Here is a 72,089-nt window from a genome sequence, read left to right as displayed (position 1 = left end):
TAAATTATTCCCTTTTCTCTGTAATAATAAAACAGTACCTGTACTTGATCCCAACTAAGATATATTTACCCCTTATTGGGGCAGAACAGCCCTATTGGGTTTATTTAATGGTTAAATTATTCCCTTTTCTCTGTAATAATAAAACAGTACCTGTACTTGATCCCAACTAAGATATAAGTACCCTTTATTGGGGGCAGAACAGTCCTATTGGGTTTATTTAATGGTTAAATGATTCCCTTTTCTCTGTAATAATAAAACAGTACCTGTACTTGATCCCAACTAAGATATAATTACCCCTTATTGGGGGCAGAACAGCCTTATTGGGTTTATTTAATGGTTAAATGATTCCCTTTTCTCTGTAATAATAAAACAGTACCTGTACTTGATCCCAACTAAGATATAATTACCCCTTATTGGGGGCAGAACAGCCCTATTGGGTTTATTTAATGGTTAAATGATTCCCTTTTCTCTGTAATAATAAAACAGTACCTGTACTTGATCCCAACTAAGATATAATTACCCCTTATTGGGGGCAGAACAGCCTATTGGGTTTATTCAAGATTTAAATGATTTTTAGCAGACTTTAGTTATGGAGATCCAAATTAAGGAAAGATCCCTTATCCGGTATACCCCGGGTCCTGAGCATTCTGGATAACAGGTCTCATACCTGTATCTGGGAATATAATTGTTAGAATGACAATGAGATGCTAAATAATTCAAAAATTGTAGGCAAATATTATTGGGGTGCTGTAGCAACAAATGATGTTATGATGGTGCCAGTTGGCAGTTGGGGGACAGTACTAGAGACGTGTTAAAAATTCTAATTGGGTTTGAGGTTGTGGATCTATAAATCTAACAAAAGTTGGGCATCTGGCATAAGCAAGATCTGATCAAAATCAGTATTGAAAAAAATTCGGAGTAACCACGATAATTTCTGATGTGTGAAAATTGCTCGAAAATTCTTTTCTTGGTCGTATGAAAATATTGTGGTTGCAATCCGAAAGTCACAAAATTTTCATATCCGAATGATTGTAAATGGCGCGAAAAGCTTTCTGGCTTTGAAACGTCTGTGCATGATTTTGGATGCCTCCCATAGGACTCAATGGCACTCTGCAGCTCCAACCCGGCCCAAGGAAAGTCTCCCATAGGGCTCAATGGCACTCTGCAGCTCCAACCCGGCCCAAGGAAAGTCTCCCATAGGGCTCAATGGCACTCTGCAGCTCCAACCTGGCCCAAGGAAAGTCTCCCATAGGGCTCAATGGCACTCTGCAGCTCCAACCTGGCCCAAGGAAAGTCTCCCATAGGGCTCAATGGCACTCTGCAGCTCCAACCTGGCCCAAGGAAAGTCTCCCATAGGGCTCAATGGCACTCTGCAGCTCCAACCTGGCCCAAGGAAAGTCTCCCATAGGGCTCAATGGCACTCTGCAGCTCCAACCCGGCCCAAGGAAAGTCTCCCATAGGGCTCAATGGCACTCTGCAGCTCCAACCCGGCCCAAGGAAAGCCTCCCATAGGGCTCAATGGCACCCTGCAGCTCCAACCTGGCCCAAGGAAAGTCTCCCGTAGGGCCCAATGGCACTCTGCAGCTCCAACCCGGCCCAAGGAAAGTCTCCCGTAGGGCTCAATGGCACTCTGCAGCTCCAACCCGGCCCAAGGAAAGTCTCCCATAGGGCTCAATGGCACTCTGCAGCTCCAACCCGGCCCAAGGAAAGTCTCCCATAGGGCTCAATGGCACTCTGCAGCTCCAACCCGGCCCAAGGAAAGCCTCCCATAGGGCTCAATGGCACTCTGCAGCTCCAATCCGGCCCAAGGAAAGTCTCCCATAGGACTCAATGGCACTCTGCAGCTCCAACCTGGCCCAAGGAAAGTCTCCCATAGGGCTCAATGGCACTCTGCAGCTCCAACCTGGCCCAAGGAAAGTCTCCCATAGGGCTCAATGGCACTCTGCAGCTCCAACCTGGCCCAAGGAAAGTCTCCCATAGGGCTCAATGGCACTCTGCACCTCCAACCCGGCCAAAAGATAGTCACGATACCGAAGCTTGAATGAATTCCAAAATGATTGTAGTCTTTTTTGTGGAATTTAACAAAAACCACGAAAAAGTCGTACTATTTTAACAACATTATGGTGGTCATTACGAAAAGTTCTAACAATTGGAAAAAATAAGATTTTTTTTCTCATTCATACTCAATCATGCTTTAATGAATGAGCCCCTTAATGTGAGTGGAAGTTCAAGTGTTGCAGTTATACCACTTGAGGAGGGTGAGGGGTTAAAGTACAAAAATTGTATCTGTTGTCTCTGAGGTGCATTGTTCAGCAAAAATGTTCACATCTGTCAAAGGTTAAGTGCTTTCTAAGTGCTTCTATCTTTAAACATAAGGTTTGCATTTCTGTATATACACTGGAGGGTTCAGGGGTGCAGAAAGTAATGTAGAAACGTATGGGAGATGGGTGTGATCATGTACGGGGAAGGCTTGTGGTTAGTCTATACATAAATAGATGTACTAGAAGGGCTTTAAAAACAAGATCAGCTCCTTCCCTAACAATGAGATCCAGAAAATAAAGAATACATCGTACTCATATGTAGAAGCTGAATATATATGAAGAGATCCAGAAAATAAAGAATACATAGTTTTCATGTAGAAGCTGAATATACTGTATATATATATAGAGAGAGATCCAGAAAATAAAGAACCTGAGCCTATGACTAAGTACCCATTTAGGTACAAAACGCGTAAGGCTTTATAGCATTATGTGTAAGTTCAAATAAACTATACTGCTTTTACTTCACCTTGTTGAGCTACTAAGGACGTTTTGTTTATCCGGAGTGCCTGCCTGTTTTTTCTCGATTTTCCTTCCCTAACAACAGCAGCTCTATACCCCTCTATTGTGACGTCACTTTCCAGAAGCTTAAGGCAATTGAATGGATACAGATTCTGCACAACAAAGTAGCGACGACTTGAACATTTCCAATAGCATTGTTATTTCCTATCTTGCCATCTGTTTCCTATAATATTCCATCTGATGGAAGGCAGTAAACGTGTCCGAGCCATACACCACATTTTAGCATTGCTTAACTCGACAGAGATTTATTTGCCCGGCTATTACTGTCTGATTCCTTTCCAACCCATTTTCCTTCTTAAGGTATTGATTTGGACGCATTTTAGTACCTGCTCGCGGATTGCTCTCTGGGAGATATACACAAACAGGTGATTTTCCACTTTTATTCATCAACTTGACAATATGGCTCACATGGGAAGTATTAAAATATACTATGTTTTATTGTGTTTTGTCAGAGTTGTTAGTTCTTCCTACCCCATCTCTGATATTTTAACATATCTTATGGCGAGAATCATATTCTCAGAGCAACCTTTGTATCTTATTTTCTCCTTTATGGCTTTATCTCGTAAATTCAAAGTTTCATTTTAGTGTTTTTCCAAATCAGAATCGAATAAGTCTTGTGCTCTTTTATAGGTTTTTCAAGGTGAAGCCCTACTTGGCATGCATTCGGCTGATGGCTTTATTTACATGTATGGGCCACTAAAATCCTACCCAGAGTGCACTTTAATTCTAGGACTGACCATTGTGCTAAATTCAGCCTTTATTTTTTTAGCACAATTTGTGAAATTCTACATTTGTTGCCAGAGGTTTCTTTCTTTTTTTTTTTAATTCTAAACCAGTATTCGGCTGTGTACCAGTATTTTGGACAGCAGAAGAAATTTTGGGAATTTTCATTTACATGGAATATCCTAGAGCAGTGATCCCCAACCAGATGCTCGGGGCAACATGTTGCTCCCCAACCCCTTGGATGTTGCTCTCAGTGCCCCCAAACCAGGGAGTTATTTTTGAATTCCTGACTTGGGGGCAAGTTTTGGTTGAATAAAAACAAGATTTCCTACCAAATAAAGCCCCTGTAAGCTGATAGTGTGCATAGAGGCCCCTAATAGCCAATCACAGCCCTTATTTGGCTCCTCCATGAACTTTTATGGTGCTTGTGTTGCTCTCCAAGTCTTTTTACTTTTGACTGTGGCTCACGAGTAAAGGTGGCCATACACGCACCAATAATATCGTACGAAACCTCGTGTGTGTATGGTATGTTGGCGAGTCGACCGATATCGCAGGAGGCTACTGATATCGGTCAACTCGCCAATCGGACCAGTTTGAAAATTTTGATCGGGCACCATAGAAGGCGCCTGACCAAAATCTCCCTTCAGCGCTGAATCGGCAGAAGGAGGTAGAAATCCTAATGTTTCTACCTCCTTACCCGCCGATTCAGCCCTGAATGGTGTGTGGCGGATCTGACGATGTTTCGTGCGACCGATGGAAACATCGTCAGATCGCCACGTGTATGGCCAGCTTAAGAAAGGTTGGGGACCCTTGTCCTAGAGGCTGAATCATACCCCTTGCATTTTAAAGCAGAGCCTGGGCTGTATTCTGAGCAACTACAGACCAGTTTTACACTTGGGGCTCATTAGTGCAGTATAGGGATTTCTGATAAATATAGGTAGAGTCACAAGAAGGCCATTTTGGTTGAGCAGATTCCCTCCTTAATTAGGTGCAAAGCATCTGGGTGGCCCCTAAATCTTCTAACAAGTACCCATAGGTTCTTTACTTTATACCTCTAGAAGGTAATGAAATAATTGTGCATTAGTGTGTATTAATGTGTCTGTGCCTGTCAATGCAGCATACAGGTAAAGGTGTCACTTGGGGACTTGGACAGAGTTCCGCCTTTTGCTCCCACACTACTTCCTGTTACATTTATTTCCTGTCAGCTGATCTCCGAGGGAGCACACAGCCCATCACTGAATGGCGGCTCAAGGGAAAAGATGTAAAAGGGCAATATTTACTCATATATATATTCCAGTTTGGCGAGATATAAACTATCTGTTGGTTAAGTATTCATTCTGGGGGTATAGTTTTCCTTTAACACCTGCTCTGTGTAGTAAGTACATAGCTCCTTTGTACCTACCATGCCTTGCACTAGATTTACAATGTAGTGGCACCAACCATCAGTAGGGGCGCAAGTGGTAAGTGTGTGGAATCTAAGATGCAGCTTTTGCCACCTAGTGCCCCAGCATTTGCCCCCGCCATAGTAATTAAACCCTTGACATCGGAACAAATATTTCCTATAGCAGTGATCCCCAACCAGTGGCCGTGTAGCACAGTATGTTACTGGCTAAACAATAAGAAATATTTAATAAGCCCTAGTCAGTTATCTCTGAGTTTACAGGGCCATCATCTTTTTGTGTTAACATGTACGGTTATTTTTACGTTTATTGTCTGACCCGCTCCCTGGCACTCACTTATTCAAGCGTTCCTTTCAACTTACCACTTGACCAAGGAAATAATTCTACCGCGCTCGCTGCCTTTACACTGAAGACAGTGGCCCTGATATACAGGCAGCCATTTTGCAGCAATCTGTTTTGGCTTTCTGCCTCAGTGGTTATTACGCCAAATAAAACATCCCCATGCAATATAAAGAACGGCAATATGCTACCAACACTATAAATGAATTTTATGGTAGTCAGCCTCCTTAGGTATAAAACCCATAGTATTTGTGTCCATCTGCCAATATTCTCTCCCTATGCCGGTTTATGTATAGCTGTAATGAGAGCTGAGTTCGTATGTGAAAAGATTCTGCTATAGAAAAACAAAGCATGAAACCAAACAGAATTTACAACATTATGTATGCCGGCTTTATCGCTGCTCACTGTATTTATCACTGCAATAAACCACAATGGACGTCCCTTGTTAAAGGCCAACTCCCTACCAGCAGCAAAGAGTTTATGGGTTTGGGCGAGTGGAGGTGAGGCAAGATCATTGTGCTTGTCTTCAGCAAGTAGACTTCTTCCTAAACTGATCTCCACTCACTCAAAGGTCTAAAGGTCCCCATACACGGGCCGATTCTTGCTGCTGATATGGGTCCCTTAGACCAGGGGTCCCCAACCGCCGGGCCGCGGACCAGTTCCGGGCCGCGGACGGCATGGCAGTGGGCCGTAGCGCATGTATTACGCGCCGCGCCCCCCTCGGTCCGTGTAAAAGATTTTGTGCCTCCTACCGGGCCGCGGGGCTAAAAAGGTTGGGAACCCCTGCCTTAGACAGATTCGGCAGCTAATCGGCCCATGTATGGGCACAACCGACGGGACTGCCTGACCGATATCTGGCCTAAAATCGGCCAGATATCGATCAGGCAGATTAAAAAATCGGCTCCTTGATGCGGTCCCCAAACCAACTTTGCCTATACCCGCCGTTATAATTGGCCCCATCAAAACACTACAGGGCCCATGGGTGATAAAAAGGTAGACCAAGGGTCTAATTTATATGACTGGGAATTAATAGCCAGGTGCAATTTAGCTTTATATAGACAGGCATTTAGGGAAGATCAGCTTCCGGCTTCCATATTTTGTTAGACTCATTGCTCAACACCTCCTCCAGTGCACGTTCTACATATATTGCCTAAATCAGTGGTTCTCAACCTTCCTAATGCCGCAACCCTTTAATACAGTTCCTCGTGTTGTGGTGACCCCCAACCATAAAATTATTCCTAAGACCATCGAAAATATGTGTTTTCTAATGGTCTTAGGCGACCCCTGTGAAAGGGTTGTTTGACCCCCAAAGGGGTCCCGACCCACAGGTTGAGAACCGCTGGCCTAAATCCTTTCTCCTCTGGCCTGAACTTTATCAATAAGGTTCCCAGAACGATTAACAAGATGAAGACTTAATCATTGTCTATCAAAGGATATTTTTGCCCAGGGCTTAAGACCCTCTGTTGGAACAGCACACAACTAACTAAACAACTTTTGTTGCTATATTAATGGGGAACTCCACCCAAACACAACTTAAGCTTTTTGAAAAGTAAACATAATTTAAAGCAACTTTACAATATACATCATTTAAAAATATGGAGCCTTTTCATGATTATTAATATAATAATATGGTTTGGACCAGTTCCCTAAGCCCTGCCCCCTGTTTCCCTGCTGATCTGGCTGATGATTTTGAGACGCAAATAAAATATAAAAGTAGTCGCCTGTCCCCAGGCTGCCTTCAGCCTGCATTCTCAAAATCCCATAATTCCCTGTACACATGATGTCAATAAGGAAAGGAACATCACAGTGCAATGCATTGTGGGTTATGTAGTTCCTGCATTCCACCTGTAAGCTGTGGAGAAGTTGTTACAATTTTTAACATCAGTGTTTTAGTCTCTCCTCCCCTGCCAGGATTTCAGATGATATCAGAAAGAGAAGAACTGTTTTGCAGCAGGATTTCAGCATATAAAATGGTATTTATTCATAGCTTCAAGGAACAGATTAAAGTGATAATGACAGGTATATTAGGGGTTTCTGTGTTCTGTGGGGTTCGGACTTTACTTATAAAGGCTTGGGAGTCCATGCCCATTGACTGTTCTTGAAGAATGGAGGCAGTTTATGCGAGACAGTTGATAAAAGCATGGCTTATTATGTCATATTTTTTAAATTATATATAAAAATAATTGCAATGAATAAAAAAAAATTCTAAATCAAATAAAAATAATTAATTAGGGTCTTGGGTCTGGATTTTAGCAATGTCAATTTTTTTCTTTTTTTTTAGAAGACTAGAGCCTCTTACTGAGACCAAAGAACTCTTGTCTCACCTCAATTTCCTCTTAAATGCTAGTTCTATCATTCACACTTTATGGCCGTGGCAGAACCTTATTAACCACAAAAAAACAATAACTGATGGTTTAAAATATATGGCATCTTCTTTATAACCTCCCTTTTTTATTGCGATGGAGAAGCTTTGCACCTATAAAGTCCGCAGCCTTCTGCAGCACTACAGAGTGACATTCGGATCAAACGGCACTCAGGGGGGTAAACCTGACCTTAAAGTGTTTCCTTTGATGGAAAAGGGTGAGATAATCTCTCATGTGCAGATTAATACAAGTCCCTTGGAATATATATGAATTAAATAGCTTTTATTCTATTTTAGCGGGAATAATCTCAGCGGTACCACAGGACAGAGTCAACGGCGGGTCAGTTTAGCATATGCATGGAAATAAGCAAACTTGCCGGAGCGGATTCTAAATACACTCAGCTCTCCGGGGGGAAAGGGCTGATCTGAGATCCAGGGAAACAGACTCTGCGAGGAGGGGTTGTATTGTAACGTTCCCACAAAACAGCACAAAGCTGGCATGATAAAAAGAATCACAAATTGTTCATGACTTTCCCAAACAACATATAAAGAGGAAAACAGGCAACGAGGACAAAAGAGCTGAAGTTCAAGGATTAGATAACGTGTATAGCTGGCGGAAAGACCACAGGTTAAAGGAACAGTAAAGGCACCAATAGTCAGGGCCGGATTTCTCTTCTGGGCGCCCCGAGGCCGCCCCTGTTGGTCCCCCCCGTGCGCATGCGCGACAACTCCACCCCCGCAGCCACGAATGCGCATGCGTTCCTTTAAACTCCCATACGGAGCAGTGGGGAGAGGTCCCGACTGCTCTGTATGGGAGCCAAATTTTAAAATTTTCTTGCGGCGGGGCGGCATGCCGCCCTAGGCCTGGGCCTTTGTGGCCTCTCCACAAATCCAGGCCTGCCAATAGTTATTTGCCCATCCCATTGATATTAGTGATGAGCCAATCTGCCCCGGTTGACTTCGCCAAAAAGTTTGCAAAAACGGCAGAAAAATTTGCAAAAAGCGGCAAAACATGGGCCGATTGTAGCTGCCGATATCGGTCCCTTAGACAGATTCGGCAGCTTATCGGCCCGTGTAGGGGCAGCAATGAGGGGCCTGCCTGACCGATATCTGGCCTGAAATTGGTCAGATATCGATCAGGCAGGTTAAAAAATTCAGTCAGATCAGGGACTGCATCAACGTGTCGATGCAGTCCCCGATCCGACTGAATTTTTTAACCTGCCTGAACCAACTGCGCCCATTACTGCCGTTATAATTCCATCGTTTGGCCCCAGGGCCACACGACCGAATTAGCCTAAATTCTCCCGATATCGCCCACCCGTAGGATCCATACACTTACCCTATACACATCGCAAAGAACCTTCTGGCGTCCATTCTTTTCAATTACTTTGCACACAGCGTAAGTGAGTTGTAGTTGTATTACACACTCCAAGGATATTTCCACTTAGCAAAAGCCCATCTGATGTGTTGAATTCTATGTACCCCATACTCTAAAGCCATTCTAGTTGCTGCTTGTTTCTACAGCCAAATAGGGGTTACAATTTCATTTTTGCAGTAGTTCCCCTTTACAAAAGCAGAAGCAGGCTTAGGTAGGCCCTCATATTATGGCAATGGCTGCGCAGCTCTCTTCTTTCCTGCCAGTTGGAAATAGTTCAGTAACTTGGCTGCACGGCATTGTTGGCAGCAGGCAGCTCTGTTACTTTCCCTAAGGCTGAAGCGGGCAGAGTGCCTCCGTGTAACCCACCTTCTGCATTGGCCCATGAACTCCAGCCCCATCCATAATAATCAGAGCCTGCTGCTGGGGGGTTCTACTTGCCACAGGGGGGGCCACAGTAACATGCAAGAAAAATATGGTGTTTGCTCAAAGTCTCTTTTCTGCTCAGCGCAGTCCCTGATGGAAAAGCTGTGCCATAAATCTTAGGAAACCCCACTCTTTCTGATCATTGGAATGCACCGGCGCTCTACGCCTCACCTCAAAATTCTGCAAATTGCAGGCTGCGCGGCAGAAAATAAAATATTGGACATATTCTAATTTTATGGTCAAATAATTGTAGTCACATAAATACATAACCTCAAAAAATGATAGAGTGTGCATTGCCGCAATAAATAATTTCCTAATCCGACAGTGCGCACATCCCTATTGCCGTCAGATGCTCGAGGATTCCATCGCTCACGTAGGGACTTGGCATGGGCTGAACAGCCTCTGGCACATTCTAGAAGCTCACACATATTTGCTGGAAACATTCTCAGACTGAGCTACTGCCATTTTTACCATTTGTTATAAACTAAAATGTCAAGAGAGCACAGGCAGTTTATGCTTAATGTCGTGCACAGCGATTCCGCCAGCTGGAGTCACATCTGGTCGCGAAAAGAGTCCAAATCAATGAAAATGAATAATGATGGAGTGAGAACAGGTTTCCTGCGGATAGTGGCTGCTGGGAAGATTACCGGCTAGAGTTAATTACAAATAGAGATGTATCTGCCTGACTGTAGAAGGTTTAACAACTGCAGGTTTCTGTTACCTGTCGCTCAGATAATTATAGGATATTTCCATGGTGTTTGGGCTTTGGTGAAAGATTTGAGGGAATTCTAACGTGTTTTATTGATAGTCAGGGTGTTATTACTCGTCTCGTTACCCACAAAAGGATATCTCTTATATATAATCTAAAAGAAACTATACTCCCAGAGTAAATACTTAGATAGTTTATATCACTTATGGGCTGATTTATCAAAGTCCGAATAGTACAATTGGCAAAACATTTCTGAAAGTTACGCAATGTTTGTATTGGAACGATCGTAAACGGCGCAAAAACCTTTGACTTTGAACGTTCAGTGCATGATTTTGGAAGCCTCCCATAGGACTCAGTGGCACTCTGCAGCTCCAACCCGGCCCAAGGAAAGTCTCCCATAGGACTCAATGGCACTCTGCAGCTCCAACCCGGCCCAAGGAAAGTCTCCCATAGGGCTCAATGGCACTCTGCAGCTCCAACCCGGCCCAAGGAAAGTCTCCCATAGGGCTCAATGGCACTCTGCAGCTCCAACCCGGCCCAAGGAAAGTCTCCCATAGGGCTCAATGGCACTCTGCAGCTCCAACCCGGCCCAAGGAAAGTCTCCCATAGGGCTCAATGGCACTCTGCAGCTCCAACCCGGCCCAAGGAAAGTCTCCCATAGGGCTCAATGGCACTCTGCAGCTCCAACCCGGCCCAAGGAAAGTCTCCCATAGGGCTCAATGGCACTCTGCAGCTCCAACCTGGCCCAAGGAAAGTCTCCCATAGGGCTCAATGGCACTCTGCAGCTCCAACCCGGCCCAAGGAAAGTCTCCCATAGGGCTCAATGGCACTCTGCAGCTCCAACCTGGCCCAAGGAAAGTCTCCCATAGGGCTCAATGGCACTCTGCAGCTCCAACCCGGCCTAAGGAAAGTCTCCCATAGGGCTCAATGGCACTCTGCAGCTCCAACCCGGCCCAAGGAAAGTCTCCCATAGGGCTCAATGGCACTCTGCAGCTCCAACCCGGCCCAAGGAAAGTCTCCCATAGGGCTCAATGGCACTCTGCAGCTCCAACCTGGCCCAAGGAAAGTCACGATAACGAAACTTGAATGAATCCAAAACTTTCGTTATCGTTGCGACAAATACGATTTTGTCCCACAAATTGTCGCAAAGTATGGAAAAGTCGCAGAAATTAACAAAGCCCAGTGCGACCCTGCTACGGTGCATTTAGGAAACAAACATCTGCAAACCATAAGCGCTGGTGCGTTAATACAATTCCAATTGGGGTGCATAAGGGTCATTTTTTAACACTCCCTTACTTGTGTGTCTCAATGATGGGTATGGGATGGAAGTGGGGACTCCTATGTGCCTACCCCTGCCCCCCTTATAAATACAGCTCTGCCAAAGGCAGGCAGCACTGCATTCATGGGGAAACCACAGGCTTCATTTTTGAGCACCGAGATCTGCACCACAGATTCACATTGGGCCCATTTGCAGCTGGTACAAATCCATGCACAGCGACGATGATGCTGGAAAAACACTGCATTGTGGGTACAAAACATGGCAGCAGGGGGCAATTTCATCATTTCGCTGCCTTATCTTTACTTATCTTTCAGATAACGCCCTCCCCCTGTACCCTGGCTTTAAGGAATAGTTTCACAGTTCATCTAAATTAGACACAATGCAAAATGTGTGATTACTTCTGATTAATTAATAAGGTGTTTCTCACTCATTTGTGTTTGTGCAAGATGCCTAATGAAAGCCGGCCTGGGTAATCAGATGCCTTTAGATTCCCTAGTTATTTAGCCATTGCCTTTCTACACTGGCGATTAAATGAATAATACATGAATAATTATGACCCATTCAGTATTTTTCCGGGAACCTCAGTTGGTGGAATAATTTGTCTTTTCCGATTGTTAAGGCTGGAAAGCGTTTTCCTGTAATCTATGAATGAATAAAAGCTGAAATTAAAATAAAAGCGACGGATGGTTTTAGCTTACAAACCGCAATACAAAAGAGCCTGAATCACATTTACAAATACACAGGGGGGGGGAATTTAGTTTTCAGGTTGGGTACTTTGTCACCAAAACCCCCAAAAAAGTTGCAGAAAAAAAGTAGCGACTTTTCCGAGATTTACTATGCAACAAAACTGCGGCAATACAGAATCCAAAAATACGCCATCTAAACGTGTCGAGATCATGTAGAAGCCAATGGCAGATGTCTCTCTCTTTACAATTGGAAAATCTTTCTTTGCTTCAGATTTTTAGAGGTTTTTAGAGATTTTTGACACTGGATTTTGTGTGACAATTTGAAACATTTGGAGTTATTATGGGACAGGTCTAAAAAAGTCACAGTTTTTGCAATTTACCCGCAATTTCTCGCTTGTGCTTTTTCAGTTCAGATTTTTTGCTAAACATCTGACATTCGCAGAAATGAGTTTATTCATAGCTTCAAAAAAAAATAAAAGTGAGACAAATACGAGTAAATCTGCCTCGCACAGTCCATTTTGGCCCGTTACTAAACCTGTCCCTGTACTGACTCGCACTTATAATATTGTTATTCAATATTAGAAAATAATAAAATCTGCCCAAAAAGGTCATTTTGGAACAAAAACACTTGCAATTAGTGATGGGCGAAATGTTTTGCCAGGCATGGATTCACGGCCAATTTCCATGTTTCGCCATTGGCGGATTGTTTCGCGAAACGGGTGAAAAAATTTGCCGCAGGTACAAAAATTGTTGCAAGAATAGTCGCGGGCATCAAAAGAATAGTCGCATGTCCAAATTGTCGCAAGAATAGTCACAGGCGTCAAAAAAATAGCCGCACATCCAAATTGTCGCAAGAATAGTCGCAGGCGTCAAAAAAATTGTCGCACGTCCAAATTGTCGCAAGAATAGTTGCAGGAGTCAAAAGATTAGTCGCGCGTCAAAAGGATAGTCGCGGGCGACAATTTTTTTACTGCGCAACATTTTTGCTGTTTCGCGAATTTTTCACCGTTTCACGAATCTTTTGAAAGATTTGCACTCATCACTATTTGCAATGCAATTAGTGTCTAACAATGAATATTACGCTGCAGAAATATACTTTGCCTTTCTCTGTTTTGTGAATTTTTAGTCCAATGACGACTTGTATTGCTTTTTTCCAAAAGGCCTGATTGGTCTGAAGCTGCCCAAGAAAAGGCTCACTTACTGACTTGTATCTCCTCTACAATTAGAATTTTGTTAATATTTTAGGGGCATGTTTACCAAAACAAATTTCCTTATTTCGCCTTCGGCGAATTGTTTCGCGAGACTTCGGTCACGTAAAATAAAAGGTGTGGTTGCACCAAAAAAGTTGTGTGCGTCCAAAAAGTTGCGCGCCACTGGCGTTTTCCAAGTTTTTCCATAGTTTTGCGAATGTTCTGGCGAAGCGAAATGGAACAGATTCACTCATCACTACTAAAACGTACATGTGGGAAAAAATTGAAGAAAAGTCTTGAAACTGCCACTTTTTCAACTTGTCGCACCGAAACCTCTACTTTTTCAAAACGGCACACAAAAAACGGGGTTATAAATCCAAAAACCTCTAAAGTTTTGAAGGAAAGAAGGATTCTCCAGGGAAGGAACCTCTGCCATTGACATGATCCCGACAAGTTTTAGTTGGCGAATTGTCGGAATCGAATTTTTAGCGCTAAAAAATCCAAATCAGGAAAAAAAAAATCTTTAGTGTTGCAGTACGCAAAATGCAAAAAGCCCTGCACCCCATTCACTGGTGTTTCTGTTTGATAGAGGGAGGGGCTCTCTGACCTTCTTTTTTGGATTTATTTGAAATTTCAGAGCAAACAGTATATATGCACTTTTTTGTCATTACTGTGATTGAATTAATAGGGAAAAGTAATACCGGGACTATTGTTGGCACACATCTTTCATAGCAACCAGATGTACAGCTGAACAGTAATTACTACCTGTTGATTGGTTGCTATGGTTTTCCAGCCAAGTTGAAAACTTTATTTTTGTTTCAGTTATGAGAACCAGGCCATGGAGCTTTGGCACCCAAGGTAAGGGTGGCAAACTGCTCCCCTCTATGTCTTCTATACCCTGTTTATTATTGGAAGCAGAGCAGCTAACACAGGGAGGGTGAGGAGAGACAAGAGGGCTCATTTACACCCACAGGTGCAGTTGCAGTCCCTGCAGTTTCCCCACAGTCAGTGGCATTTAAAACCTCTTTCATTAAAGGTACTTGCGTCAAAATGTGCTTTTTGCATTTCCACATAGTTGCGCTCAATGCCGCTCAGCTCTTCCTGCCTTCTGGTCCGAATTGAGCGCTGCTGCACCTATTGATGCAGGAGAACCCTGGAACTACCGCCACCTCTCCAGGGTTCGCTTCCCACCTAGTTGGCGCTGTACACTTGTGTCTAAACAATCAGGCACACACGTTACTCGCACACCAAGGACTTTAGTGCCACTGCATCCAATTTGTGATGAAATGTGCATGCAGCTGCATTAATTTTGGTGAATCATATGCAATTGTGCCAGACACAGCGCAGCTGCATGAAGTGCATTGCCCCCTTGCGACCACAATGATGCTGGAATTCTGGGAAAAAAATGCTGCATTGTGGAGAAAAAAACATTGCAATTGTGCCTGAAATTGCACTTTGCTCACTGCACTTGCGGATGTATATTGGATAATAACAAATTTTGTATTTCTGTGCATACCTCAGTAAACACATTTTCTAGTTTTGCACCAAACTTTTCCCAAAAGGGGCTTATTATCTTCTAAAGGCAGTGCAGACTGAGCTGGATTACTTTGGGGTTTTTTGCGTTTGGTCTTATATTAAAAAATATTTGGTTAGTTTCCCTTTACTACAAAGATATATGTTATGGGGGGGTTATGTAATAAAAGGCAGTAAGTTCGCCCAGGAGCAGTAACCCATAGTAACCAATCAGCAGGTAGCATTTACTGGTCACCTGTTTAAAAGCAAACAATCTACTGGCTGCTATGGGTTACTGCTCCTGGGCAAACATAGTGCCTTTATTACATATGGGCAGTGTCGGACTGGCCCACCAGGATACCAGGAAAACTCCCGGTGGGCCCAGGTGTCAGTGGGCCCTCTTTCTTCAAACTATTCGCCCTTTTTCATGGTCATTCCCTATTTCTGTGTGGGAACAAGAAAGCTTGATAGATGGAAGAATAGAGTATAGTACTGTATGTAGAGAAAAGAGACTAGGATAATAAAGAGTTTGAGGGAGGAGAGGAGGAATTAAAGTTCTGAGAGTGGGCCCATGGTCCAGGGTTTTCTGGTGGGTCCCTGCCATCTCAGTCCGACACTGCATATGGGGGACAGTATCTTTTGAAGAACATCTAGAAGAACAATCAAGTGATTTTGCAAAACCTCACGCTAATTGGCCTTCAAGCTGTGATTGCAATAATATCTAGGCAAGGAAATAAGTATTCCGCCCAAGTCTCGCCCTAATTAGCCTTTAGGCTTTGTCATCTCATCCACAGATTTATACACTCCGTATGGCGAGGCCATCGCAGCAACAACTACTTTTTGTTGTTAATCTCCACAAAGACATCAATTTCTGGAACTCTATTTAGGCCTCTTTGGCCCCGTGCTGTCCTCTTCTTCTGTAGTGAGAGGTTAAACCCCCGGATCCGCTGAATTATTTAACAGGTTAAAGAGTACAACAACGCTCCGTGTATTCCTAACTGAAGCACCAAGCTATTTGGCAGCCCGCAGCACCAAATATCTTTTTTATGGATTAGTAAATCTCTCCCTTTGCAATATACAACTCGTCATTCTCAACTGCTAAATACTTTTCCAGTTTAATTTAACATTTTTTTTCCTGTTGTTGCTGCTGCTGCTGCTGGAAAAAAAAAACCGAAAGCAATAAAGCCGTTCTGTGGGAGTGACTGTCATATTAATTTATTTTCTTTTCCTGCAAAACATAAAAATGGTTTGACCCCAAAACTATATCTTTATATTCCTATGAACCCTTCAGCTTATTATTTCTGCAAAAGGCAGCAATTATAAACTCTAAATAAAGGCTTGTGCAGTAAATGTATTGCTAAATATACCCTTTCATTACTTTCCCGAGAGTTTAGATGGGGTGTACCTGTGCAAGACAATTGCCTCGGGAACTGCGGTTAAGGCACCATAAATTACTGGATGATAATATCTCATTAAAACCGACCTTGCTGCTCTTTGATTATACCTTTATATTTTAGGTTTCACTGCTTCCTAGAGTGCTTTCCATTACATATTATTAACTACTGGGAGAGCATGTTTGCAAGGGCAGGGACTAAAAATATATGAAAGCTTTTAAAGTGGCACGGTCCAAATGTAATCTTCAGCTTCATTTCCAAACATCTTTAGAAATGTGAAAGGGAAATAGAGAGAAAAAAAGTGATGTACTACATAAATGCTGTGCAGGAGTACCTGATGGTTGTGCAGTCACATCCCAAGGGTAACCAATGTGCTGTATGCAGAGTTTACGGGTGACTTTGTGGCCAGTCTTGGACACCTGGAAGGGCCAAAATGGGCTCAATGTTTTTGCCAAATGGCCATAACATAACAGTCACTATGCCAGGCATGTCAACTAACCCCCTGTCATTAGGTGGCTCATCCATAGTTGGCATCCATGGCACAATAGTTAAGAACTACAATTGGGTGTAGCCTTTACTAATGATGAGTGAATCTGTCCCATTTCGCCATAAAATTCGTGAAATGGCAAGAATATTCATGAAACAGCGAAAAATTCAGCGAAATGCATTTGTTGCACAATTTTTTAGTCCCCCGCGTCTTTTTTGGTTGCCCACGTCTTTTTTTTTGTCGCCCATGATTTTTTTGACGCCACCGTGCCCAATTTTGAAGCGACCGTGCCCAATTTGACACGCGACAAAATTTTTGACACGCAACAACAAATTTTTCCGCAGCAAATTTTCATGGAAGTTTCACGAAACAATTTGCCAATTGCAAAATGCAGAAATTTGCTGCGAATCTATGCCTGGCGAAAAAATTCAATCATCACTAGCCTCTACATATGCCTTATTTACCTCAAAGATAGTTTATATGTAATCAAATGTTTTAGATACAGTTTGGGTTTCATATTTACTCTGACTGGCTCTGTAGAAATGGTTTTAGGGCAGTGATCCCCAACCAGTGGCTCAGGGGCAACATGTTGCTCCCCAACCCCTTGGGTGTTGCTCTCACTGCCCCCAAACCAGGGAGTTATTTTTGAATTCCTGACTTGGGGGCAAGTTTTGGTTGAATAAAAACAAGATTTATTGCCAAATAAAGCCCCTGTAAGCTGATAGTGTGCATAGAGGCTGCCTAATAGCCAATCACAGCCCTTATTTGGCTTCTCCATGAACTTTTATGGTGCTTGTGTTGCTCTCCAAGTCTTTTTACATTTGACTGTGGCTCACGGGTAAGAAAGGTTGGGGACCCCTGGATTAGGGCATTAGCAATATACAATCTTGTGTCAATCTATTCAGCCCACTAATTTATTTCTGGTGGTGTTTTACATACTGTTATGCTCCACATATTCATTAAGACATTCTCTCGTTATTATACAGGGACCTTATGTTATGTATAACTAACCCTTTCGTAGTGTAAAAATCTTTTTAAACAATATGTATTCTTTATTCTAAATGTGGGCCCTCATTCTTTTTCTCTCCATAGATACCAAGTACAGTAATCTAAGGTCTCACCGATCACTTGCATACATACATATTGTAGCTTTTCTGTAAATACTTACTGTTTCACCACTGAAAATGGGACTGTTGGAATCCCCCATAGCATCAAGAAGGCTGAGGGCTACATGGGCTTGATGGGTGGCCATTGGGCATAGTTTGTTGCTGGGCATGGGGAAGAGATCTCAGTGACTTTGATCAAGGGCAAATTGTTGAGCTACGGTCACCTGCAGTTATGGAGACTGCTCTGTTGGCTGCTGTATCTTTAGAAACACATATACCTTGACTGTTGATTCAACAAGATGGCCGACACAAGCACTAAGAATGATTAGACAACACCTGTCAGTGATAGTAATGAGCAGGTAGTGCCATTCAAGTAGGACGCAATGTTTGTAGGAGCAATGGGGGTGAAACACTTCCTTAAAGGGACAGTGCCCTTCTCTTGACTCGATAGGCCAACTCCGATTTCGAAGTAAACAGCCACACTTATCCTCATGCAAATAACTTTTATTACAGCCAATGGTCACCGTTATCATCACGCAGGCAGGCACTTCAAAACGATACATACAATTCTTCTCTTTTCCACAACTTCCAGTCCAATTACAGTTTCAGTACATTTACTTTCCTATTCCGGTATCATGGACCTAGTCCCACCTATCCGCCTAGTGGTCCGGTATCCACTATAGTACCCCTCCACTCTTAGTGGTCCGGTACTCTGCAGTGATCCCCCTCCACTCTTCCAGGATAGGCCTTTTCCCTTCGGATTCTGGCCAGTAGCCTTCTGCACTGTTTCTAGCTGTTCCTATACTGGCACTGGATGCCCTGACTAACGGGGTACCCGTTGGAAACTGGTTCCTCTCTTTCCTGGTTGGGGCGGAGACTGCCCGTTATATCTACCCTGACTGCCTCGTGCATATAACGCTCGCTATTACACCCCTCTAGCCTCTGCTAACTATTCCTCTCTACTGCCCAGGTCCTGACTCACCTCCTGTCGATGGATGTTGATTTGACCCCGCCCTCCTGTCAAAGACATCACCAGGGTGTGTCTGATCCTTTTATACCCTCCTGCCTGCACTGCCCTCTGGTGGCCGGGGGACTAAATTGCACTTAACTTTTTCTAAGTAACTATACTGCCACCTAGTGGTCAATATAACAACACTTTACCCCATTGCCACATACATATTATCACACATTTTTCACCTTCTTACATGTTTAGTGATAAATACTATCATTTTTTTGCAGTGCATTAAGACAATTTTAGGGTGATATAAAAACGTCAGTGTTGTTAAAATACTGAAATCCTTGGTTTAAACTGGGGCAAGTTTGCTCAAGTTACTTCAAACCCTTTATATGTCGTGTGGAGCAACTAAGACTTGGATAAATGAATGATAGAAAGGGAGTAGCTTTAAATCCCCATCAGTTGGCTAAGGTTAGTCACAGAGCAATAACTGCCCTTTCCAGACAGCCCCCAAATCTCCCCCCATTCCAGATAAATATTAATGGCCATATGAACCAGTTAACAAGAATACAAAAATAAATGATAAGGAAGGACTTTAATGGCATTTTTATGCTACTCTACAAAAATACTTCCATAATTCAAAGAAAATGTATTTTATAGGACACCTCATTATATCCCTTCTAATCAATTTTCCACACTAAATGAGACAAAGCCTCAGTGTGTTGCAGAATCCTGAGGGCCTTAAATGCTGGGATAATGAAATCTATAAGAGGGCAAAAGAAGAAATAAACGAAGAACTTGTATTTATTGCATAAACAGGCGCGCCACCAAAGGTCTGTCATTTCCGAAATGGAGCCAATTTCAGATCAACGAAGCTGATTGACACCCAGATGAATATAATGTGTCTCGTCAATATGATGCATTTTTCAGGCCTAGTACTGCTTTTGTTTAAAAACATTGTACCCCTTATTGGGGTCAGAACAGTCCTATTGGGTTTATTTAATGGTTAAATGATTCCCTTTTCTCTGTAATAATAAAACAGTACCTGTACTTGATCCCAACTAAGATATAATTACCCCTTATTGGGGCAGAACAACCCTATTGGGTTTATTTAATGGTTAAATGATTCCCTTTTTCTCTGTAATAATAAAACAGTACCTGTACTTGATCCCAACTAAGATATAATTACCCCTTATTGGGGGCAGAACAGCCCTATTGGGTTTATTTAATGGTTAAATGATTCCCTTTTCTCTGTAATAATAAAACAGTACCTGTACTTGATCCCAACTAAGATATAATTACCCCTTATTGGGGGCAGAACAGCCCTATTGGGTTTATTTAATGGTTAAATGATTCCCTTTTCTCTGTAATAATAAAACAGTACCTGTACTTGATCCCAACTAAGATATAATTACCCCTTATTGGGGGCAGAACAGTCCTATTGGGTTTAATTACTGTTTAAATAATGTTTTTAGCAGACTTTAGGTAGGAGATCCGAATTACGGAAAACCCCAGGTCCTGAGCATTCTGGATAATGGGTCCCATACCTGTAATAGGAAACAACAATTATTTGTAGCTATCATTATCCATAGGCCCGATGAGGAAAGAGGCATGAAAGAAGCATTAGTATGTAAGTCTCTTGCCAATGACAAGTTTATGGAGAAGTTGTGAGTAGTGATAAGCGAATTTGAATTCGTGAATCGGCTAAAAAAATGGCTAAAACGTTGCGCTTATTTTTTTGACGTGCACAACAATTTTTTTGTGTTATTTTTCTGTGTTTTTTATGGTTGCGAAACATGGAAATTCACCGTGAAACCATGCCTGGCGAAAAATTCCGCCCATCACTAGTTGTGAGCATGGCTGCGGAAAGACACGTGGAGGCAGATTCACTAAAAGTCTAATTTTCTCACTTTTTTTAAATTCGAATAAACTCATTTTTAAACTCACGAATGTCTGACAAGAAATCTAAACTGGAAAAGCATGTGCGGGAAAAATGGCAACTTTTTGGAATTCTTGAACGATAACCGTGACTTTGTGGGGCAAAAGCCAAAAATCCAAAACCCTCTAAAGATTCGTAGCACAGAAATATCTTCCAATTGTAAGAGGGGGAAATCTCTGTCATTGGCTTCTACACGATCTCTACAAGTTTCAGACTGCAGAAAAATCCGTATCGGAAAAAAACAAATGTGACCGTCAGTAATTGGCCCCCTTAGTGTATAAAGCAGTTTAATACACTACATGAACCATATATTTTTTTGACACCCTAAAGTCTATGAAAAAGCCAGATTTGCAGTAAATCAATGCCGACTCATCAATTATGAATGGTGACTTCTCGCTTTTTTGAAGGCAATATTTTCTTAGTAACCGCGTGGGCTCCAGGGATCTCTGTGCAACCCAAGAGATAAAAGTGTAATATTCGACTGAGTTCAGTGGATTATGGTACAAAAGGGCAAACCTCAAAATAGACAAGAGGGTATGTATGAACTTTCCTTCATATAGAGGCCATTTCACACCTGCGGTTGATGTGCCTCATGAGTTGGCAGTTGGTTTAGATGTCTTATTATTATTTTGTGTATTATGCAGAGCTGCCTTTCAGTGCAAAGTGTGGCAAAGCTGCCTTGGGCCCTGCACATAGCAGAGCAGCTACTTTACACAGGAAGATTGTGGGCCAGTTGGGCAGTATGGCGGCAATACGGCCAAACAGGAACAGTAGCACTTTGTATCAGTGTTCTCCAACTTGCTGATGTCAGGAGACCTGGGACTGTATTTCCTTAAAGGAACAGTAACACCAAAAAATGAAATTGTTTTAAAGTAATTATATCAAAATATATAGATGCCCTGCACTGGTAAAAGTTGTGTATTTGCTTCAGGAAAAGTACTATAGTTTATATAAATAAGTTGCTCTATAGCCATGGGGGCAGCCATTCAAGAAAAACGAGAAAAGGCACAGGTTACATAGCAGATAACAGATAAAACACTATTATATTCAACAGAGCTTATCTGTTATCTGCTAAATAACCTGTGCCTTTTCTCCCTTGAATGGCTGCCCCCATGGCTACACAGCAGCTTTGTTTATATAAATCACAGTAGCCTTTCAGGCAAACACACAATTTTTACCAGTATAGAGCAACAGTACATTATATTGTAATTATTTTATACACTTTCATTTTTTTGGTGTTACTGTTCCTTTAAGGATGGACAGTCCTAATGTATATAAATATGGGGGGGGGGGGCACACAAAGTCAGTTTTGCATCAGACTCCATCACAACTAAAGAGTTATTAGTTTATTTTGTCATTTCAAGGCTTCCAAAAAACAACATGAAAAAATATAATTATTTAATCTTAATGGCCAAGTCAATATAATATCTACATCACTTAATATTCTCTTAGAAGAGAGCAAGGCTCATGTCCCACGGGCCCTTTTCACCCCACGGTCTGATTGCCACCATCAAAATGTCCTTGAACATCAGCAGCCACTAGATCTACCAAAAAGGAATCATTTTAGGAATTCCCAGATAAACAGTGCCAGTATCTAATATGCAGCATGTTTCCCTTTAAAGGAAAAGGAAAGTAATTTTTGAAATGTACTGCCAATAGATTTGCCACATTAGTGCCACCTAGAACATTATATTTATTCTGCAGAAACCATTACCATACCTGAGTAAACAGCTTTAGAAGCTTTCTCTGTTTGCTTAAGATAGCAGCTGCCATTTTAAATATCTTCCTGCCAGCAGTCTAGCCGTTATAGCTGAGATCACACATTCCTAAGGGAGGGGGGGAGGGAGTTCTTAGCATTCTTATGGGAGGGGGGAGCAGTAGAGGGGAGAGAGGAGAGAACTGCACAGAATCTGGCCATGGGAATTAAGGATGTTTCTGAGAGAGGCCAGACACTGGAATATCATGTTTACAAAAAAAGAGACAAGAAATCCTGTGTTTCTTTTGATAGAGGGCTTACTGTATGGCTGTATTTACATAGACCTTTCATTCTGATAAAGCTTACTGAGTTTTTACCTTTCTTTCTCTTTTAAAGATATAGGGATGCCCAACCACCTGATCAACTCATTTCTTCCTTCTTTGTGCCCCTTTCTTTCTTTCTTTCATCTCTTTCTTTCTTCCGTTAGTATCTCTCATCCCTAGCATTGTCTTACACACCTTCTCCTTCTCTAGATTGTGAGATGGTTGAGCAAGATGGAGACAGCAGGTCACAATAGCAACAGTAACACTTTAAATGATTGATGAAGGCGTTTATTCCAGGAACACTCAGATGCTGCTGTTGGATCCAAATCATCAATAAGGTCAACATTCCCCATGTTCTGTGGGAATAGTGTTATATTGTATTCATAGGGATGCAAATGTGTCTAACTCCGCAACAGCTGATAGGGTCAGTATATCCTTTACTAATATTCTTCTTCCCAAATGGGCCCCTGTGATGCTGGGAGCCCCGAAGGCTCCATGAAACCAGCCGGGTGAAGGCAACTGCAGGCAGGAGACAAGGGATTAGCCTTGCTGCAGAATGTAAAGGGTAAATAACAAGGGGGCAGATAATCGTCTCATGATTTCTTACCCTTTGCTTGCGGCAGGATATTAGTACCTTAGCCTAACAGGCACGGAAATGCTAAAATATGACATTTGTTGACATTTTGTGCATGTAATCTGCATCTGAAATGAAGTCGGATCAAATTGCTTTTCTGATTAGCATACGGAGAGCATGACTTTCCCTTCTCGTTTTATTGCAGAGTGAGATTGAAATGAAAGCCATGTTTGATATCATTTAGAGAGCTCCCGCCTGTCCCACTGTGCCGTACAGCTGCCGCACATAATAATGCACAAACGCTTAATGTTTATCCAGACGGGCTGGCAACCGTGGCTTTGTTATTCTTTTTCCCTACAACAGTGGCCTGTGCCATAAACATAGCAGCCTCTTGCCCCAAGGAGCGGCACCTTTCACTCCGATACCAACACTCAGAAAGGATTTGTTACCTGGCCCTAAGGGTCTGAGAAGCCAGAAAAAGTAATGACATATTATGGGTAAGGGATTTATTATTTGGAAACCCATTATACAGAAAGCTCTAGAAACTGGAAGTGCTTTTCCCCACAGTGAGCGCTTGGTAAATGAGAAAGTTATGAATGTCGACAGATTTATATGAATCTAACCGACCTACCATAAACATATGGCAATGGTAAATCATCTGTATTTTAGTGTTGCAGACATGCCCCATGTTTTTTGGATAACAGATCCTGTTTTGTGTATACAGGTATGGGATCCCTTATCCGGAAACCCGATCTCCAGAAAGCTCCGAATTACGGAAAGCCTGTCTCCCATAGACTCCTTTATAAGCAAATAATTCAGATTTTAAAAATTGATTTCCTTTTTCTCTGTAAAAATAAAACATTACCTGTACTTGATCCCAACTAAGATATAATTACCCCTTATTGGGGGCAGAACAGCCCTATTGGGTTTATTTCATGGTTAAATGATTCCCTTTTCTCTGTAATAATAAAACAGTACCTGTACTTGATCCCAACTAAGATATAATTACCCCTTATTGGGGGCAGAACAGCCCTATTGGGTTTATTTAATGGTTAAATGATTCCCTTTTCTCTGTAATAATAAAACAGTACCTGTACTTGATCCCAACTAAGATATAATTACCCCTTATTGGGGCAGAACAGCCCTATTGGGTTTATTTAATGGTTAAATGATTCCCTTTTCTCTGTAATAATAAAACAGTACCTGTACTTGATCCCAACTAAGATATAATTACCCCTTATTGGGGGCAGAACAGCCCTATTGGGTTTATTTAATGGTTAAATGATTCCCTTTTCTCTGTAATAATAAAACAGTACCTGTACTTGATCCCAACTAAGATATAAATAATCATTATTGGATACAAAACATTCCTATTGGGTTTAATTAACATTTTATTGATTTTTTAGTAGACTTAAGGTATGGAGATCCATATTACGGAAAGATCCCTTATCCAGAATACCATTGGTCCCGAACATTCTGGATAATGGGTCCTAAGCTTTAATGCTAATTACTTGCTATGGATTCTCTAAAACTCCCTAGATCTGCTCATTTGGAGAGGTTACCAAACGAGCGGATCTTTCCCTGAAATGCCCACCTGAGGTGGTGCCTGGTGCATTTAATGTCCAGTGTTGATAGCATGGATAGCAATATTGGGCCCTCTCCCTTACAAGCAGAAAAGGCAATATATGTGTGCCAGTGGCACCTATAAAGGAACTGCTGCTTACAGAGGTGCTGGGGGGTGCCAGATCCCTTAGATTTATAATGGTGGCACTGAGCACATCATTACATAACCAATTACTTCATATCTTCAGATCTCCACCTCCATTGTCTGCCATAGGCACATGCAGTGACTCCACTTTGCACTTGCTGAACATAGGACTAGAACCCTTTAATATCTTACCCTCTGTATAGGATTGCCACCCAGATGGTATTTGACAGCTGGGACCGGTATTACAAATTTACTGGCAAAATAAATGCCGATAAAAAGTGTGGTAACCCTACTTATAATCCCTCCCTTCCCTGATTCTTTTCCTCTTTCACCCTTTTTTTATATAGAGGCCACCCTCTACCTTGGCCATTAACTCCACCCACCTGCCCATTTCCCTGCCCCATTTGCCCCTTTCCCTGCCTAGCCCACCCATTTACCCCCCCCCCAAAATGACATCACTGCCCACCCCCAACCTAAAGCCCAGACTAGAAAAAAAGGTGGCAACCCTACCACTGTAACTGCATTATGTATTTAGCTCTGCATTTAAAACCAGTGCAAATAATTCTTTGTTTAATTAGTGGCATTAAAACCAGTGAAAATAATTATTTGTTAATTAGTGGCATTCAAAAATATCAGGGGACTGTGTAACTCTGAAGAATCAGTGGGTCAGAACTGTTCTGCAAACATGTCACCGCACAACGAAGGTATTTCCAACAGATGGCTTAGCTACGTCATTTATTGTATCTATAAATTATACTAAGCGCCCACTGCCCCACAACAGTTTATTCAGTTATAAATTAGGACGGCTCACTGCTGGCAGCCATATTCACTGCAATTGTTATAGTCATCGGTTTAATTTGGATCAGCGTATTGTTTGAGAGGACCAATAACAACACAAAGTGAAAAATATATGTTTTTACTTTATCTGTTCATGCAGCACCTATTTCTTGGCAAGCAATGTCCTGTTTACATGAGAGAGGCTTCCAGTCTGTAGCTCTATAGTGAACTGACCTGAGATGCAATGGGTCGATACACTGATTTTTCTCTTGGCAGATGAAGGTTTAGCACATCAGGGAACCGGAGCAGACGTGTGACTGTAATTTGTACTTTCTGACACAAATCAATAATTGACATGGTCACATGTGTGCAAACAATCCCCCACCTCTCCCCGTGGTGCGCTGTGTGTATCGGTCCTAGAGACGTCTCGGTGAATCTGAGAAGGGAGAAAAAGTTCATCCAATATGGAAGCTGAGAAAAGCTTTGGCCTAAGAATTTGGGTCCAGTTCCGATATATCCAGATCAATCAAAAGGTATATGTACCCAAAAGCCGTGGCAGGTTGCAGCTAATTAATCAAATTAAAAAAGTGCCCTAGGAAGAGTAGGTTTCATTTCGCGACATTAAAAGTACATTTGCGCGCAATTCTTTTGGGAGACTCTGCGCCTATAGCAGAATCCTGCATTACAAACCATATTTCAAAAGTGCAAGCAGATTTTTTGTATATTAAATTTTGAAAGTGACTTGGAACTTGACATATTCTTAGTTTCCCAGGTGCCCTCAGCCAGGTGACTTGTGCTTTAAAGTGTCACCCAGACATAAAAAGCTGTATAGTAAAAGTACTTTTCAAATTAAACAAGAAACCCAAATTCATTTCTATATTAACACATCCAAACCCATTATAAAGGCATTTAAAAGTCCCAGCTGTCAATCATATATTGCTTGCCCCGCCTCTATGCCTTAGGCATAGAGGCGGGGCAGACAAGTACTTTAACTTTCAATTCAGCTCTCACTTTCCCTCTCCCTCCTAACCATCTAATTGTGTAGGCAGTGTATGGGCCTGGGCATCAGTTCACCCATTCTGGCACATACACAAGATTTTGGGGTGATACAAATTTTGCCTTAATAACAGTGCCCACAAAATGGCGGCTGCCTACTTGCCGTGATTGTTTAATTCCAGGACTGAAGGAAACAAGATTTATATTATTTATATAGTGTAAGTGAAGTTTATTTTGCTTGAGAAACACAATAGAATATCATTCGGAATTATTTCTTAAGGTGACAGGTCCCCTTTAAAGGAGAAGGAAAGGCCAAAATGTTAGGCACCCCCAGTGACTTTAATCGCTTACCTACCCCCCAGTGATTTTTACCTTTCCTTAACCTTTAATAAACTTCAGTCTCTCTTTACTGCTGCACTGCAAGTTGAAGTGGTCACCCCTCTTCCCTTTCTCCCTAGCAGCCAATCAGCAGAACAATGGGCAGGAAACAAAACTAGTGGCAGATATGAGAATTGCACTCAATAGTAAAACACCAAAGTCTGGCCGTGACTCCTCCAGTTACATGGGAGTAGGAGAAACAATAGGTTAGCTGAAAGCAGTTCTAATGTGTAGCGCTGGCTCCTTCTGAAAGCTCAGACTCAGGCACAATGCATTGAGATGGCGCCTACACACCAATATTACAGCTAAAAACAAATACATTTGTTGGTTCAAGAATAACATTTTAAATGAGACAACCAAAACTCAACCATCTACATACAGGTATGGGATCCATTTTCTGGAAACCCGTTATCAAGAAAGTTCCAATCTACGGAAAGGTCGTCTCCCATAGACTCCATTATAAGCAAATAATTCTAATTTTTAAAAATGATTCTCTTTTCTCTGTAATAATAAAACAGTACCTGTACTTGATCCCAACTAAGATATAATTACCCCTTATTGGGGGCAGAACAGCCCTATTGGGTTTATTTCATGTTTAAATGATTCCCTTTTCTCTGTAATAATAAAACAGTACCTGTACTTGATCCCAACTAAGATATAATTACCCCTTATTGGGGGCAGAAAAGCCCTATTGGGTTTATTTAATGGTTAAATGATTCCCTTTTCTCTGTAATAATAAAACAGTACCTGTACTTGATCCCAACTAAGATATAATTACCCCTTATTGGGGGCAGAACAGTCTTATTGGGTTTATTTAATGGTTAAATGATTCCCTTTTCTCTGTAATAATAAAACAGTACCTGTACTTGATCCTAACTAAGATATAATTACCCCTTATTGGGGGCAGAACAGTCTTATTGGGTTTATTTAATGGTTAAATGATTCCCTTTTCTCTGTAATAATAAAACAGTACCTGTACTTGATCCTAACTAAGATATAATTACCCCTTATTGGGGGCAGAACAGTCTTATTGGGTTTATTTAATGGTTAAATGATTCCCTTTTCTCTGTAATAATAAAACAGTACCTGTACTTGATCCCAACTAAGATATAATTACCCCTTATTGGGGGCAGAACAGCCCTATTGGGTTTATTTAATGGTTAAATGATTCCATTTTCTCTGTAATAATAAAACAGTACCTGTACTTGATCCTAACTAAGATATAATTACCCCTTATTGGGGGCAGAACAGTCTTATTGGGTTTATTTAATGGTTAAATGATTCCCTTTTCTCTGTAATAATAAAACAGTACCTGTACTTGATCCCAACTAAGATATAATTACCCCTTATTGGGGGCAGAACAGCCCTATTGGGTTTATTTAATGGTTAAATGATTTCCTTTTCTCTGTAATAATAAAACAGTACCTGTACTTGATCCCAACTAAGATATAATTACCCCTTATTGGGGCAGAACAGCCCTATTGGGTTTATTTAATGGTTAAATGATTCCCTTTTCTCTGTAATAATAAAACAGTACCTGTACTTGATCCCAACTAAGATATAATTACCCCTTATTGGGGGCAGAACAATCCTATTGGGTTTATTTAATGGTTAAATGATTCCCTTTTCTCTGTAATAATAAAACAGTACCTGTACTTGATCCCAACTAAGATATAATTAATCCTTATTGGGGGCAAAACAGCCCTATTGGGTTTATTCAATATTGATTTTTAGCAGACTTAAGCTATGGAGATCCAAATTACGGAAAGATCCCTTATCCGGAAAACCCCAGGTCCCAAGCATTCTGGTTAACAGGTCCCATACCTGTACAAGGCTCCATCTCTACTTACCTACACACTGCTGTGTCTGCACCTTTTTATTGTACTTAGGCCCAAGCATTTAATCCTGAGTAGACCAGATTATTTGAAACCCAAGCGACAGCATACAGCAGTAATATGCTGCAAAACTATTTTATTAGCTACTAACATGTTTCTGGCACAAAGCCTTTATGAAATGTAATAAAGAGCTTGTATCTGTGGGCTAAGAATATACTTTTTTTCAGTATATTACTGCTGCCTGCTGTTCCCTTTGCAGTCCAAGTAGCTGGTCTATGTACCAGACAAATGGTCTATGAAGGAAAGGTTATAGTGACAGCAAGCTATGCATTAAACATGATCTCTGCTATACAGTCATGTTAGGATGAAAGGATTGGGTTTAACTTATAGTGGTGTTTAAATTCACAGTGATGTCTAGAAATTGAAGATATTAGTTGAAACTGTAGGGGGGAAAGAGATCAGAAGTGTTTAGTGCCGATCCTTATTACATTAAATATATGTCACGACAACAGACCAAAAACGACCATTTACAGGCATGGGATCTGTTATCCAGAAACCCATTATCCAAAAAGCTCTAAATTATGGGGACAGCTAAGAGGACAGTTTATGTAGCTAAATATATAGAATATCACATATCTATCCATCAACCCAAGCTAGCATAAAGAATAATGCTTTCCTGTGCCTGCTGCGATTAGTATCATTAACCATGAAGCAAATGAAGGTTAATTAAGTCTAAATAATGTGCATAGTGATATAATATAAGGCTTTCTGTTTTGCCTTTTGTTTGTTACAACGGCAGTAAGCACCATTAGGAAGTTTGTGACGACTCCTGCTGAATTTTGCACAATGCCCCACAGACAAAAGCAGGATTTTTTACTTTATTTGTAGGTATTTTTTTTTTAAATGTATTTTTAGATATTTTTTATATTAGGTTTCTTTTATTTTCTCTTTCTTCATGATGCAGCGGTACAGGAGGGAAAGGGATGGTTATGACAATGGAAAGGTCACGTAAAACTATCCTGCAAACCTAGAACAGGGGAACAGCCTGAAACAAGGGCAGTTAGGGCAAGACTGAAACTGCAAGAAGAGCAAATAGTATCTTCATAGTATATAACGACAACAAAGAAAAAGGAAAACACAAATAAATTCAGCCTTGAATGTTTCTAGTACAGAAAAATGGTATCTGTTATACTCGGAAATGTTGGCAGAGCCAGCACCTACTCTGGCGAGAGCAGAACATGAGTTATCCTCAGTGCGAGTTCCCAGGAGATTAGGGAAGACGAAGAGGCAATGAGAAGATATGGGGTAGGCTCAGATTGAGGGGAAACAAAGGCATAACAGATTCGGGTTGGAAGGCAGTAAAAAAATAATGGGGTGTAAAGAGAATGCAAAGAAAAGGGAGAACTTAGGTAAGAAAGAACAAGAAAATCAGCCAAGAAAGAAAGAAAGAAAGAAAGGCTGAAGTGCAGGGGCACAAAGAAGGAGGAAATAAGTTGATCAGGTGGTTGGGCATCCCTATGTCTTTAAAGGAAAGGTAAAAACTAAGTAAACATGTAAATACAACCATAAGTACTCACAGAAATGCTGCACTGAGTCCTAAGTAAAAAGAAACACCACATTTCTTTCTTTTTATTCTGTATATATGATCTTCTGTGTCAAACTTCCTGCTCTCAGAAAAATCCTGCAGGGCACAGCACAAGTCTGCTCAGCTTGCTCCTCTCTCCCCCTCCCTTCTCCTCCTCTCTCTCTCCCTTCACTCTCTGCTGTGTAATCTGAGTTTAGAGCTGTTCCAGGAGCAGTGGGAAGTGAAGTCAGACTGAGCTAAAATGGCAGCTGCAAGCTACATCAAACAGAGGGAGCTTCTATGGCCGTTTACTTAGGTATGGTAAAGCATTCTGTAGAATAAATATAGTGTTTTAGCTTGCACTTACAGTATGTGACTAATCTATTGGCAACAAAATGCCTTTCCTTCTCCTTTAAAACCCAACCACTAATCTAATCAATAGCTAGTTCAGGGGCGCACTGGATATAAATCAGTGTAGCCTACAGCGTACATCAGAGCTGCTTTCAAATTACTGTTTGATGCTGAAGCACATACAAAGGTGAACCATGAGCTCCAGCAAATACTGAACCACAGTGGCCAATTCATTAATTTCTAGGGTTAAAGCTGCATTTGTTTGACATATAACTTCACTCTCTGCTCAACCTGATATTTTGCTTTGCTCCCCAAGTCTGTAGGCACCCCACGGTCACGGGAAAAAGGGAATGGGATTTTCAGACAGCTGATGAGCTACGGGGAGACAAGAATTGTCATGGTCATTAGACTGCTGTGCCACCTGGCTCATACACCAAGCCCTGGGCAATAGGTACAATATATCTAGCAGAATCACTTGATATGAGGAGTTGCCCCTGGAGTCCCTTTTTTTTTACTGCCCCATCTACAACTACTACTACAAAAATAAAGCCTTAATTCCAGGGAAGGTTCAGTGTCTCCCAGATGAGGCCAGGCGATCAGACTGCTCTGTTTAGGTGTATTTAGCATTATTATACTGCCATATACAAAGACCATGCACTTCCCCTGAATGGGTGTGGGCAAGTGTTTCCATGCATTTGTAGCCGCTGTGCGTATTTGTGGCTCTGCTTTATACATGAGCACACCACTTTCATTTAACAAATTGTGCAATGAAACAATAGTTGCACTTCAGAAACCAATTAGAGCCCTGCAAATGCACAGATTTCCATCACAGATGGGATTTTTTCCTTTTTTTTTTTACATTCCTGTAACCTATTTCTGCTCCCCTCTTCTATTTAATGCTGCCACCTAAGGGTATTTTATAAATTGCTTGTAGAGCTCATTAGGCGATGTTATGGCTCTGCTGATACCTGGAGAGCAATTATAATCTGTGTAGATATGATTTTATATTGTTAGATACAAAATAAAGACTTCTCGCATATGCTCGCTATTTGCAAACGGATAAACAGTGCCGGAGTGAACTCTTGGCTCCCTGTGAAAAGCAATATCTATTGCCCCGGCTCCGCGTAAATCAACTGCGTTTCGCAGAGCAAAGACTTTAATGCCGCAGTTTTCAGACTATTTCGGTTTAAACTCCCCTTTTATGTATAATCTTTGGACAGGGCCCCCTTACCTAATAGCATGGTTATAGATATATGAAAACATTGTTATATAAACCATTCCCACAATATCTAGGACAGGAAATGAATGTTCCCCTCAAATCTGCCTCCCAGGACTATCTACTAGAGCCAATTCTCCTTCAATCTAATCCTAACTTTTGGTTCCCAAACTGTCTGAAGGGCAGTTAGAGAATTAGAGAGAATGGCCATTTAAAGGGGAACTTTGCTTTCCGAACCAAAAAAACCCTAATATACCTATCACTGTAATCTGTTCCATCAAAAACTATGAATAAATACCATTTTTATATGCTGAAATCCAGCTGCAAAACAGTTCTTCTGCATCATTTTAAATCCTGGCAGGGGAGAAGGGACTAAAACATTGATGTTACACATTGTAACAAGTTCTCCACAGCTTACAGACAGCATGCAGGAACTATATAACCCACAATGCTGGCATTGTGGGTTATATAGTTTCTTTTCTTATTGACATGACGTGTGCAGCAGGGAATTGTGGGATTGGGAGGATGCAGGCTGAAGGCAGGCTGAGGACAGGCGACTACTGTTACATTTATTTGAGTCACAAAGTAGTCAGCCAGATCAGCAGGGAAACAGCAGGGGGCGGGGCTTAGGGAGCTGTTCTAAACCATATTATTACATTAAACATCATGGAAAGGCTGCATATTTTTTCATCAATGTATGTTGCAAAGTTGCTTGAAATTATGTTTACTTTTCAAAAAGCTTAATTTGTGTTTGAATGGAGTTTCCCCTTAATCTCTTAGATATGTCTGAATGCCCTGCTTCAAGGTCAGTTCAGGTGAAAAGGTATTTGCAGTCCTAGGCATTCTTGGAACTACAGCTGTATGACCGACATGCTGATATTTTCCTATATTTGTACCCATTTCATGAGCTAAGGCGGGCCCTGACCAAAGGATGGATCCTCAAGGGAGCTTGAACTTAGTTTGGTCTGGACCCCCTAGTCACATTACCAAGGGCCACCACTTCTGTAACTCAGGCTGGGGGTTAAACTACACATTACGATTTTCTCCTTTGGCGAAGTTGGATATTAGTCAGGCCAGATATTGGTCAGGCAGGCACCCATGGAATGTCCCCATACACATGCAGAAAAGCTGCCCAATCAGTCTAAAGGACTCAAATCGGCAGCTTAAATCTGCCCCTGTATGGCCACCTTAAGTTATAGATAAATCACTGCAGGTATATTATAGTCAGGGATTACTCGGTTGGTATCTCAGCACGGTGGTTATTTTTTCTCACTGACACACAATTTTGACAAATATAATAAAATGTGAAATGGGCTTTTTACTGCTGTTATATTATGTAATATCCCTTAGTGGTTTATTTCACTGGAAGCCAATAAAATAAGACATTTTAGGAGCAGCAATTAAACTCTTTAAATCAGAAATTAGCAATTTGTGTTCTTGTTCTTGACCGGTATGTAACAGAGCCATCTAGTGACTTCTTCATTATTCCCAATACATGAGTGATACTCAGAGTTCCCTGTATAACTCAGCCTGCAGCCTTGTGCCTTTATATGGTCACAGAACCCCTCATTGACTGCTAATATCCTTATCATTTACAGTAGGGGGTACATTATCCCTTATAATACATGAGTGATACTCAGAGTTCCCTGTATAACTCAGCCTGCAGCCTTGTGCCTTTATATGGGCACAGAACCCCTCAGTGACTGCTAATATCCTTATCATTTACAGTAGGGGGTACATTATCCCTTATAATACATGAATGATACTCAGAGTTCCCTGTATAACTCATATGGTCACAAACCACCCCCCCCCTTATAATTTACAGTGGGGAGTATATTATTAACTGTTATCAGTGTGATACAGTGCTCTGAATGAATATTTAGCCTATTAATGTATGTACAGAGCTGACATTAATGCTAAACCCAGTAAATATTAAGCAAAGTAATTTTTTCCTGCATTCACTGTTTATGTCCCCTTATGTCGGTACAGACCCACATGGCAGATTAAAACTGATTAACACATTCATTGCCATGGAGTAAAAGCCATCAAAATGAATTATATGACAAACATGGATACACACCCTTATCCCCTTGGCTTTGGCTCTGATGGCTGCCACCAAAGATCTCATTTGCCATGGAAATTGTAAGCACGGCTAAAGTCTGTAAAGGCATTCTGAATGCAGGCTTCTGTATAACATAAGCGCTAATTGGCCCTGCAGGATGTGAATTCAACATGTGACCTGAGAGTACACACAAAGGACAGCCTCTGCTGTAAAATATTATATATTGATACAGGTATGGGACCTTTTATCTAGAATCCTCGAGATCTAGGGTTTTGCAGATAAGGGATCTTTCTGTAATTTGAATATCCATACTTTAAGTCTACTATAAAATAATTTAAACATGAAATAAACCCAATAGGATTGTTCTGCCCCCAATAAGGGGTAATTATATCTTAGTTGGGATCAAGTACAGGTACTGTTTTATTATTACAGAGAAAAGGGAATCATTTAACCATTAAATAAACCCAATAGGGCTGTTCTGCCCCAATAAGGGGTAATTATATCTTAGTTGGGATCAATTACAGGTACTGTTTTATTATTACAGAGAAAAGGGAATCATTTAACCATTAAATAAACCCAATAGGACTGTTCTGCCCCCAATAAGGGGTAATTATATCTTAGCTGGGATCAAGTACAGGTACTGTTTTATTATTACAGAGAAAAGGGAATCATTTAACCATTAAATAAACCCAATAGGGCTGTTCTGCCCCAATAAGGGGTAATTATATCTTAGTTGGGATCAAGTACAGGTACTGTTTTATTATTACAGAGAAAAGGGAATCATTTAACCGTGAAATAAACCCAATAGGGCTGTTCTGCCCCCAATAAGGGGTAATTATATCTTAGTTGGGATCAAAAAGGGAATCATTTAACCATTAAATAAACCCAATAGGGCTGTTCTGCCCCCAATAAGGGGTAATTATATCTTAGTTGGGATCAAGTACAGGTACTGTTTTATTATTACAGAGAAAAAGGAAATCAAGTTAAAAAAATGAATTATTTGATGTGCCTATGGGAGATGGCCTTCCTGTAATTTGGAGCTTTCTGGATAACAGGTTTGCGGATAATGGATTCCATACCTGTATCCAATCATTTACCCCATAGGCACTGGAGGACACTGGTTATTTCCCTATAGATTTGTAGCTGTAGAACAGTGGGGCTTAAAGACGATCCCTAGTTTCATTTCTTGTACGAAATACAATATTTATTAAGCAAAAAGTCATCTTTAACAAAATGCAAATACAAATAACAAAAACAATAAAAAAAATACAATTACAAATGTTTCGGTCAGCACGGTGAGTGCAAAGGGCAGCTAGGGAAGAAGGTCAGTTCCTCATCGCCAGCATTGAGTTAATGTCCCAGATAAGATTCCTTAACTGATCCATGATCTGCTTCAATTGCTGATTCTTCTGCTTTAGTTTCTGGGGGGAAAAAAAAAGAAAATGTGAGGTTTATGTGACTTACAAATGTGGGTAATCAGAATGTAAGCTCAAAAATGAAATGACTGGAAACTCTATTGGGCGCTTTCGTTAATTATATAAAATTTAGTGTTTTCTGAAATATGAGCAGGTTTTGTCTAATGTCAGCCTTTTGGCTTAGGAGCTCTCATCGAGCTCAGGTTGGCCAAGGGTTAATGAATGAGCACAGCTGGGGGTTTCCATTACAGGCCACACTGCAGTTCCCTCCTTGCCTGCTGAAGCTTTAGAGTTGTACTGACAGTGGGAACCGAGCTCAGTCCCAATCAGACCCAATGCCCTGACCCCATTTCCCCCATTCAGCACACTGGGTGCAGGTCAGACACTAAGGCGCTTGGCCAGTTCTCAATGCTCCAGTCCTGCTGGTCACTCTGCCCTTGGGTAGGTGCTTCTGACTTGTTCCTGCTGTGACCCTTGCCTGCCAGTCCCTGTCTGAACTCTGCCCTGCTGTGGTTTCTTGGACACATTCTTGGGTACATTAACCCTTGCACTGCTGTACCTTGGACTATTCCCTGCCTGGTTTTGTTGCGCCAGTTACTAGCTTCAGTTAACCCTTCCTGTGCCTATTCCTGCATTTTATATTTGCTCTGCTGAATAAAAGCTACTTTAGTTGCTAACTCCTGCCTGTCTAATTGTTCTGCAGCAAGCCTCCTCCTTGTTCCCTGTACCAATCATGAAGGACAGTGGCCCTGAGGCGCCGCTATTGCCCCCTGGTCATGACCACAGACACAAGCACCCATCTACTGCCATCTAATGAGCCCCTCCCTACAGTGAACAGTGTCTCTGTCTTTAGATCAATTTGGCGACTCGGAGCTTGCTGGTGAATGCGCAGTTATAGATACTCCAGGATAACCTTCAACTAAGCTTTTATCCACCAACAGACATACGGTCAGCTTATGACCTATACCATATGGGTGACATTCTTGAGCCTGCTGGCTCCCATTAGTTAGTTTATGTTTTCCTATGTGCAGGCAACCACTTTACCTTATTAACTTCCAGAATTTCTCTCTTTTCCTCACTTGCAAAGCGAAGTTGGCTAGCAATGCCGCGGTCATCATGCTTTGAGTACTCTTCTTCCACATACGGTACAAGCTGCTGTATATGGGATATAACCATGGGATATAAGTCATACATTTATGAAGTGCCCCAATTAAACGGTACTGTCCAGCCAATGACCTTCCAGCTGTTGGATGCCACTGTAATCTGCACTTCACCAATACAGATGGGCCCTATGTTGGACAGCAGCATATAATGTGTTCTGTCACCATTGTGGTCTACTTTCTCCATCTTACCCTCCGTACAAATCAGATTATGACCATAAATATCCAGAAACAATGGCTTACCTCTATGGGTACAGGGTCCAGTCCGGCACAGTTTTCATTGCACTTGTCATAGACCAGCCTCAGTTTACGGAACAGGATTGAAAGCTGGCGGAGATGCTCTTGCAACTTTCCCAGTCTATCCTGGTAGGTGACTGTGTGATAGGTGACTCCGTTTGGCAGCTGGAGAGTGAGCGGAACAGTGGCCAAAACGTTAGCACACAAAATACATGGAGCTGTAAGCAACTAAAATGAGCAACAAAAGCAGAGAACCAATGTTTTTCCCAAAAAGCTAAAATAATCCACTGCTTGGTGGCTGAGGCAACACTCAGATGTTGGGGCTACAGCGAGCGTTAGGGCAGCAGTGGCAGGGCAAGAATAAAGTGGGAAATACATGGTCTGAAAAAACCTTACTGGGCAGTGTATAGGCTACTTCCATTTGCCTGCCCAAAGATATATGGCCAAAAGTCTTGCTCATTGTATGTTATTCATAGTGCCTGGAGGGGCTATAGGCTTGTGGTCAGTAACTAAGGAGTGGTTGGGAAATTACCTCATGGTCAGTCTTTGGAGGGAGGGGCAAAGGGCTTCAAGTTTGTTATGGAAGTACCAATGGTATTCAGGCCACTACTGGGGGGAGCAATGGAATTAAGGCCAGCAGTGGGAGGGGCAATGACATTAAGGCTAGCAGTGGGAGGGACAACTGGAGTAAGGTCAGCAGTGGGAGAGGCAATGCAATTAGGGTCAGCAGTGGGAGGGGCAATAGAATTAGGGTCAGCAGTGGGAGGGGCAATAGAATTAGGGTCAGCAGTGGGAGGGGCAATAGAATTAGGGTCAGCAATGGGAGGGGCAATAGAATTAGGGTCAGCAGTGGGAGGGGCAATAGAATTAGGGTCAGCAGTGGGAGGGGCAATAGAATTAGGGTCAGCAGTGGGAGGGGCAATAGAATTAGGGTCAGCAGTGGGAGGGGCAATAGAATTAGGGTCAGCAGTGGGAGGAGTAATAGAATTAGGGTCAGCAGTGGGAGGAGTAATAGAATTAGGGTCAGCAGTGGGAGGGGCAGTAGAATTAGGGTCAGCTGTGGGAGGGGCAATAGAATTAGGGTCAGCAGTGGGAGGAGTAATAGAATTAGGGTCAGCAGTGGGAGGGGCAATAGAATTAGGGTCAGCAGTGGGAGGAGTAATAGAATTAGGGTCAGCAGTGGGAGGAGTAATAGAATTAGGGTCAGCAGTGGGAGGGGCAGTAGAATTAGGGTCAGCAGTGGGAGAGGCAATAGAATTAGGGTCAGCAGTGGGAGGAGTAATAGAATTAGGGTCAGCAGTGGGAGGGGCAGTAGAATTAGGGTCAGCAGTGGGAGGAGTAATAGAATTAGGGTCAGCAGTGGGAGAGGCAATAGAATTAGGGTCAGCAGTGGGAGGAGTAATAGAATTAGGGTCAGCAGTGGGAGGGGCAGTAGAATTAGGGTCAGCTGTGGGAGGGGCAATAGAATTAGGGTCAGCAGTGGGAGGGGCAGTAGAATTAGGGTCAGCTGTGGGAGGGGCAATAGAATTAGGGTCAGCAGTGGGAGGGGCAGTAGAATTAGGGTCAGCTGTGGGAGGGGCAATAGAATTAGGGTCAGCAGTGGGAGGGGCAGTAGAATTAAGGTCAGCTGTGGGAGGGGCAATAGAATTAGGGTCGGCAGTGGGAGGGGCAGTAGAATTAGGGTCAGCAGTGGGAGGAGTAATAGAATTAGGGTCAGCAGTGGGAGGGGCAATAGAATTAGGGTCAGCAGTGGGAGGAGTAATAGAATTAGGGTCAGCAGTGGGAGGGGCAGTAGAATTAGGGTCAGCAGTGGGAGGAGTAATAGAATTAGGGTCAGCAGTGGGAGGGGAAATAGAATTAGGGTCAGCAGTGGGAGGGGCAATAGAATTAGGGTCAGCAGTGGGAGGAGTAATAGAATTAGGGTCAGCAGTGGGAGGAGTAATAGAATTAGGGTCAGCAGTGGGAGGGGCAGTAGAATTAGGGTCAGCTGTGGGAGGGGCAATAGAATTAGGGTCAGCAGTGGGAGGGGCAGTAGAATTAGGGTCAGCTGTGGGAGGGGCAATAGAATTAGGGTCAGCAGTGGGAGGGGCAGTAGAATTAGGGTCAGCAGTGGGAGGAGTAATAGAATTAGGGTCAGCAGTGGGAGGGGCAGTAGAATTAGGGTCAGCTGTGGGAGGGGCAATAGAATTAGGGTCAGCAGTGGGAGGAGTAATAGAATTAGGGTCAGCAGTGGGAGGGGCAATAGAATTAGGGTCAGCAGTGGGAGGAGTAATAGAATTAGGGTCAGCAGTGGGAGGAGTAATAGAATTAGGGTCAGCAGTGGGAGGAGTAATAGAATTAGGGTCAGCAGTGGGAGGAGTAATAGAATTAGGGTCAGCAGTGGGAGGGGCAATAGAATTAGGGTCAGCAGTGGGAGGAGTAATAGAATTAGGGTCAGCAGTGGGAGGGGCAGTAGAATTAGGGTCAGCTGTGGGAGGGGCAATAGAATTAGGGTCAGCTGTGGGAGGGGCAATAGAATTAGGGTCAGCAGTGGGAGGAGTAATAGAATTAGGGTCAGCAGTGGGAGGAGTAATAGAATTAGGGTCAGCAGTGGGAGGAGTAATAGAATTAGGGTCAGCAGTGGGAGGAGCAATAGAATTATGGTCAGCAGTGGGAGGAGTAATAGAATTAGGGTCAGCAGTGGGAGGGGCAGTAGAATTAGGGTCAGCAGTGGGAGGAGTAATAGAATTAGGGTCAGCAGTGGGAGGAGTAATAGAATTAGGGTCGGCAGTGGGAGGAGTAATAGAATTAGGGTCGGCAGTGGGAGGGGCAGTAGAATTAGGGTCAGCAGTGGGAGGAGTAATAGAATTAGGGTCAGCAGTGGGAGGAGTAATAGAATTAGGGTCAGCAGTGGGAGGGGCAGTAGAATTAGGGTCAGCTGTGGGAGGGGCAATAGAATTAGGGTCAGCAGTGGGAGGGGCAGTAGAATTAGGGTCAGCTGTGGGAGGGGCAATAGAATTAGGGTCAGCAGTGGGAGGGGCAGTAGAATTAGGGTCAGCAGTGGGAGGGGCAGTAGAATTAGGGTCAGCAGTGGGAGGGGCAGTAGAATTAGGGTCAGCAGTGGGAGGAGTAATAGAATTAGGGTCGGCAGTGGGAGGGGCAGTAGAAGAGGCAATAGAATTAGTGGGAGGGGCAATGGTATCCAGGTTAGTAGAGCTAGCCATAGCGGGTTAAAGGTCGGTATTAAGTATAGACTTTAGGTTGAATGGAGAGACCAGCTGGGGTAGAGCCCAGAGCAGAACACGGTCAGTCAGGCCCAGGCGGTACCTGCATGTTACGGAGCAGTTGGAAGATCTCCATAGTCCGGAATACGATATCCTGCACAGTCTCCTGGCCGATCCGGCACAGGGACGCGGTATTTACTTCGCGGGCCGCGGTAGCCGCTTGTGCTCCCGGGAAACCCCCCGGCCCGGCCGCCGCTCCCATCCCAGGCCCTGACAGGGGAGGGGTAGACATTTCCCCACAAACCAAAGAAACTATGCGCAAATGCTCAAGTAATCTAACTGAGCAGAAAACTGCTGCTAATTTTACATCAGAATGGTGTTTTGACCTTCCCAATATGGCGCTGGAAAAGCTCTCACTGCTGCGACCTAGTGTAAATGGCGCATTTAATACACGTCATGGCCTGTGCCTGAAGATTTCCGTGTCTCGCCAGTCTCAACATGGAGGGCGTTTAGATAGGGAGGGTTGGCGTGACGCTAAAGAGCGGAAATAAATGTGTTCAGAGGACAAGATACATGAACGGGGAGAGTGTAATTAAATATAATAAATGAGGTGTGAAGGGATTCCATTTTTACTATGGTTTTCATGTTTTAAAGCCTACTACTTATGTTTTAACTATAATTAGTAACCTGTGATAAGGAATACATTCTATGTGCAGATTCACCCACACTTGGATACATTTGTAACCCCTGTTTGGCTGTAAAGAAGTCAAACCACGGCTAGTATAGGGTTTAGAGCATAGGGTACATGCAACTCGTCCCTTCAGGAGGGGCCTTCGCTATATGGAAGTGACCAATGGAGCCAAGGGGTGTAGTGGAACTACAACTCACTACGCTGTGTGTAGGGCAGATTAGCAAAGATGGACGCCAGAAGGTTCTTGCAGTTGAACAATAGAACTGGTTTATTGTCAAAGACAATATGCAGGGTTATTTCAATATACTCACATACAGATGTCATATGATAGTAGTACTCTGAGGAAAGCAAAAAAAGGGTGCACACCGGTTTATCCCACCTCCTTTAGAGTCTGAGCAGGGTAAATGCACTTGGTCAGCTTGGCACCCCTGTGGAAGCAGTCAGGATAGATACTTCAGTCCTCAGGTTGAATACCTCTAGCTTGAGAGTCCTACAGCCGACTATGGATCAGGGTTTAGGTACTGCCTGTTTCTTGTGTCTCAACCGTGGCCCTATGCTGAGGCAACAGTGCCTGTATGGAAGGGTGCTTCCAACTACTTTCCTTGGTGGAGCGGAAACTGCTCCTGCTTCCTTCCCTCTCTATCTCACTCTCCTAGAAAGTGCTCGGCAAGAGTAACTATCTAACTGGTCCTCATTCATGGGGTTCCTGTCCTCGACTTCACCAGAGTAGGTATTAATCTCTGGGGCTATAAGGCTTTACTGGGGCCTATTCTGATCCCAGGCTCAGTGGACCTTCACCTGAGACACAGAGGCAGCCAAAGAGGAAAACACACCCTTCTGCTAAACACTATATGAGAGTGCAAGAGGTGTGGTCAACCCAAATAACCAATAAGGCATAAGGCAAACTCTTAAATACATGGGGCCCAGTAACAGCATAAAGGTAGTGGTAGGGTTTAAAGCCATAGGGGCATGTTAACCCTATGGGTCCCTACAGATTCTGTTCTCAAGATAGCCTTAGTATTTGGCGAAGACCTTGTTTTCTCAGATATTTCTATGTGCGTACACTGGTAACACCTATGCTCATATGTTTCTTTTTTTTTTGTAACTTAGATTTTTATTGGTTTTTAAGCATTTTAGTCATGACAGGCGTTCAATAGATCAATAATGGCAATATAACAATACAATTGTACAGGTCTGGTAGATTGACCATATCACACAGTATAGAACAGGCCTGTTTCTTGACAATTGGCAGCAATCATTAGCAATATAATGTAAAAAGTAACAGTTGCAATTGCAAATAATACTGAAAAGGGAGGAGAGGAGGAGGAGAGGAAGAGGGGGAACAAAGGAAAGGGGGGAATATACAGGGAAGGAAAAGTGTGGGTCCCTTGGGAGGGGGAGAGTGGAGGGTTATGGTTGTAGGTCAGATAAGAGGTAAGTCCTGTATAGGGTGTGTCTTACTTTATGTTGGCTATATAATAATCCCATCTGGACCAAACCCTCTCCCATTGTTTACGTCGGTCGTAAATTTGGCCGTCATGAGCTCCATCTCCCTCATGTCCCTCACCCTCAGAAGCACATCCCCTAGTCTAGGGGGTACGGGATCCTTCCACTTTTTAGTAATGCTTATATGTTTCTTATGACATATGCAACTTTCACAAAGTCTATATAAACCCTGTGCTGTCTTTGTGCAGAACCCACAACTTGGCAAACTCCCTGCAACTCCTGGGACCTTGCTGCCCCTTGGGTGAGTGCTTATCCAGTTGCCGGTGATCCGCCTGGGGAGGAAATGACCAGGAGACTTGAGATTGCTGTTTAACCAAACAAACTTCTTTATTTATTCCAAACATCATTCAGTGGTATTATATGCAGGTTCAGGTATCTCTCCTCAATATCTAAACCAGGAGCTTCTCTCTGTCTAGATTATCTCCCCTCTTTGGGAATATGCTGTGATCTGAGCTAACCACTGAATGTACCTGAACTATGGCCAGTAATGCCGGGAGGTGATAATCCCACTGATCTCCTTGGAGGGGCCTCAAGCTGCCCAACTAAATACCTCTATCCTTTCCTACATGGGCATGCAGAGACTTTACCTGTACAAGACCATCATTTATTATTAAAAGATAGGTCAGGGGACATAAAGTCATCATTTTTTCTATAGTTCCATTCCATGTAGTCCATACATAGTCTTAGTTATTATGTATCCAGAAATCAACATCTTCTCTTATTGCTCATATAAATACATTTTAACAGTTGCTTATTATGTTATTACATTGCAGTAAAGGCCACTAATAGGGGGCATCTGTTGCCCTAATAGAGCCTGCACTCTGGTTGAGGGAAACAATATATATATATTTTTTTTAAATGTCCCCTTCTAAGCAATGGGCTGCCCGCACTGGGAGGGAGCTTCTCCATGTGGCGTATATATGTGCATAATGAGCATGTCGTGTGGTGGGCTCATTTTGCACGTTTGCATGATGTAATAAAAATTCTCTGTGCCACAATATGGCTGCCTGCACCAAGAGCTCCCGTCTGGTGAGGGTGTCCAACAACTGGAATGGGGGGGGCAATTGTTTTTTTTTTTAAAAATTGTTTCTCCCAACTACAGTGCAGGCTCTGGTGGGGGAAACAATTTTAGATGACAGGTGCCCTTAGATAGTACTGGCTTTTTGTTCTGTAAGCACTGGGTCCTTTTAGTTTCTTTGTATTCTCATGTTTGGCTGTTTGGATTGGTAATCAGCCAGTTAAGGTCATGATAACCAAGACACTCCGTTAACTATTAACTAGTAGATACAAACAATGCTATCTGGTGCCCTTCAAAAATAATTTAAAAAAAATCAATAGTTTAATTTTAGATGGGAATTATTAGAATGCATGTATGCTGCACATTGTTACAGGTAAAACTGCCCATCTCCCAGTTCCCCAATATGGGGCAAATGTACTACATTTATCAATGCAGGTACCCGTGTCAGTTTGGCAGAATGTGTTTGACTGCTTTGACCTCTCTGATTCTCTCTATGGGGTGTTAGAGCTCAGCATCAAATATGATCATTAATCCCAAATGCAAATCAAAGGCAGAGATTAATGATTCCAACCAGAATATAGAATGTTGAGTGTTTTTTTCATGGGTTATAGCTACCACTTAAATAAGGCACTATAGTAGATCAGCCCCTAAATATTCAGTAAAAAAAAACAGAACACAAAGATTACAACGTCTGTTGCCATTTGCCTTGATGTTCTAGAAAAAAAAATTCTTTATAGGTAAGGGTCAAGTCAGATACCTGTTGCTATACTGTAGATATTCTGATTACTAATGCTCAAATGTAACAAATAACATAAAGAGATGGTGGTGACTGGGCAGCCTGCATATAAAATGGCTAAATAGATTCATGGCCTTCAGACCTAGATAGTGATTGACATTAGTGTACAATCAATGAATGTCTACTGTGACCCCATAGGGATTTGGTTACCATTGGAAACATGGAGCTGACATTAAAAGGGTCAGGTCTCAGGTTCCAGGCTGCTACCTTAATTTTTGTTTTCCTGTGTCCTGCAGTAGAGGTGCCAAAGATACATTAGGTTGTGATTTCCTATGGGCAATATTCTGTCATTTGGCTGCACTGGTAGATTCTACTGATCTTGTCCCACAGTTATCAACCCAGAAGTAAAAAGTACTGTATAGAAGGGACGTTTAGCCTCAGAGGATGCAAAATGGCAGCCCCTACTCTTACTGCCCTAGATAGTATACATTGTCCACATAAACTCATATAGTTGGGGTAAGCTTTATTTAGATATTAGCATAAAATGGCTTGCCGCGTTAATACATGTTTAACACATATATAACCGTTAAAAGTAAGCCTGTGGTGTGCTGTGGTATACCTATACAATGGGTTTAGCATTGCACAAGGCTCTGGGAGAATTTATGTGATTATCCACAATGATCTTACCATGCAAGGCAGAGGCTTCAGAACTTTGCGGCAGGGGCTGAAATTGCTCAGCCAGAAGGCCAGTTAGAGTAAGATTTGGGAAGAATGTCCCCTCACCTAGACACTTGTGGGAGCCAATCTGTAGGGCCAGTTAGGCTAAAGTTTTTTTTGCTGTCATAGATATTCTTGCAAAATATGCGATAATGGACGATATACCAATGTTTTTATATATCTGTATATCTTTGTTATGAATGAAAAATGCATCATATGAGTTCTGTGGTAATTTGGTGGCATACTGTAGCTGAGTGGCTGTTATGATTACTAGCTATTTTGAGAGATATTTTTAAGAGCAGAACAATGTATCAACTGGTGTGTATACTGTGCTTGTAAATAGAACAAGTCCTTCAGACTGGGGTCCTCAGTCTTCTTTACCTATGAGCAACATTTAACTATACAAAGTTAGGGAGCAACGCAAGCATGAAAACATTTTGTAGGGGCCCCTCAATAAGGTCTGTAATTTGCTATTTGGTAGCCCATTGTGGACTGGCAGAACATAGGAAGCTCTTTTTGGCAACAATGGTATTAAACTAAAAAATGAGCTTTGAGGCCACCAGGAGAACATCAAAGGTGTTGGTAACCAACATGAATCTGGTAACGGAGCTCGATAACATAAAGTGTCCCTGCAGGTAACTGGGGCTGGAGAGGGTCAATCCGAGGAAAGTCTGAATCCGAGGCAGAAGAATAAGGCGTAGTCGTTTAACAAGAAAGAGTCGAGACAGACTGAGTTCATGTAAATCCAATATCAGGCCGAGGGTCAATAATCCAGAAGTCCAAAGTTAGGAGGTTACAGAATACAGAGGTAGCGAAGGAAGTAACAGGGCAGCTAGGCCTATAACCAAGCACTGAGTGACTCCCTCAGTGGGTTTAAAAAGGGCTACCTTTGGAACCAAAACGCACTTCCGCGTGGACTGCTCAAACTGTTGCGGGTATTCCGTGCCCGTGCCCATAGAGACCCGGGTGTATGTCCATGCAAGTCTGGTGCATGCGCGTACCAGCGCAACCCGGGAGCGCCTTACAGAAGCAACTGAAGGGGCTCAGCCAAAAGGCCAGTTAGAGTGAGAATTGGAAAGAATGTCTGTTTCCTCACCTAGACACTTCTGGGAACCGACCTAAAGGGCCAACTAGGTTGAAATTAGGGGTGATCAAAATATTGCCGCCATAGATACACTTGCATAATGGATGATACGCCAATGTTTTCATGTAAACTTATAATGAAAATGCATCCCCTTTCTTTTGTGGCTCCCTCTTTTCTTTGTTATGGCATCATATCCGTGTTTTTATGGTTACAGCGGATCTGGGTGAGGCCCCCATTCTATTTTTGGAAGTGCAATTAGGGTATAGTGTCGCTGTTCTAAACCTTTATAATACATCTATGTTTAGGCTATGAGATAAATGGTTTAATTTATGACTCCAAGAAAATGGACAAGTTTGCACTTCATCAAAAGAGTCTCTGAACGACTGTGAAACGCTAACGAGAAACTTTAATGCGTACAATGCCCTATTTCCTTTATTAATTACACTTCAGCGTTTGCATAGTAAATGTTAATTATTTTTACATTCCATTAAAAACCAGCTGCTTCCGTTAATTGTATTTGTGTAAAGAGCTTACAGTCACCTCTTCATTTTTATCTGCAGATGTAAATGATTTAATGCTTCTGCTGTACCACTTGTCAAATGATATATGGCGTCGTGTAGCGCCGCAGCGGAGTAGCCTTCTAACGGGTGACAAAAAGTCATTAGGAACAATTTTAAAATGGAAACTTGTTTTCTATTTTGGCTCGCGCAGTCGTGGATTTGTTGACATGATTTATTTCATACACTGCCTAGCAAGAGGGGGGGAAAAAAGGTGCCGTCTGTGCTCAACAGAATAACAATGTCGCTGAAGAATAAAAATCCTTTGGAAGTAATGCAAATAGGAACAGCAAGTATCAAACCCAGGCAGGCTTAATCAAAAGAATATTAAAAAAAGGAGAAAAAAAGTTTGTTGGGTGATAAAGAATAACAAGTGATTGTCAGAAAGATAAAATGTTCTGCAGTGTAACCAATGCCATGCAGCCCAAAATGGAAACCCAGAATTCATCTTTTTTTTTTTTTTTAATTCTTTTCTTATTGTTTAAAGCAATTCCATGCAGTATGGGAACACACGTCAGCCAACGGATATCATAAAGAAAATAGTCAGTGCCAATGTCAGTACTGAGGCTAAACAAGAGGAGGTTACATAGTGATAAGGTGCTGGCTGAAGTGGCAAGTCAAGGACACGCTAAAATGTGATCTGCAGAGCAAGTTAATCAGACGATGCTGATAGAGTGACCTCTACGGGCAGCGGGACGGCAGAAGGTTGTGGAAACCTATAGGATGGCAAACACAAATATATGTCTAATAAAGCAGCAATAAGAGAGATTTTACATTTATGAGGGGGAACACAAATTCTGGAAACCCGTTATCCAGAAAGGGAAGGCCTTCTCCTATATACTCCATTTCAATCAAATAATACACTTTTTTAAAAATAATTTCCCTTTTCTTAGTAATAATATAACAGTACCTTGTTTTTGATCCCAACTAAGATATAATTACCCTTTATTGAAGGCAGAACAGCCCTATTGGGTTTATTTCATGGTTAAATGATTCCCTTTTCTCTGTAATAATAAAACAGTACCTGTACTTGATCCCAACTAAGGTATAATTACCCCTTATTGGGGCAGAACAGCCCTATTGGGGTTATTTAATGGTTAAATGATTCCCTTTTCTCTGTAATAATAAAACAGTACCTGTACTTGATCCCAACTAAGATATAATTACCCCTTATTGGGGGCAGAACAGCCCTATTGGGTTTATTTAATGGTTAAATGATTCCCTTTTCTCTGTAATAATAAAACAGTACCTGTACTTGATCCCAACTAAGGTATAATTACCCCTTATTGGGGCAGAACAGCCCTATTGGGTTTATTTAATGGTTAAATGATTCCCTTTTCTCTGTAATAATAAAACAGTACCTGTACTTGATCCCAACTAAGATATAATTACCCCTTATTTGGGGCAGAACACAATCCTATTGGGTTTATTTCATGTTTAAATGATTCCCTTCTCTCTGTAATAATAAAACAGTACCTGTACTTGATCCCAACTAAGATATAATTACCCAAAACAATCTTATTGGGTTTAATTAATATTTAAATGCTTTTTGAAAAGACTTATGGTATGAAGATCCAAATTACAAAGATCCCTTATGCGGAAAAATCCCATGTCCCGAGCATTCTGGGTGACAGGTTCCAAACCGGTAATAGAATGATTTATAAGAATCAATTTTCAAATTTGTGAATTTTAGAGTTTTTGTGTACACAGTGTACATTTGTAATAAAACCATACCATAAAAATGACAGAAACCCCTAAATGTGTTTGTTTTTATTTGATGCAGAATCGGTATAACTGAACCTTACAGTTTTCTCATGTTTCACACTACACTGCTCCTTTTGCAGTAACCTGTATTAACCATTCAGCAAGTTGCTTTGAATAGGTTGTTACTATATAATAATAAAATATTTAGCATTAAATTTCTGTCATGTTAGTAAATGAACTTTAGTCACTTCCTATACATAATTTTACCAATATGGATGCTCTTCTGATCTCACCATGGAAAGGGGACATTGCTTTTTGGACTTACTTATGAACCGGCAACATGCCAGTGATTGTTCTGAGTTAGATGGAGTAGATAGACCACCCTGGAATGGCAGCCCTAGTGTGGCTAAGGAAATGCACAGTGCGTAAGTACCAATACAAATGATTTTACTCAAGCAGATTGAAAGCCACCCAAGATCTTCATAACAAGTGGGAAGCCTTTATGTAAATACTGTCTAGTGGAGACTCTGGCTGGTACATGTCACACAGGTTTTAGTGGAATGGCTCCAACAATACATGCTTGTTCAAGGGATTTTTTCTCATACTATTGTTATAATGACAAAGTACAAATTAGACTTTTCCTTTTGTGGACAGTGGCAACCACTAGGAACAATGACTCTTTGTTATGTACATAGTCCTTTTTTGCATTTTCTTCAGTGTTGTTGATTCTGATTAATTAAGTTTCAAGTTTTTCACAAACTGACGCAAACATTAACAAACCTCATCCTTACCAATGTGGATCTTCTCTAAGGGCAATGACAGGCGAGGAGATTAGTCGCCTGGGACAAAACTCCACTATTGCGGGCAACTAATATCCTCACCTAAAGTTGCCTCGCATTAGTAGCCTGTGAAAGAGGACATTTGTTGCGGGCGATTAGTCTCCATGTGTGTCAGGGCCCTAAATATCTGTCCTCTGATAGCCTTATGGCTCTCAGTTTCTAATTTCATCAGCCCCTGTAGCTGTGCCTCTGGCCCCCTTACACTCTTTCTTCCCATACACTCTGCACTACTTACTGGCTAGCACTGCCTTTTTAAGCACACAGCACCTTTACCACATTTTCCCTGCTTCTTACCCTTTTTATAGTTAATTTACAGTGTATAAATGTTCTGTGTAAGAGCTGAGCTTCAATCAATTACTCAATGCACACCTACTAACCACAAAAAGGCAGCAAATGGTAGGTGTAACATATAATGCTCTTTATATGGAAAATATTCAAGATTCAGAATCCCCTTGACAAAGGAGTGTGTTCTGAAACGTTGGGGTTTTCTCAATCCACACGTGTCTGCTATTTCTGTATATTACATTTTGTCCAACTGGTGGTATGTATAGTATGCATTGTAATTGTTTTTCCGGTTTTGTGAATATTTTCCATATAAAGAGCATTATATGTTAAACATACCATTTGCTGCCTTTTTGTGGTTAGTAGGTGTGCATTGAGTAATTGATTGATTTGTATGAATATTCTGTTTGCCCCTATGTGGGCTTGGGGAACAGATTCTCATTTGCACCCTTTTTCTTCTTTTTGCTGTCTTTGTTTTAAAGCCAGTTATTTCTGCTTTAGCAATTGTGGTGTGCCCTCCAAAACTATTTGTTTTAAGAGCTGAGCTTCAACCACAGTAAGCATCTTAGCCCACCATCAGCCATCTTTGCATGTAACCTACTGTATGTGTTATTTTCCTTTCCTCCTGCCAAGCCAATATTCTGCTCCAACTACAAAGCTTCAAATTCTTTGATTTGATCATATGATCCCTAAAGTGCATTGTAAAATGTAACCCTTACGAATCCCAAAATATCAATAATCCCCTTGGTCCCCGCTACGTTCCGCAAGATCTATGCCGAGGCTTCCCATCTCTGCCCTAGTCTCCAGCATTGAATCAATGCCTTCAGGTGTTTCTTGCCATAAAGTTTCACTTTGAAATGACATGGGACTTTTACTTCTAGAACATTTTAGGTGACTTCTGTGTTTTCATTCCGCTCACGTATAGCTTTATATTTGTCTGTTAAACCTCATCTAACATTTATTCAACCGTGTCCCCAGTTTCATCCCTTTGTAGTGAAAAATACATCATGTTCTGATCTTGCACTAATGCATAATTTAATGTCATCTGAAAACGGGGAAACTTTGTTGGAGTTAGCTTGGTTCGACTTTAGAAGTTAACCTAATCTCAAAAAGTCCCTTCCTTTGCAACTTTCCGCACCTTTTCATTATGCGGCTGAAAATATTTACTTCTTTTCAACGGTTCTTTATCTTATTCACTTACCTGAAACGCGGCACAACATGAGAAGGCTTTGCGAGCCTCAGTCAGACATTATCTGCACCTACAGAATATCGGCTTAATCTCATCACAGAGCCGTTTAACTTACCAGGGCATTACTTATATCTTCCCATCTCCTTATCCCAAATGTCTCCGTAATGCTGTCACTTAGTATTCCTGATATCAGTTTTTTTGCAATCTGCTGTCATGTTACTTCTTAAAAATTTGGATTTATGGACCCAAGCATTTTGTTTTGTTGTAGAGATTATTAAAAAACACTCATATATTATTTACACCAGCCATTTATCCCCTGTGCATTTATCTTTCACGGTGAGGCGACACTACACTTAGCATGCAGCGGAAACCATATCTGTTTAGCAAAAGGGAAAAACCTGCTCTACAGCTGTCTTCTCTGTACAAAGAATACAAATATTTTATGTCACAATTGATAGAATATTTATCTTAACAAAAATAAACTGTCCGGATAACTGTTATTTATTTTCCAGTATATTTCGAACATAAGATGAATTCTTTTCTTTAGCTTTATTGAATATGTATTATTATTTATTAAAATTAATTGATTTTTTAAATATTTAAATAGCAAATAGTTTATCTGTATTTGGACTGTATATTTATAGGTTTGAGTGGGAGATGAATAATAGCTTCCCTCGTCTGAGCCAATTCCTCATATCAGGCAAAAGCGCCATTTAAACTAAATGAAGGTCCTGTTTTTGGGGCTTCTAAAGGGTTCCAGTAGAATTGGGGTTTAAAAGAGAACTAAAAGTCAACAAAAAAATGTGCCTCGTTATGTTTTTGGGTTATGCACCAACCCAAAGCCACCAAATTCCTTTGTAGTGTAACCAGGCCAAAGTTTAAAGGGGAACTCCACCCAAACACATCTTTAGCTTTTTAAAAAGTAAACATAATTTCAAGCAACTCTGCTATATACAGTACAGGTATCTGACCCCTTATCCGGAAACCCATTATCCAGAAAGTTCTGAATTATGGAAAGGTCATATCCCATAGACTCCATTCTAATGAAATAATTCATATTTTTATAAATGATTTCCTTTTTCACTGTAATAATAAAACAGTACCTGTACTTGATCCCAACTAAGATATAATTACCCCTTATTGGGGGCAGAACAGCCCTATTGGGTTTATTTAATGGTTAAATGATTCCCTTTTCTCTGTAATAATAAAACAGTACCTGTACTTGATCCCAACTAAGATATAATTGCCCCTTATTGGGGGCAGAACAGCCCTATTGGGTTTATTTAATGGTTAAATGATTCCCTTTTCTCTGTAATAATAAAACAGTACCTGTACTTGATCCCAACTAAGATATAATTACCCCTTATTGGGGCAGAACAGCCCTATTGGGTTTATTTAATGGTTAAATGATTCCTTTTTCTCTGTAATAATAAAACAGTACCTGTACTTGATCCCAACTAAGATATAATTACCCCTTATTGGGGGCAGAACAGCCCTATTGGGTTTATTTAATGGTTAAATGATTCCCTTTTCTCTGTAATAATAAAACAGTACCTGTACTTGATCCCAACTAAGATATAATTACCCCTTATTGGGGGCAGAACAGCCCTATTGGGTTTATTTAATGGTTAAATGATTCCCTTTTCTCTGTAATAATAAAACAGTACTTGATACTTGATCCCAACTAAGATATAATTACCCCTTATTGGGGGCAGAACAGCCCTATTGGGTTTATTTAATGGTTAAATGATTCCCTTTTCTCTGTAATAATGAAACAGTACCTGTACTTGATCCCAACTAAGATATAATTACCCCTTATTGGGGCAGAACAGCCCTATTGGGTTTATTTAATGGTTAAATGATTCCCTTTTCTCTGTAATAATAAAACAGTACCTGTACTTGATCCCAACTAAGATATAATTACCCCTTATTGGGGGCAGAACAGCCCTATTGGGTTTATTTAATGGTTAAATGATTCCCTTTTCTCTGTAATAATAAAACCCCAGCTAAGATATAATTACCGTATATACTCGAGTATAAGCCGATCCGAATATAAGCCGAGGTACCTAATTTTACCTAAGAAAACTGGAAAAACTTATTGACTCGAGTATAAGCCTAGGGTGGGAAATGCAGCAGCTACTGCTAAGTTTTAATAATCAAAATAAATACCAATAAAATTACATTAAATGAGGCATCAGTGGGGTATATGTTTTTCAATATTTATTTCAAAGAAAAACAGTAAACTAGCTCTGTAAGTGGAGAAGAGGGTCAACAAAAACAATATGAGTACTACCCCACGCTCATTGCACATTGGCACACTGGCAGCAGACCCGGTCCTGGAGGAGATGTAAGGGGGAATAAGTATTGCTAGTGGGAGCCTAGGCCAGGGCACTGGAGGGTCTGGTTGCCGGAGGCCTAATTTGCACACAAAGGAGAGAGGGTGCTAGTCTAGAGGGACCCATGGCACCCGACTCGAGTATAAGCCGCGTGCTGAAAAACTAGGCTTATACTCGAGTATATACAGAGCCAAAACCATCCTATTGGGTTTAATTACTGTTTAAATTATTTTTTTTAGTAGACTTAAGGTAGGCAATCCGAATTATGGAAAGACCCCTTATCCGGAAAACCCCAGGTCCCGAGCATTCTGGATAATGGGTCCCATACCTGTACATCAATTAAATAAATATGCAGCCTTTTCATGATTTTTAATGTAATAATATGGTTTGGAGCAGATTCCTAAGCCCTTTGTAAATAATCTCTGCCACGTACTAAGAAAAAGTCATATCCAATGGCATAACTATCTTTCACACATGCCATATACAATTTAAATAGTTATATTTTTTGTTTCCTATTTTCAAGCTACCAGCATTGACTACCATGCACCTTCTGGCTCTAGCCTAGCGCCTGAGTAAGCTCAGTAGAAGGACAGGTAACAACCCATGGTCCCCGGGGACCAATACCGTGCCCTGTTCTGTTTAATATAGAGAATTCATTAGCGGCATCACTCGCAGTATAAAGAGAAACACGTGTCGTCTTATTGATGACATGGAGATTTGCTACAGGGCTGAAACTCCAGGAGGGAAAGTCAAATTATATATGGAAATTGGATGAATGGACAAGAGTATTGGATCTTAAACTTAATGTATCAAAGTGAAAAATAATGCCTATAGGGCAGGGAAAATTCAAATGAAGAGTAGAGATTGAATGGTAATTTACTGCCAGCGACAGAGGAGACATCATTTCAGTTGAGCCAGCAAAAGTGCTAAAGCAGGGGAAAAGCAAACAGAATAGGAGGCTGTATAGAGTAAGTGCGCCCAAATAACTTTATTGTTCCATTCAAACCTACTGCACTTAATTATTCTTGTTAAGGGGGTGCTTGATGTGTTGTTATGGGACCCACATTACTTCCTCAGAACCACTTATTCCTGACTCACAATTTAACTTTCAGATATGTGAAAACAGTTTACAAAGGATTAGATATGGGGGATACTAATGTAGGAAAGCAACTTTAACCCTACAAACCATTGATTAAATGGGTGGTTAAAGCTAATTTTTCAGTACGTTATGGAATGTCCTCTTCCAAGCAACTTTGCAACTGGTTTTTATTATTTATTTATTTTTAATAGTTTGTGAATTCTTTGCCTTCCTCTTCTACATATTTCCAGCTTTCAAATGGGGGTCACTGACCCCAGCAGCCAAAAAAATGATTGCCCTGTGAGCAGGCCCGGATTTGTGGAAAGGCCACAAAGGCCCGGGCCTAGGGCGGCACAAGTTTAGGGGCGGCTTGCCGCCCCGCCGCAACAGAATTTTTAAATTTGTCTTCCATACGGAGCAGTCGGGACCTCTCCCCACTGCTCCGTATGGGAGTTTAAATGCGCGAATGCGCATGCGCACTCAGGGGGAGAGGGCGCCGCACGATTGCGCATGCGGGGGCGGCCTCGGGGCGCCGCCAAGTGAAATCCGGCCCTGCCTGTGAGCTTACAATTTTATTACTGTTAGTACTTTTTATTCATTATCTTTTTATTTAGACCCTCCCCTATTCATATTCCTACTTCACTTTTAAACAACTGCCTGGTTGCATGAACCTAAAGGTGCTGTATAAACTGTGTTGCACTGGCCCATCAGGATACCAGGAAAACTCCCGGTGGGCACAGGGGTCCCTCCTGCTCCAAACCATTTGAACCATTTGGCCTATTTCATGGTCATTCCCTATTTCTGAATGGGAACAAAGAGGAAAAGTAAATGAAAAGATAGATTAAATTAAAATTCATTAAATTAAAAATAATAGGAGAATAAAGATGTTGAGTGAGGAAAGGAGGATAAATATTTTGGAGAGTAGGCCCATCATTTCAGGTTTTCTGGTGGGCCCCTGGGGTTCCAGTCCGACACTGTGTATAAACCCTTATATGGACTGACAGCCTATAGAAGGCTCTGTTTGGCAGTACACCTGGTTTTATGCAACCAAAACTTGCCTTCAAGTCAGGAATTCAAAAATAAGCACCTGCTTTGAGGCCACTGGGAGCAACATATGAGGGTTTGGTGAGCAACATGTTACTCCCAAACCACTAGTTGGGGGTCACTGCCATAGAGCAAAACCTTACATTAGGTAACTATTGAAAAACTAGTATACAAGGGATATCACATAAGAGGTATAAAGATTATAAGTTACAGGAAGACCTCTATCTGGAAAACCCCAGGTCCCGAGCATTCTGGGTAACAGGTCCCATACCTGTACAGCAACATTTTGAATGATGTGGATTTCTTATCCATGGAGGAACTGTACTAGCTAAGAGCAAGCTATATATTTACTGACAAATATTGCCATCTAGTGGGCAGTTCCTGCCTTGGAACGCAGCTACACATTAATGCTGGGGAATTTGCAACAGTGCAGTACCCTGTCACTAGCAGACATTTTATTTCATTATCTTACCTGCAGAAGATCAGTAAAAAGCTAATAATTGATTAGTTAGATCATTTACTGTCTGGTATTTATTAAGGGCAAAAAGCTAAAAAAATAGAATGTAAAAATCCGCCATCTAGCTGGTTTCTATTGAAGTCAATGGGAGTTGTACTAGGCCATTATTGTTCAAATAAAATCCCTTTGCAAAGAATATAGGAATCCTGCTCATTTTGACAGCTAAAAAAGTTATAGAGCAGGGCAAATACTGCAGCTTTATTGATTCTGATAAAAGAAGTCGCACTTTGCCATAATGATTGTGTTTTATTATCAATCCACTCAGACAATGTCCCAGTTACTGTATGGATCTGTATTCCTGCACAGGCAATGCGCTATTGTCTGTATAATAAATCAGTACTTGGACAAAAACTATTTCATTAGCAAATGTAAGATCTTTCCCTCAATAAGGCAGCACTGTAGGGGCATCAGCTGATGGGAACAGGCATCTGGTTAGTGAGGCCTATAGTGGCAATATGGCCCTTATATACCAGCTAGTATTAATGTATTTGTTATAGTATTAATAATACTAATAATACAACTACTACTAATAATAATATTATGTTAAGGTTGGACACTTTTATCATATAGATTTGACAGAAAGTCAGACCAAATCCTGACACCTTAAACATACGGCACTTTTTATGTTGGTTTGAAAAACCCAAATACTGTTCCACTTCCGCTTATTCTTCCGGCTTCTGAACCAAAATTTGTTTAAGAGCCCCACACAACACAGAAACCCCTAATATACCTATCCCTGTTATCTTTTCCTTCAAAAAGTAGGAATAAATACCATTTTTATATGCTGAAATCTAGCTGCAAAACAGTTCTTCTCTTTCTGCAATATTTGAAATCCTGGCAGGGGAGGAGGGACTAAAACATTGATGTTACAAATTGTAACAGCTTACAGACAGCATGCAGGAACTACATTACCCACTGCATTGTACTGTGATGTTCCTTTCCTTATTTACATGTAACCTTTCTCACTTTAGGTTTTTTTTTGACAAATCAGCAGTCAGTTGGGGTGCTATAATATAGACACAATTGGACTGCACTGGACTCTCCATGTTATAGAAGAGTGACATAACATGGGCAGAGCTGTCAACATTAAAAAACAAAGGGCCCAGTACGGCCCTAAATTTGTTACCTGATCTGTATGTATATGGGCTAAATAAAACTTTCTCTCACAAGGCAATATTTATCAGTGTGTTATAGGATTTTTTGCAATTGTGTTTTTCCTTGAACCCCCGATGGTGGGTGTCACACATGCTGACCAAAGTGTATGGGCATTATTGGGCAAAAGGAACACTGTACTTTACCCCTAGTCAATAGTATAGTGTAACTGGGGTTTATACTTAATTCACGTTGATAGCTGCATTGGCAGAAGGTGAAACTACTTTATATGAGTTTCTTTACTGTGCACTAACTGGCGAGCAGTTTTTTGCAGCTAATAGTAACTGATCCCTAAGGTGTGTTTGGTTTCATCTAAGGATAAACTGACTCCAAAATACATCATGTCCTATCTTCTAGTTTATTTATTCTGTCGTTTGAACGAAAATACATAAATTCATTTGGTTCAGTATTTCAAAACCTTTTGTTGATCCAGAGAAAGGCAACCAAAAATAGTCCCCCGTGGGTCAGCTGTCCAGTCATGCCGAGGGCAAAATACATTTCTTCTGGACTACGGATATGTCACTGGATCGATCACTACAGCTGCTTGCTACTCGTTACTACACATCCTCTCTCTCGCTAATAAGCCTCCCAATCCATGTTCAGACCAACCAACAAATTACTCAACTGTCTCAGTGGGAAATGTCCTTACTTTGCTGTACCCAGTCAGCTTTTAGTGTTCAAAACATTCTGTATTGAGATGGGATTCCAAAAGTGTCATCTACAATATGGACACTGTTCAAGGTTCTGAATAAACCCATTGAATACAATATGACCCAGCACTAGGTTGAAAAAAATCATAAATCCATTCAGCAACACAAGCATGAAAAATGTTCCTGGGGGTGCCAATAAGAGTTATAATTGGCTACTTAATAGCCCCTATGTCAGAAATCCCCAACCTTTCTTACTTGTGAGCCACAGTCAAATGTAAAAAGACTTGGAGAGCAACACAAGCACCATAAAAGTTCATGGAGGAGCCAAATAAGGGCTGTGATTGGCTATTAGGCAGCCTCTATGCACCCTATCAGCTTACAGGGGCTTTATTTGGTAGGAAATCTTGTTTTTATTCAACCTAAACTTGCCCCCAAGTCAGGAATTCAAAAATAACTCCCTGGTTTGGGGGCACTGAGAGCAACACCCAAGGGGTTGGGGAGCAACATGTTGCCCCTGAGCCACTGGTTGGGGATCACTGCTCTATGTTGACTGGCAGCCTACAGAAGGGTCTGTTTGGCAATTACACTGGGTTTTTATGCAACCAAAACTTGCCTCCTAACCAGGAATTCAAAAATGGCCTCAAAGCACTTGCCTTGAGGCCACTGGGACCAACACCCAAGGGGTTGGGGAGCAACATGTTACCCCCGAGCCACTGTTTGGGGATCACTGAGTTAATCTCTCCAAAATAATTACAAGTTAGTTTAGAGAGAGACAAATCATTCTAGAGAAGGGGGTGGCAGTATAAATACCTTAGCAAGCTCACACTTTAGATCCTTAACCTTTACAGTGTTCCTTGGGAGGGTGGGTGATATTTTTCTACTATACCAGGGGCAGATTTATCCAAATGTGATTTTAGGAATTAGCAGAACATTGGTGAGTTTTTATGTATTAATCTCTAACATTCGTATGGTTTTCAGCTATTCAAGTTTTTTTTTGCATCAAAAACCGTGAAATTGAATAATGATTTAAAAAGGACAATTTTCAACTCTCCTAATTAAAGTTTTAACACTTTAGGAAATTCAATTTTTTTAAAAGAAATTTCGAGCTTTGCGAAAAGTTAGTTGAAAATTCGGATTTTTAAATATAAGGTAAAATTTGCATTTGTTTCAAATTTGAGGATAATCAAAGTAGGAAAAGATACCAAAATTGCAAATATGAAATTTTTATAAATAAGCCTCCATTGTCACAGAAGAATGGCAATAAGCAGGGCCATATTTACCATACAAGCACTGTACCTAGGGCAGCAGCTTTAGGAGGGGACAGCCCTCGGATGCCTATATGGTAAATACTTTTTTTGTAAAAAACACCCACTTCTAGTACAGGTATAGGACCCATTATCCAGAATTCTTGGGACCAAGGGTATTCCGTTGAAGGGGTCTTTCCGTAATTTGGATCTCAATACCTTAATTCTACTAAAAAATCAATAAAACATTAATTAAACCCAATAGGATTGTTTTGCGTCCAATAAGGATTATTTATATCTTAGTTGGGATCAAGTACAGGTACTGTTTTATTATTACAGAGAAAAGGGAATCATTTAACCATTAAATAAACCCAATAGGGCTGTTCTGCCCCCAATAAGGGGTAATTATATCTTAGTTGGGATCAAGTACAGGTACTGTTTTATTATTACAGAGAAAAGGGAATCATTTAACCATTAAATAAACCCAATAGGGCTGTTCTGCCCCAATAAGGGGTAATTATATCTTAGTTGGGATCAAGTACAGGTACTGTTTTATTATTACAGAGAAAAGGGAATCATTTAACCATTAAATAAACCCAATAGGACTGTTCTGCCCCCAATAAGGGGTAATTATATCTTAGTTGGGATCAAGTACAGGTACTGTTTTATTATTACAGAGAAAAGGGAATCATTTAACCATTAAATAAACCCAATAGGGCTGTTCTGCCCCCAATAAGGGGTAATTATATCTTAGTTGGGATCAATTACAAGGTACTGTTTTATTATTACAGAGAAAAGGGAATCATTTAACCATTAAATAAACCCAATAGGGCTGTTCTGCCCCCAATAAGGGGTAATTATATCTTAGTTGGGATCAAGTACAGGTACTGTTTTATTATTACAGAGAAAAGGGAATCATTTAACCATTAAATAAACCCAATAGGGCTGTTCTGCCCCCAATAAGGGGTAATTATATCTTAGTTGGGATCAAGTACAGGTACTGTTTTATTATTACAGAGAAAAGGGAATCATTTAACCATTAAATAAACCCAATAGGGCTGTTCTGCCCCAATAAGGGGTAATTATATCTTAGTTGGGATCAAGTACAGGTACTGTTTTATTATTACAGAGAAAAGGGAATCATTTAACCATTAAATAAACCCAATAGGGCTGTTCTGCCCCCAATAAGGGGTAATTATATCTTAGTTGGGATCAAGTACAGGTACTGTTTTATTATTACAGAGAAAAGGGAATCATTTAACCATTAAATAAACCCAATAGGGCTGTTCTGCCCCCAATAAGGGGTAATTATATCTTAGTTGGGATCAATTACAAGGTACTGTTTTATTATTACAGAGAAAAGGGAATCATTTAACCATTAAATAAACCCAATAGGGCTGTTCTGCCCCAATAAGGGGTAATTATATCTTAGTTGGGATCAAGTACAGGTACTGTTTTATTATTACAGAGAAAAGGGAATCATTTAACCATTAAATAAACCCAATAGGACTGTTCTGCCCCCAATAAGGGGTAATTATATCTTAGTTGGGATCAAGTACAGGTACTGTTTTATTATTACAGAGAAAAGGGAATCATTTAACCATTAAATAAACCCAATAGGGCTGTTCTGCCCCCAATAAGGGGTAATTATATCTTAGTTGGGATAAATTACAAGGTACTGTTTTATTATTACAGAGAAAAGGGAATCATTTAACCATTAAATAAACCCAATAGGGCTGTTCTGCCCCCAATAAGGGGTAATTATATCTTAGTTGGGATCAAGTACAGGTACTGTTTTATTATTACAGAGAAAAGGGAATCATTTAACCATTAAATAAACCCAATAGGGCTGTTCTGCCCCCAATAAGGGGTAATTATATCTTAGTTGGGATCAAGTACAGGTACTGTTTTATTATTACAGAGAAAAGGGAATCATTTAACCATTAAATAAACCCAATAGGGCTGTTCTGCCCCCAATAAGGGGTAATTATATCTTAGTTGGGATCAATTACAAGGTACTGTTTTATTATTACAGAGAAAAGGGAATCATTTAACCATTAAATAAACCCAATAGGGCTGTTCTGCCCCAATAAGGGGTAATTATATCTTAGTTGGGATCAAGTACAGGTACTGTTTTATTATTACAGAGAAAAGGGAATCATTTAACCATTAAATAAACCCAATAGGACTGTTCTGCCCCCAATAAGGGGTAATTATATCTTAGTTGGGATCAATTACAAGGTACTGTTTTATTTCTACATAGAAAAAGGAAATCAGTTTTAAAAATCTGAATTATTTGATTAAAATGGAGTCTATGAGAGACGGGCTTTCCGTAATACGGAGCTTTCTGGATAACGGGTTTCCGGATAAGGGGTCCGATACCTGTACCACCAAATTCTTTCCTATGAAATCCAATGGCAGAGGTGGGGGGTAGGGGGTACCTGGCTGACACCACGGGTGGATGTGATGTCACGCACAATGACATCACTTCCGCGGGGGGGGGGGCACAGGAGCGTTCCGGTCGCACTGGAACAAAAAACAGCTCTGGCAATAAGAGACACCTAGCTGCCGTGTGTAGAGAGAGCTAGCTCACTGCCTAACCATGCCCAATTTGTTAAGCACCTTTTTAAAGAGAAGGATAATCAGTGATAGTTCCCCTTTAATCTATGTAAAGGGAGGCTATACCTTTCTAAATATTACCCTTGAATTTGTAACAATTTTAAAAAAAAGTGATAATCTTATCCCAAAAATTGATTCCCCACCACACAAACAATTAGGTTTTATGGAACCTTCTGGAAAAGCTGTCAACAACTTATGAAAATATAAACAAAGGCGATGATTTGGTCCTGCGGTCGCTCGCAGGTACGTTCTGAGATGAACAGACTGTCCTTTAATGGCGAAGGAAATGAGATTTCAGATTGGGCAAACCTCAAACCTGTGGTAGCAGTAAAAGCAAGAGATTCCCGTGACAAGGCTAGGCAGCTTAGCATTAAATATTAAATGGCGGAATGATGGAGAACGGACAATGGAAATGTACTTAGGGCGAGTGTGGGAGCGCGCGGCAGCCAAGGGGTTCAGGCCGGGGAGTACAGAACAGAGTGACCTGAGCATATGGAAATATTACAAAAGGAAGAAGATATGTGTTTAAACATTTAGAAGGGAATTTAAATTCATTTCTACAAATGGCAGCCATTTTACAAAAGATCTGCACCGAAAAAGGCACAAATGGCAAAAAGTTGTAAGAAATTTGTGATAACCACAAAAGCACAATGTCAGAAACCCCCCGAAAAACTCTTAAGACCACGACACAAAGAAAGATCTTCCATTTGTAAAAGGAATATCCGCCAATTGACTTCTACATGATCCTAACGGGTTTAAGCTGGTTTATTTTACCATAAGTAATTGCCGCGGTTTTGTTGCATAATAAATTACAACACATTTTTGCACTTATTACCAGACATTCAAGTTTTTGAACCATAAGTCGAATTCAATGTTGTTTAGAGTGAAAAAACTTGAGTCGTGAAAAAAATCAAACTGGAATGTTGAAAAATCACCCCCCTTATTGTATAAGTGACTACTGTTAGATTTTTGAGTCTCAGTAGTCAGCCAGATCAGCAGTAGAACAGGGGGCGGGGCTTATGGAACTGTTCCAAACCATTTTTTTAAATTGAAATATTGTATTTTGCAAAGTTGTTTAAAAAAAAAAACAAAAGGAATTCTGGGAATGAATTCAAAACTCTTAAAAAAATCCCATTTACATGGGTTTATCCTATAGGCTAAAGCTCATCCACTGGGTTTGAAGCAGAAGCCGGGATAATAGCTGATCAGATTCCCAACTACAGACCGGTTTCGCCTTTCTTGGGGCTCATCAGTGTAGTGCAGGGTTTTCTGATCAGCTTAGGGAGAGTCACCATGTGGTTCTACAAACAAATAAATATGGTTGAAGAGACTGCCTCATACAGACAAAAGCAAACAAAAGGAATGTGAGTTATAGCCTATAGGGTAAACCCATGTAAATGGGATTTTTTTAAGAGTTTGGAATTCATTCCCAGAATTCCTTTTGTTTGCTTTTATCTGAATGAGGCAGTCTCCTCAGCAAAGTTGTTTGAAATTCTGTTTTCATTTGAAGAAGCTTAAGTTTTATTTGGGTGGAGTTCCCCTTTAATTTAGTTTTTGTGTTTGGAATGACTAAATGCTCTGCCTATTGGCTAGTTCTTGCCCTGCCCACTTCAGTGTAGGCTGCATAAGGACCCCCTGAAATATAGGGGCACATTTACTAAGCAATTTTGGTAAAAAGTATATTTTTTTTTTTACTTTTGAGATTTCTGAATGGGTTTTTGCCAGTACTTGATTTTTCTGATATTGTTTCTCGAACATTTTGAGTTTTACAAAAATAACTATTAAGGTTTAGTTAACTTTTTTGTAAAAAAAAAAAATCGGCAGGTTTGATCTGTCAAGTCCTATGGAGGCTTAGAATAGTAGTGGAATAGAATAGTCAGTGACAGATGTTTTCAAGGAGAAGTGAATCCCCTCATTGTTTTCTGTTTCACACATTTTCAAGGGGAAGTTAACCCCATAATTTCACCCAATTACAAGTGAAACATTATTGTTTTCCAAGAGTGCCAATGCTTCTAAAATGGCTGCTGGAGCAATTCCTGTTTGGGAGGATTCATGGGAATGAACGTCTGTTTAAACTCATATTTTTTGAGTTTTAACAATGCGTTTGACTCGAAAAATTCAGGATTTTCGAATGTAAACTTGAAATTTTCGTACAAACGATTCAAGCATTATCTTGACATTTTACAAATACAGCAATGATCCAGTTTAATTGGAATTTATACCAAGTCGAGTTTATACGACTTTCAAGGCCAGAAAAAAACAAGTTTTAGCAAATCAGCCCCATAGTGTTTATATTAGGACTTTACCCATTAGAGAAACATACACTAAACCCTTCCTATAGAAGTAAATATATTTCTTTGGGCCAAAAGTGCGACACAACATAGTTGTTTTCTTCCTCACTATAATGACCCTGGTTGCTATTCATAACAACAACACAAACAAGAGGAAAAGGGAAAAAAATCAATGCTGTGTTTTATTAGATGCAAGTAGCAAAATCAATTCCGATGCCGGATCAAGCAATATATAAATTAATCATGATGACCCGGCTAATCAATACCCAACTGCAATTCATAAATTAATTAGAATCAATAAATCCAATAAGCAACAGCAATTCATTAATTAATCAGAATTGCAATCTGATAAACTGGGGCGCCTGGATGAGGATTTCTAATGGAAAACATAAAAGAACATGATCACTGAGAGAAAGTAGTCTTCCTCTGGAACTGCCAATCAGCCGGCAATAAACATGGAGATTGCAGGAGCGCAGTGCCCTCGGCTGGGATTAGAACTGGACCGGTTCCAGTGTGTTCTGTCTGTTCTGCATTAAGGCATCCGAACTTGGTTTTATTGTATGTGGAGTCATTTTATTCACAATATGTTTGGAGGAAGAACTAGATTTTTAAAACATAAACAAATGGGACTATGGTAAAATCTGAAAAGGACAGTGATGTTATACTCAATGGGGGCAACCACCGGGCCGGGGACTGTGCTGATCCGGGCCACCTCTGATCCCAATTACCTGTGACCCCAACTCCCCGATATGTTACACAGCCATGACAACAGCTATGCGAAGCACAGGGAGCTTTCTACTGATCGCGACAAGGACCAAAGTACTTAAAGCTCCATACTAAGCAGCAGGGGATTACACCACTAGGTGGGAGTAAGAAGAGCAAAGGGGCTGGGCATATCTAGTTGCAGGGAAACAAGCTCAGGTCTCCCACTGATTCTGTATTATGATGAACTGTATTATATTTTATAATGTCATAATAATAATAAAAATAATTACATTTACATTATATATGTAATAATTAAATGAAATACAATGCACTAGTTGTGCCCCTCCTCACTCCTTTTTCTTGGAAAAACTGTCTTGCTTGGAACCAGTCCGTGGTGAAAAAATGGTTGGGGACCACTGTTACTGTTATGTATTTTCTCTAAAGAGAACTGACTTTGTGCAACAGAATTTCCACAAGATAAAGCTTTTAATTGTGCTGACATTCATGTGCTAATATTCTTGGGATCAAATTTGTAATTCCACTGATGCCTCTTCTTAATGCATGCAAAATCCTTGGTGAACTTATAATATCCTTAAACCTATCTATCTATCTATCTATCTATCTATCTATCTATCATCTATCTGTCTGTCTGTCTATCTATCTATCTATCTATCTATCATCTGTCTGTCTGTCTGTCTATCTATCTATCTATCTATCTATCTATCTATCTATCATCTATCTATCTATCTATCTATCTATCTATCTGTCTGTCTGTCTGTCTATCTATCATCTATCTATCTGTCTGTCTGTCTGTCTATCTATCTATCTATCATCTATCCGTCTGTCTGTCTGTCTATCTATCTATCATCTATCTGTCTGTCTGGCTGTCTATCTATCTGTCTGTCTGTCTATCTATCTATGTATCTATCTATCTATCTATCTATCTGTCTGTCTGTCTGTCTGTCTGTCTATCTATCATCTATCTATCTACAGTATCTATCTGTCTGTCTCTCTGTCTATCTATCTATCATCTATCTGTCTGTCTGTCAATCTATCTATCATCTATCTATCTGTCTGTCTGTCTGTCTGTCTGTCTATCTATCATCTATCTATCTATCTGTCTGTCTGTCTGTCTGTCTGTCTGTCTATCTATCTATATATCATCTATCTGTCTGGCTGTCTGTCTGTCTATCTATCTATCTATCTATCTATCTATCTATCATCTATCTATCTGTATGTCTGTCTATCTATCTATCTATCTATCTATCTGTCTGTCTGTCTGTCTATCTATCTATCATCTATCTATCTATCTATCTATCTATCTATCAATCTGTCTATCTATCTATCTATCTATCTATCTATCTATCTATCTATCATCTATCTGTCTGTCTGTCTGTCTGTCTGTCTATCTATCCATCTATCTGTCTGTCTGTCTGTCTATCTATCTATCTATTATCTATCTATCTATCTATCTATCTATCTATCTATCTATCTATCTATCTATCTATCTGTCTGTCTGTCTGGGAAGGTTCACCACTGTTCTCATCCAATATGTGTTGGTCAATGTGTATTAAACTATTTAAACTATTTAAACTGTGTATTTGCTATCGTCTGTATGCCTATGATTAAGTGCCCATGCGCACGAAATGTGTCAGGCATTTTAAAAGGAAATAAATAAAAGCTAATGTTTTAGATACCTTGGCTGTTCGGTGTGCTGATTGAAGCCGTTTTTGTGTTGGTCAATGGCCATTTCTTAACGATTGTTTTTTTTAGACAAATGCATTGGTGTCAATGGGTGTTTTTCTCTTGCTTGAAAAAAACCCGCTATTTTACAAAACACGCAGCAAAATTCTAGCAGAGATTGGTAAAAAAATTTCGCCCCTCATGAAAATGTGAATTTCACCTGCGCAAGGTGAAGTAATATTTGCAATAATAACACAATTTAGATATTAATTAGTTGCTATGGTGACATGCGCTTCTAACTTTGTCAAAATGTAAGATTACAGTGTCAAAAATTTGCAGTTTCTAGGCAAAAATGGATCCTCCAGGGACGGGGAGAGGAACATCTGCCACTGACTTCTACATGATCTTGGCAAGCTTTAGCTGGCATAATAAATCTAGAAAAAGTCGCAACTTTTGGGGGGTTTGCGACTTTTTCCTCATCAAAAACCCCGACCCAAATAAGTTGCAGGTTAGTAAATGCCCCCCATAATGTATATAATGTACAGTGTTGAACTGGGCCCAGACCCGATCCCCACAGGGCGCTCCACTGATCTGCCCGTTTCCCTCCCCCGACGTGCTGCAGGTAAGTTTAATTTAGGGGTGCTCAGGGGAGGGGGTCGGACGGGTGTGGGGGGGTCCTTGCTGGGGAGGGGGGTGGTGTGTGTGAAGGCGGTGGGGGCCATCATTGGGGGGGTGCAGGGGCCCCTGAGGCAGAAGCCCCAGTGGGCCCTGTACCCACAGTCCAAGTCATTTGTCTCCCATACTGTATCTGGCTACCAATCTGCCACCCTTGCTTCTTGCAATATTAGTTTCCTATAGAACAAATTCAAATGGGAGTTTTGTTAAAACCTGGATGTAAAGAATGCTGAATAAAAAGCACAATTGTGCATTATAGGTGAACAGAAGGGGCTTTTGTCCCCATCTAGTGGCTAAACCAGTTGTGTACATGCAATATACACAGTTACTATAGCACATCAGAGAAACATAATGAAATGGATATAAAGGTGATACTGTAACTACAATGATAATCACAGTAAGGCTTCACTACATGGCAGTTACTTATTAGGGTGGTGGCACATAGTAAAGTTTGTCGCCAGAGGTTAAATCTGCGCTACCATGGGCGTCTACACTCCTGAAAATGCCATTCCCTTTGCTAACATTAGAATCACTGAAAGTAAATTATATTATTACTGGCGATTAGGCTAAATCATGGGGAAATGCCTTCTATCACATTGTCCCACAATTAAGCCAAATAATAATTGCCCCAAGTAATGTCATTTATTTGCAGTGATTGTAATATTAGAGAAGGGGTTGGCATTTTCGGGAGAGTTGTCGGTAGTGCAGAGTAAACCACTGGTAAGAGATCTTACTGTGTGCATCACAATTAAAGTTAAATTGGTACAAGATACACTTTAGGGGTCATTTATCTTTCCTGGGGCACAAGTGTAGCCTCAGGGTTGCTGGTTGCAGGAGTTTAATTTGAAAAACCGGGCAGGAGGTTTTGACCCAGAAAGCCCATCCGAAAACCGGGAGATTGACTCAGCAATCGGTCATAGCCCCCCATAGCCCACCTCTTCCCTTACCTCCGTTACACCACCGCCCGCCCCCTGCCTGGAGAAAAAGCCAGCAGAAGTGGCAACCCTAAGCCTTAAGGTGGGAGATAAGGACAGGGTCCCTATGTAGGCTACTCCTCCTGACATTCCCTTGCCCTTCGAGTGCTGACTAATATAGTATGCCCTCAATTCATGGGGCAGGTCTCAGCTCTCTGAAAAAGAGCCTGCAGCCATTCCTGCTGGGGAAATTAACCACCCACCCCTCAGAAAAGTCATAGCACCCCATTCCCGAATAAGCTGCACGGTTTGACACTTCATTCATGGGTCTACGACAAACGGTGGTTAATTGCCCCCTGCTGGGGCAATTAACCACCCACCCCTCAGAAAAGTCATAGCACCCCATTCCCGAATAAGCTGCACGGTTTGACACCTCATTCATGGGTCTACCACAAACGGTGGTTTATTGCCCCCTGCTGGGGCAATTAACTGCCCACCCCTCAGAAACGTCATAGCACCCCATTCCCGAATAAGCTGCACGGTTTGACACCTCATTCATGGGTCTACGACAAACGGTGGTTAATTGCCCCCTGCTGGGGCAATTAACCTCCCACCCCTGCTGGGGCCATTCACCGCCCGCCCCTAGAAAAGTCATAGAACCCCATTCCCGAATCAGCCACACTGTTTGACACCTCATTCATGGGTCTACGACAAACGCTAGTTAATTGCCCCCTGCTGGGGTCTCAATGTTAAGTCTATGGGCGGTTAATTTCCCCCTTGCTAATTTAACCACCCACCCCTCAGAAAATTCATAGCACCCCATTCCCGAATAAGCCGCACCGTTTGACACCTCATTCATGGGTCTACGACAAACTAGTTATTCGCCAAAATCCCCATTATTAGTCAATGGGGCAAATTTGTAAAACTTATACCCTTGTGCGGGGTATCTTCTGACACAGGTTGCAAACCTCTTCAAATGTGGTAAATTTCACGTTTCTAAAAACTTCCCTCTCTGCGCTAAAATCCTTCATTTCATTCAGTCGGCTAGGATAGGCCAACTGCCAAGATGACGATGACAAGCGGACGAAAAAAACCTCCTACAAGCGGGAGGAGCAAGCGTAGCCTAGTGGTCAATGCACCCGCCTTAAGCCAGCCAGCCAGTAGTTCTAATCCCCCCATAGCTAGAAATATGCCTCACCACAGGTTACGCCCTTGTGACCCCTGGACAGAAGTCAGTTAACCTCCCTATGTCCCGGTGACCGCTTGGCCCAGAAATGGGCTGATGCGGTTGTCGTTATGGCTTTTTCAATGGCTCCATTTCCCCACAAATCCTATATTTTGCACTTTCAAGGGCAGCTCACGATTTATGATACCGGTATGGGACCATACCTTAAATCAACTAAAAATCATTTAAACATGAATGAAACCCAATGGGATTATTTTGCCTCCAGTATGGATTCATGGTATCTTAGTTGGGATCAAGTACAGGTACTGTTTTATTATTACAGAGAAAAGGGAATCATTTAACCATTAAATAAACCCAATAGGGCTGTTCTGCCCCCAATAAGGGGTAATTATATCTTAGTTGGGATCAAGTACAAACTCACTGTTTTATTATTACAGAGAAAAAGGAAATTATTTTAAAACATTAGAATTATTTGCTTATAATGGAGTCTATGGGAGATGGCCTCTCCGTAATTTGGAACGTTCTGGATAATGGGTTTCCAGATAATGGATCCCATACCTGTACCACCATAAGCATGCCTGCTTGTCAAACCGTGCGGCTGATTTGGGAATGGGATTCTATGACTTTTCTAGGGGCGGGCGGTTAATTGCCCCAGCAGGGGTGGGAGGTTAATTGCCCCAGCAGGGGGAAATTAACCACCTTTTGTCGTAGACCCATGAATGAGGTGTCAAACTGTGAGGCTTATTCGGGAATGGGGTGCTATGACTTTTCTGAGGGGTGGGCGGTTAATTGCCCCAGCAGGGGGCAATTAACATCCGTTTGTCATAGACCCATGAATGAGGTGTCAAACCATGCGGCTTATTTGGGAATGGGGTGCTGTGACTTTTCTGAGGGGTGGCAGGTTAATTGCCCCAGCAGGGGGTAATTAACCACCGTTTGTCGTAGACCCATGAATGAGGTGTCAAACCGTGCGGCTTATTCGGAAACGGGGTGCTATGACTTTTCTGAGGGGTGGGAGGTTAATTGCCCCAGCAGGGGTGGAAGGTTAATTGCCCCAGCAGGGGGCAATTAACCACCGTTAGTTGTAGACCCATGAATGAGGTGTCAAACCATGCGGCTTATTCGGGAATGGGGTGCTATGACTTTTCTGAGGGGTGGGAGGTTAATTGCCCCAGCAGGGGTGGAAGGTTAATTGCCCCAGCAGGGGGTAATTAACCACTGTTTGTCGTAGACCCATGAATGAGGTGTCAAACCGTGCGGCTTATTCGGGAACGGGGTGCTATGACTTTTCTGAGGGGTGGGAGGTTAATTGCCCCAGCAGGGGTGGAAGGTTAATTGCCCCAGCAGGGGGCAATTAACCACCGTTAGTCGTAGACCCATGAATGAGGTGTCAAACCATGCGGCTTATTCGGGAATGGGGTGCTATGACTTTTCTGAGGGGTGGGCGGTTAATTGCCCCAGCAGGGGGCAATTAACCACCGTTTGTCGTAGACCTATTAATGAGGTGTCAAACCGTGTGGCTTATTCAGGAATCGGGTGCTATGACTTTTCTGAGGGGTGGGCGGTTAATTGCCCCCGCAGGGGTGGGAGGTTAATTGCCCCAGCAGGGGGCAATTAACCACCGTTAGTCGTAGACCCATGAATGAGGTGTCAAACCGTGCAGCTTATTCGGGAATGGGGTGCTATGACTTTTCTGAGGGGTGGGCGGTTAATTGCCCCAGCAGGGGGCAATAAACCACCGTTTGTTGTAGACCCATGAGTGAGGTGTCAAACCGTGCGGCTTATTCGGGAATGGGGTGTTATGACTTTTCTGAGCATCCACAATAGCTGCCTGGAAAGTCTCGTGCTCAGAGGAAGTAAAAGTGCAATGTAAATAGGCCCAGATGCAGTAGAACAGTAAGGGGAGCACCTCGCAGTTACCTAGTGAATCCAGCCATGTTCAATACTATATTCCAGCAGAAAGTCAAGCATTATATTTAGTGATGAGCGAATCTGTTCCGTTTCGCTTCACCAAAAAATTTGCGAATCTTTCAAAAGATCCTCAAAATGGCGAAAATGCTGTGCGGCAAAAAAAATTGTCGCCCACGACTATTCTTTTGTCGCCCGCGGCTATTCTTTTGTCGCCCGCGGCTATTATTTTGTCACGCGGCTATTATTTTGATGCCGGCAACTATTCTTTTTTGACGCCGGCGACAATTTTTGGACATGCGGCAAATTTTTTCATCCGTTTCGCTAAACAATCCGCCAATGGAAATTAGCCGCGAATCGATGCCTGGCAAAACATTTCGCCCATCACTAATTATATTCATTATATTATGTTTGCACTGGAGAGACATTTAGAGTGATGGGAGTAATGTGACATGATGACTATAAGGCTCAAGTTGAGATCTCATCATTTGTTACTGCAACACAAAAGCAAGGTAACCATAACCTGAGCATGGTGAGAGCAATATGGAGGGGAACTTGAATGCTGTGCACTTCCGCACAGAGAGAGAGACTACATTACAAAGCAATCAGCATCCTATGAAACACACTGTAAGTGCAGGACTGGCCAATCATAATGCCTTTCTCCCAGTATTGTTGCTTTGTTCCAAATACACTGTTTAAGTGAGTTTAGGATTTTTATTATTGTACCCTGGAATGTATTATCTGCTTAACAATATCACATATAACAGCAAGGAATCGCACATACAAATATATATATAGCGATGTAGCGAACCTCACAAAAAAAGAACTTTTGCGAACTTTGCGAACCCCATAGAACCCCCATAGACTTCAATGAGAAACTAGAAAAGCCATTTCTGGCCAGAAAACTGATTTTAAAGTTGTTTAAAGGGTGCCACGACCTGGACAGTGGCATGCAGGAGGGGGATCAAGGGCAAAAACTTCTCTGAAAAATACATTGTGACACAGCGTTGCGTTTTGTGCTGTAAAGGGCAGAAATCACACTACATTTCTAAACTTGTGTAATAAACTGCTTTAAAACGTCCGGCGTCTACATGCCAATCAAGTCGTGTAAAGGTTACAGCCGGTTCACACGCAAAGACAAAACGCCGCAGTAGTGGATACGGAATATATTATTGCTGGTGGAAAAACGTTGCTCAAGTAATTTTATTGCAATGCAATGTCACTACTATGTGTAACGTGTTTGGTGCACTACTATGAATAACAGCAAACAGCACTGGACACGTTAAAGAACAGTAAGTTAAATAAAAAAAAAAAAATTAATAATAAAAAAAAAAGTGATCTCTGGTTGGTGCTGGGGGTGAACTACTAGGAGCAGCACACCAGTCCCCAACACAGCTAGACTAATAGCACTCGGCTCTATAAATTACAGTAGCAAAGTAAAAAAACACAAATAAAAAAAAATGATGTGAATGTGTGGTTGGTGCTTAGTGCACTACTATGAGCAGCACACCTGTCTCCAACACACACAGACGGAGCTGCAGTACACA

At 41.4% G+C, this 72,089-nt stretch overlaps 1 protein-coding gene across 1 annotated transcript; it reads right to left on the bottom strand.

Moving 5' to 3' along the window:
- Positions 1-35,384: 35,384 nt before the first annotated feature.
- Positions 35,385-40,511, bottom strand: med30 (mediator complex subunit 30). Its single transcript, NM_001017241.2, has 4 exons — positions 40,321-40,511; positions 37,021-37,179; positions 36,662-36,772; positions 35,385-35,623 (listed from the first exon to the last, which is right to left on the bottom strand). The coding sequence occupies exons 1-4, from the start codon at positions 40,507-40,509 to the stop codon at positions 35,528-35,530; spliced, it is 555 nt and encodes a 184-aa protein (NP_001017241.1). The 5' UTR covers positions 40,510-40,511; the 3' UTR covers positions 35,385-35,527.
- Between the last annotated feature and the right edge of the window lie 31,578 nt (positions 40,512-72,089).

Source organism: Xenopus tropicalis, chromosome 6 (genome assembly GCF_000004195.4).
Source record: "Xenopus tropicalis strain Nigerian chromosome 6, UCB_Xtro_10.0, whole genome shotgun sequence".
NCBI classification, from domain to species: Eukaryota; Metazoa; Chordata; class Amphibia; order Anura; family Pipidae; genus Xenopus; species Xenopus tropicalis.
Note: the sequence above shows the minus strand (reverse complement) of the source record. Positions and strands in the feature narration are given on the sequence as shown.

Excerpts from the sequence above, each read along its gene's own strand:
- med30 (NM_001017241.2), bottom strand. The coding sequence starts at position 40,509 with ATGTCTACCCCTCCCCTGTCAGGGCCTGGGATGGGAGCGGCGGCCGGG. Across the intron at positions 37,180-40,320 it reads AACTGCTCCGTAACATGCAG|CTGCCAAACGGAGTCACCTA; the intron begins GTACCGCCTGGG and ends CTCACTCTCCAG. Across the intron at positions 36,773-37,020 it reads TGGACCCTGTACCCATAGAG|CAGCTTGTACCGTATGTGGA; the intron begins GTAAGCCATTGT and ends TCCCATATACAG.